The following is a 72089-nucleotide window of genomic DNA, read 5'->3' on the forward strand; positions in this document are numbered from 1 at the left end:
TTGCCAAATTGATCAGCCTGGAGATGCTGCCGTATAGGCTTGTGGAAACTGAGGCTTTCAAAAACATGATGGCAGCGGCGGTCCCACACTACTCGGTCCCCAGTCGTCACTATTTTTCCCGCTGTGCCATTCCAGCCCTACACCAGCACGTCTCCCGCAACATCAATCGTGCCCTCACCAACGTAGTTACAGGGAAGGTCCACTTAACCAATTACACGTGGACAAGTACTGGCGGGCAGGGCCACTATATCTCCCTGATGGCACATTGGGTGAATTTGGAGGAGGGGGAGGAGCCTTAGGAGGAGGAGGGGAAAGAGACAGCTGGGCCCACTGCAGAGGGTACCCATGCTGCTTGCCTCCCATCTGTTCAGCGTGTATGGCCTGTGGATGAGGAGGAGGAGGATCCTGAAAGGGATCTTTCTAGTGAGGACAGCCATGTCTTGCGTACTGGCACCCTGGCACACAAGGCTGACTTCATGTTAGGCTGCCTTTCTCGTGACCCTCGCGTTAGACGCATTCTGGCCACTACGGATTACTGGGTGTACACCCTTATGGACCCCCGGTATAAGGAGAACCTTTCCACTCTCATTCCCGAAGAGGAAAGTGGTTCGAGAGTGATGCAATACCACAGGGCCCTGGTGGACAAACTGATGGTAAACTTCCCATCTGACAGCGCCAGTGGCAGAAGGCGCAGTTCCGAGGGCCAAGTAGCAGGGGAGGCGTGGAGATCAGGCAGCATGTTTAGCGCAGGCAGGGGAACACTCTCCAAGGCCTTTGCCAGCTTTATGGCTCCCCAGCAAGACTGTGTCACCGCTCCCCAGTCAAGGCTGAGTCGGCGGGAGCACTGTAAAAGGATGGTGAGGGAGTACGTAGCCGATCGCACGACTGTCCTCCGTGACGCCTCTGCTCCCTACAACTACTGGGTGTAGAAGCTGGACACGTGGCCTGAACTCGCGCTGTATGCCCTATGTATTAAAAACCCCGGTCAGACTGGGGCATGCAGTGTGGGTCGAAGACCACCTGCATTTAATCGGACGTTACCTCAGCTGTGATGGGCAATACAATGGGATATTTTTATGTACCGCCGGTGGCTTCCTGGGTCCCACCCATGCTGTCGGTCCACACGGAGTTGTAACTCCATGTGTCCACTTCTAAAGAACCCCAGTCTGACTGGGGCATGCAGTGTGGGCCGAAGACCACCTGCATTAAACCTGGCGTTACCTCAGCTGTGCTGGGCACTGCAATGGGATACATTTATGTATAGCCGGTGGGTTCCAGGGAGCCACCCATGCTGTGGGTGCACACGGAATTCCCATTGCGGAGTTGTACCTGCCTGTGACTATTTATAAAAAAACCCGGTCTGACTGGGGCATGCAGACACCTTGACAGAATGCATAGTGTGTGGCACATGGGTTCCCCATTGCTATGCCCACGTTTGCAGCTCCTGATGGAGGTGGCACAGGATTGGATTTCTCATTGCTTCTGTACAGCATTATGAGCTATCGCCCCGCCCCTTTTAAAGAGGGTCACTGTCTGGCCGTGCCAACCCTCTGCAGTGTGTGCCTGCGGTTCCTCCTCATGGCAGACGCACTTATAAATAGACATGAGGGTGGTGTGGCTATGAGGCCAGCGTGTGGCATGAGGGCAGCTGAAGGCTGCGCAGGGACACTTTGGTGTGCACTGTGGACACTGGGTCGTGTGGGGGGGGTTGGGCAGCATGTAACCCAGGAGAAGTGGCAGCAGAGTATCATGCAGGCAGTGATTGTGCTTTGTTGGAGGTAGTGTGGTGCTTAGCTAAGGTATGCCTTGCTAATGAGGGTTTTTCAGAAGTAAAAATTGTTGGGAGGGGGGGCTTAATAGTGGGACCAGGGAACTTGAGATGCAGCCCAACATGTAGCCCCTCGCCTGCCCTATCCGTTGCTGTGTCGTTCCCATCACTTTCTTGAATTGCCCAGATTTTCACTAATGAAAACCTTAGCGAGCATCGGCGATATACGAAAATGCTCGGGTCGCCCATTGACTTCAATGGGGTTCATTACTCGAAACGAACCCTCGAGCATCGCGAAAATTTTGTCTCGAGTAACGAGCACCCGAGCATTTTGGTGCTCGCTCATCTCTAGTTATTATGTCATTTTTGTAGCAGTTTGTGTGCCGTAGAAATAAGACGCAGTGAAAAATGCTTGAATGTCATTTTTTTTTTTCATTTTACTCCACTTAGAATTTTTTAATGCAGCAACGTCGATGAATAACTAAAGGAGTTAGGATTCTCTAAAAGGGGGGAGGGGAAAAAAAGGTCAGTGTCATTAAGGGGTTAAACAATGTACTAACTTACTTCTCTGGGTCATTACGATGCAGAGATACCATGTTTTATTTTGTTTTTAATTTTTTTAAAAGCAAAGGGAGAAAGGTGCAATTTCGGCATTTTTATCTTTTTATAATTTTTTTACAATTTTTTTTTTTTTTTACTTTTTTACTTTTTAAAAATTATTGTACTGACAAACCAATGGTCTCCGTGGCAACCTGTAAACAAAGCAGTGCTGGAGTTTAAAAAAAAGAGGCGAGAAGTTGACAGCAGATCAGTTTTCATACAGTGCAGGCGTCAGCTGTTTATAACAGCTGACACCCACGGGCAATAGCAGCAATCGGCCGTTCGGCAGATCGTGGCTATTAACCATTTAAATGCCACTGTCAATTCTGACAGAGGCATTTAAATCCCCCGAACATCGCCCACAGCGGTGAGATCGGTGGAGCCGTGCAGGTGTCATGGCAGCCAGGGGTCTAATGAAAGGCCCCAGTGCAGCCTTACCAGACTGCCTATCAAGCCAACCCCGTGGGGTAGCTTGACAGACTGCCTGTTAAATGGCAGTATGACGTAATGCTATAGCATTATGTCATACTGCAGGAGCGATCAAAGCATCGCATGTTAAAGTCACCCAAGGGGACTTCAAAGTAAAGTAAAAAAAAATCAAAGTTTTTTTAATTCTAAGTTTAAATCACCCCCTTTTGCCATATCTATTATTAAAAAATCAAAATCATAAAATAAAAATATGTATTTGGTATCGCTGCGTCCGTAAAAGTCCAAACTATTAAAGTAGCACATTTTTTTCCCCGCATGGTGAACGTCGTCTGAAAAAAAAAATAAAGAACACCAGAAATGCACTTTTTTAGTTACCCTGTCTCCCAGAAAAAACGCAATAAAAAGGGATCAAAAAGTCATATGTATTTCTAATTGGAAATATCGGAAACTACAGGACATTCCGCAAAAAATGAGCCCTTGCTCAACTACGTTGACCGAAAAATAAACAAGTTATAGGGCGCACAAAATGACCGCAGAAAATAATTGAAAAAAATTAAGTGTCTTTGAAAAAAAAAAGAGTAGTATAGTAAGAAAAAACCTATATAAGATCGGTATCATAGTAATCGTATTGACCCATAGAATAAAGTTATCATGTCATTTTTGTTGTCGTTTGTGCGCCGTAGAAACAAGACACACTAAAAGATGGCAAAATGTCATTTTTTTTTTTCATTTTCCTCCACTTAGAATTTTTAAAAAGTTTTTTAGTACATTATATGGTACTTTAAATAGCACCATTGAAAAATACAACTTGTCCTGCAAAAAACAAGCCCTCATACAGTGACGTCTATGGATAAATAAAGGAGTTACAATTTTTTTGGAAGGGGGGAGGAAAAAACGAAAATGAAAAAAGAAAAAGGGGCCGCATCATTGAGGGGTTAAAGTCATGCACTGTTCTCTGTGGGACTGTGCAGGCAGAGCACACAGCCACAGCTTATAGCATTGTGCTCTGCCGGTCCCATAGTGAAACGTAGCCCAGAAATTTTCTGGGCTACATCACTTTTGGCAGTGGAGCTCGTTCCAGAAGATTTCCGGGTGTGCCACTCAAGGGGTTAATCAAGAAAGTTAGAGGAAAGACACATATTCCAAGAATAAATTATCCAAAGGGGAAAACATATACAGAGACACCAAAAATAGCTCAGATTTCCCATGATTTTTATTTAAAGCAGAAATGAGAAACTGGTTGACCTCACTGGAGCTTCCTTCCATGAGTAAGGCTGAAGCCAACACACTGACCTCTCCAATGTCTTTGGAAGAACTCACCTTTGTTCTTGAGTTTCCCACTACATAAAAGCCCAGGACCAGACGGTCTTCCCTTAATATACTATAAAAAAAATCTTGCCCTGTCCCTTAAAGCCTTACTGAAGGGGGCTCAATTACCAGACACAAGAAGCCTTTATTACCCTCATGCATAAAGAGGGGAAAGATCCCCTTCTTTGTGGTAACTACAGACCCATCTCTCTTTTAAATCTGAACTTAAAAATCTGGGCTAAGCTCCTCTCCAGACAAATCAATAAATGTATACCTAATCTAATTAATGAGGAACAATTGGGCTTTGTTACAGGTAGAGAAGGGAAAGACAATTCAACATGGCTTCTTCATGTATTAAGATAAGCCCAAAATAAAAAAATCCCATTAATATTTTTAGGTATCGACACTAAAAAGGTGTTCGATAGAGTAGATTGGAATCTTATGCAAGCATTCTTGGAGAAATTTACCCCCCCCCCCCCATGCTTGATTAAAGCGATTTTCACTTTGTACTCTAATCCCCATGTTAAGATCAAGATAAAAAACTCATTCTCTGCCCCATTCTCAATGGGTCTTTTCAAGGATTCCCATTATCACGAACTCTCTTTATTTTACTACACTAGAAGTTCTTCTCCAATTAGTGTGGCAAAGTAGACATATTGTGGGGATTAATATCAATCAGTGTTCTCTTAAATCGGTTGCTTTTGCAGATGATATTTTATTTATCTGGACTAACCCAGAACAAGGACTTCCAAAACTCAACAATATTCTAAGCAAGTATGGAAACTTCTCAAATTTTAAAGTAAATGTCTCAAAGTCAACTGTGCTAAATATAACCCTGACTCCGGACTTGGCAAAAGAACTACAAAAGTCTTCCGGATACGCTTGGTCAGCGCAATTATATGATAACAATTTTGTGTCTCTTCTCAAGGAAACATCATCGCTTTTGCAAACATATGATTTACCGATGCTCTCCTGGTTGGGCCATAAAAATCTACAAACATATATCGTCCCAAAAATATTAAATAAATTACAAATGCCCCCGATCCACCTTCCAGCCTCCTTTTTTAAACTAATTATGTCGAACGTCTCTAGATTCATCTGGAATCACAAAAGGCCTCGTATGGCCCATTGTCTTTTGATTTATACCCAGGACTACGACGGTAACAAGAGGGCATCCGCTACGTTTAGAGGAAAGCAGGTTTCATCACCAACATAGAAAAGGGTTGTTTACTGTAAGAGCAGTGAGACTGTGGAACTCTCTACCTGAGGGTGCGTTCACACGAACGTATATCAGCTCGGTTTTCACGCCGAGCCGATATACGTTGTCCTCATGTGCAGGGGGGGAGGCTGGAAGAGCCCAGGAGCAGGAACTGAGCTCCCGCCCCCTCTCTGCCTCCTCTCCGCCCCTCTGCACTATTTGCAATGAGAGGAGGTGGAACGGGGGTGGGGCTAAGTTGCAGGAATTAGCCCAGCCCCCGTTACGCCTCTCCCCATTGCAAATAGTGCAGAGGGGTGGAGAGGAGGCAGAGAGGGGGCGGGAGCTGAGTTTCTGCTCCTGGGCTCTTCCAGCCCCCCCCCCCCCTGCACATGAGGACAACGTATATCGGCTCGGCGTGAAAACCGAGCCGATATACGTTCGTGTGAACGCACCCTGAGGAAGTGATGATGGCAAAAATCAATAGAGGAGTTTAAAAGGGGACTTGATGTCTTTATGGAGGAAAGGAACTAGTACAGCTGGCTCACACACGGAGTGGCCAGCAGGGGGGCGGGGCAATGCAGGAGATTTCTTTCCTCTCGCTCCCCCGCCCCTCTCTATTCACATAACACAGGCGCCGTTCGCTATTGAATGACAGCAGTTTAAACTGCACGATGAGGGATAATCGTCATCGCTCATCTTTTAGCAGCCCAAAAGATGAGCAATAATGATCATAACTCATCGTGCAGGTTAAACAGCCACCGTTCAATAGCGAACGGCGCCTGCGTTATGGGAATGGAGAGGGGCGGGAGAACGAGAGGAGAGAAATCTCCTGCCCCGCGCGCCCTGCTGGCCGCTCCGTGTGCGAGCCAGCTGTGCTAGCTCCCGTGCAGGAGCATGGGAGCACGTGGTTACAGGGTTGAGTGTCGGGCATTGTTTGTCCGACACTCATCCAATATAAATGGGCCTTTAGTGATGAACCTATTTCTTGACTTGAAGCCTAAGTGATTTTGATCTTTGTATTGTAAGAGCCATAACATCATTGACATAGCTCATAGCTGTATAAGTGCTTTTTTTTAGGAGGGGGTTGGGGGAATGGGGTGTCCCAGTTGTGTTTTTTTTAAAGGCACAACAGTGGGGTATATGTGATGTGTTTTATAACTCACATAACATTTTTTTTTGAAGCAAAATATAAAGTCTCCGAGAAATTTCATGATTTTGAAAGGGTTTTGTTTGTAAGGCGTTCGCAATCCTGTAAAAATAACATAATAATTCTCTTAACTGGAACAACACAACTACTGCAATACCAAGTTTATAAAAAATTGTTTTACTTTTTTTAACTACTTTTGCCGAATAAAAAAAACTATTTTTAAAGAAAAACAATTAAATCTGCATTGCCACATTCCAAGACTGACAGCACTTTTATTTTTCTGGTAATGGAGCTTTGAGAGATCTTTTTTTTGTGGAAAAAGCTGTCGTTTTTATTGGTACCATTTTGAGGTACATGTGACTTTTGGATTGCTTTTTATTGCATTTTTTGGGAGGAGGACAAAAGAAAAATAGCAATTCCGGTGTTACTTTTTAAAATTATAAATAACATAATATTTTCATTGTCTGGGTCATTATTAATGTGGTGATATCAACTTTGTGATGCTTTTTTATTTTATTTTTTACTTTTATCCATTTAAAAAGTTTTTTTTGTGGAGGAAAATTCTTTTTTCTAAACAGGATTTTTCGCCTATAAAATACACTATTTAACTTTTTGAGATGCAATTTTGTAGTTTATCAAGGAGACTTAAAATTCAATTATTCAATAACTAGGATATACTGCATTACCTATACAGTGTATTCTACTATGCCTATGACATTAGCCTATTAGACTTTGCATGAGGCAGGGTCTCAGAGGCTGAGTTATATGCCAGACAAGGAGACCTTTTTCAGACCTCTGGCTGCCATAAAAACCCATTGGCATCTTGTAATTGCAATTTGGGGTGCCAATTGATGACAGAAGCTCCATTTCCGTCATCTGCTTACATGCAGCATTTGCTGTTCTATGTGGCATGTAAAGCGTTAAACTACCAGGATCTGAGGTTTTTCCACTACTAGCAGTTAGTGAAGTAGCCTGGCTTTCAATAGTTAGTGAAGCCACTACCCTTAACCCCTCAGTGACCACCCATATGTGTTTTCACATGCTTGGTGTCTGGACTTAAAACGACAGGGCCATAAAAGCATGCTGACCTTGTAGACTAAAGCCCTGGGGTCTGGAAGTGTGACTGCTGTGTGCGACCCGCAGTCATACAATCGCCATTATCAAAAGGATAATGGCAATCATATAAAAGGTAAAAAAAAAGTAAATTAAAGTTAAAGTTTAATTTCCCTCATGGATTGGATCCTTGAGGAGAGCTGGAACTACTCACCTCCGGCCTCTGCAATGTGCCGCAGTGATCTGGTCCTGCAAGGACCTGACAGTGCCTTCTGCACATGCACGCCACATGGCAAAATGTTGGTGCATGCTCAGAAGGCCAGAGGGTAGAGATGAGCGAGCACCAAAATGCTCGGGTGCTCCTTGCTGGAGTTGAACTTTTCGCAATGCTCGAGAGCTCGTTTCAGGTAACGAACCACATTGACGTCAATGGGCGACTTGAGCATTTTTGTATGGGACCAATGCTCCGCAGAGTTCATGACTTGTCAAACAACAGAAAACATCAGAAAGTCATGGATACTCCACAGAAACAGATAGGGAAGGGCAGGGGCAGCATGTATGGTTGCATCTGAGGCTCCCAGGTCCCACTATTAAGCAAAAATGGGGGCAAGAGTCTGGCGTCACCCCCCTAACAATTTACTTCAGACAAACCCTCCTTAGCAAGGCACACACGCTGGCACATCTTAGCTAAGCACCACACTACCTGCAACCAAGGGCATTCACTGTCTGCGGGTGACACTGCTGCCTCTTCTCCTGGGTTATATGCTGGCATTGCTGTCCAATCATCTGCATGAGCCAGCGTCCACAGCGTACTCAAATTTTTCCCTGCGCAGTGTTCAGCTGCCGTCATGCCACACGCTCACTTCATAGCCACACCACCCTCATGTCTATTTATTAGCGCGTACTGGATGAGGAGGTACCGAAGGCACATGCTGCAGAGGGTTGGCAGGGCCAGGCAGCAACCCTCTTTGAAAGTGTGGGCGATAGCCCACAATGCTGTTGAGAATTGATGATAAATTGACATCCGATCATCATTCCAATCCCGTGCCACCTCCATCACCTCCATCACAAAATTGTCAGGAGCCGCAAGTTTTTCCCACTCATGGCAGGGACCCGAGAACAGTTCCTGGGAGTCTGCCTGCTCATCAGAATATGTCATTGTCATGGAGTCAGGAGGCTGGAGGAAGGGGAAGCAGCAGCCAGAGGATTCAGAGTTGCAGTCCCTAGGCCGGGAGTAGTGGACTGCATATAAGACTGGTTGGTCGATACATTGCTGGATGCATTTTCTGCCATCCACGACAGGACCTGCTCGCACTGCTCTGTTTGTAATAAAGGTCTACCAAGCCGACCCATAAATTGTGATATGAAGCTGGGGAGCCCAGAAACTTGCCTCTCTCCTAATCCTGCAGCAGCCGGCTGTGATACACCATGACCAGGAACTCGGCCTGTGCCCACACCCTCACTTGGACGTCTGCGTCCACATCCACGTCCTCGACCCTTACCCCTACCCCTCATCATGGCGGATTAAGAATAGAACAGGGCCCAAATAAATTACCCCACTGTACAGCACTGACAACTGTGGCTTAATTCACCGCACACAGAGACTTGTAGATAGCGGAGGCTCTATGCTGTGACTTGAAAAAATTAACACGCTGTCTTGCGCTGATACCTAGGGGTAATTTACTGCTCGCAGAGACTTGTTGATAAGAGAGGCTATGTGATGTGGGAGAAGACTCTAATGCCACTCTAACGCCACCAAGGAAAGGGTATTGTGAGACGCTCTGCACAGTGGCAGAGCTGAAATACTTTGCCGTGGCCCCGGTAATATTACAGTACTGTCTAGCGGTGAGACCTCTATATAATGCACTGCAGACACAGAACATTATAAATGACGTCATTCGCAGTAGGCTAGGAAATATTTGAGTGCAGTTTCACGGTGAGAGCTGGTTGTACGGCACTGCAGCCTGAGAGCGCTATTACTAACAGGCTGGGAACAGGCATAGATGCGTAATACAAAAATGGATGCACTACAACTCCCAGCAAGCCACAAGTATAATGCACACAGTCAGATGTAGCTCTAAGAAGGAGCTTTGGGGTTTTTGCACGGAGGATCAGGAGGACTGTATAGTGTATATAACTTTCCCTATAGAAGTGGCTGTGCCCCAACACTCTGTGTTATGCACTGCAGACACAGAACGGTATAAATGAGGTAGTTCGCAGCGGGCTAGGAAATATTTGATTGCCCTTTCACGGTGAGAGACATATTGTACGGCACTGGTATGGAGGCGCAACACTCTAAGCTACTGGAAGATGTAGATCAAAGTCCAATGTGTGATGGTGAAAGCACTTCTTTTTTATTATTTTTTCAGAAATTAAAAACCAGCAATGGAATACGCGTTTCGGGGAAGAACCCCTTCGTCAGTTCGGCTGGATAGGACTGTGTGATAAGTACAAATAGATAATGGAGGAGTGATTAACAAAGAAAGGGGAGGAGAGGGGGAAAAAAAAAAAAGAACAAAATTCATATACATAATGAAGTCTCACAAATGTGTCAATAAGAACAATAAATATACGATGAAAACATCGATCTAAACAGTGATAAAATATATATGAGACAAAAAACATAAAAGAATATGAGCATCCGTACATGTAAATTAACATGAGATTTATACAAAACAAATATCTGTTAAAATAGGATGAAGACAATCCTGAGTAAAATACCAATCTTAAAAGTACCAATATGAGAGCGGATGGACTCAAAATCGTGTGGTTGCTTTCAGCTGAATGGGATGACTACAGAATTAAAATGCATGTACAGCCTATTGGGAAATATGAAATGATTGCTACACCCAAGGGGGTGCATAAATAAATGTGTATATGTATGTAAAAATGAGAAGAAAAAAAAAAAAAGAGAAGAAAAAAAAAAAAAAAAAAAAATCTATTGGAAAGCTACTTCAGAATGGTGTGCATTGACAGCATTGGGTTCATGGTGTGGGATAAAGTTAGGAAGAGAAAAAAAAAAAAAAAAAAAAAAGGGGGGGGGGGAGAAGGGACACCTTTATGTAACCAACAAAAATGAGAATAAAACTAATTAGAAATTGAGATAAGGGGCTCACCAACAGGATGCCTAGGGGTGACACGATTCCAAAGATGTAATTTCTAATTTCTAATTGGTGAGCCCCTTATCTCAATTTCTAATTAGTTTTATTCTCATTTAATAAGTAAGCCTGTCGGTGCTGCAAGTTGACAGGCAGGTACGCTTATCCTTGATAATCCCCCCAGCAGCCCTAAACACCGTTTCTGATAAAACACTAGCAGCAGGGCAGGCAAGCACCTCCAGGCCGTACAGCGCAAGTTCGTGCCACATGTCCCACCCAATAGTTGTATAGAGCTGAGGGATCACGGAGGACATTGGTACAGTCGGCTATGTACTCCCTCACCATCTTTTTACACTGTTCCCTCCTACTCAGCCTAGACTGGGGAGTGGTGACACAGTCTGGCTGGGGTGCCGTAAAACTGGCAAAGTTCTTGGAGAGTGCTCCCCTGTTTGTGCTGGACATGCTGCCTGTTCCCCTTATCTCTCCTGATAGATGGCCCACTGAACTACGTCCTCTACCATTGTCAGATGTGAAGTTTAGTATCAGCTTTTCCACCAGGGCCTTGTGGTATTGCATCACTCTCGTACTCCTTTCATCTTCATAAATGAGAGTGGAAAGGTTCTCCTTATACCGTGGGTCGAGAAGGGTGAACACCCAGTAATCCGTGTTGGCCAAAATGTGTCTAACGCAAGGGTCACGGGAAAGGCAGCTTAGCATGAAGTCAGCCATGTGTGGCAGAGTCCCAGTATGCAACACATCGCTGTCCTCACTAGGAGGATGACTTTCAGCCTCCTCCTCCTCTTCAGCCCATACACGCTGAACAGATATGAGGGAAGTAGCATGGGTACCCTCTGCAGTGTGGGCAGCAGTCTCTTCCGCCTCCTCCTCCTCCAATACGCGCTGAGAAACAGACGTGAGGGTGGTCTGGCTATCAAGTGATGTATTGTCATTCCCCATCTCATGTTCTATCCGCAAAGCATCAGCCTTAATGCTTAGCAGTGACCTTCTTAGCAGGGAAAGCAGTGGGATGGTTATGCTGATAATGGCAGCATTGCCGCTCACCATTTGTGTTGACTCCTCAAAGTTTTGCAACACCTGACAGATGTCAGACATCCATGCCCACTCCTTTGTGAAGAAGTATGGAGGCTGACTACCACTCCGACGGGCATGTTGCAGCTGTGAACTGGCAGCTGGAAGCACTGTTGCAGAGTCCTGAGGGTAGCAGCATCTGTGGTGGAGTTTCTGAAATGTGCGCACACACGACGCACCTTGCTGAGCAGCTCAGACAAATTGGGGTAGTTTTTAAGAAAGCGCTGAACCACCAGATTAAACACATGGGCCAGGCATGGCATGTGTGTTAGTCTGCCAAGCTGCAGAGCTGCCACCAGGTTACACCCATTGTCACACATGATCATGCCTGGTTGGAGGTTCAGCAGCGAAAGCAACAGATCTGTCTGCTCCGTCAAATCCTATAACAGCTCTTGGACGGTGTGCCTCTTGTCACCTAAGCTCAGGAGTTTCAGCACGGCCTATTGATGCATCCCCATGGTAGTGCTGCAGCACCTCAAGCTACCGACTAAAGGCGACATGCTCACTGATGGTAATTGAGAGGTGGATGAGGTGGAGGGGGTTGGAGCAGGTGGCATAATAAGCCGGAGAAACCATGACCAAGGTAGGACCCTCAATCCTTGCTGTGAGTAGCACATGAGTGGACCCAGGGTCTGACTCGGTCCCAGCCTCCACCAAATTCACCCAATGTGCCGACAGGGAGATGTGGTGTCCCTGCCCACCAGTTCTTGTCCACGTGTCCGTGGTTAAGTGGACCTTCCCAGTAGCCGCATTGGTGAGGGCACGGTTGATATTCTGTGACACATGCGGGTGTAAGGCCGGGACGGCACAGCTGGAAAAATAGCGAAATAGCGCGGGACGGCTGCCGCCATGAGGTTGCGGAAAGCCTCACTTTCTACCAGCCTATATGGCAGTATCTCCAGGCTCAGCAGTTTGGAGATATGTACATCTAGCTATTGTGCATGCGGGTGGGTGGCTGCATATTTATGCTTGCTCTCTAATGCTTCTGTTATGAACAGCTGAATGCTGCACTAGGACACATTGGTGGAGGCAGTGGAGGATTGTGCAGCCAAAGGGGTGGATGCAGGCCGGCAGACGCTTGTGCCTGCGTCCTGGAAGGGGGATTGCATCTCAGTGCCAGCATGTGACACAGGGGAAGAGGCAGTGGTGTGACCTGCAGGCGGTGAATGGCCTTCGTTCCACCTCGTCAGGTGTTTAGCTATCATATGCCTGTGCATGCTGGTGGTGCTCAGGCTGCTAGTGGTGGCTCCCCTGATGATCTTTGTACGGCACAGGTTGTACACCACTGTTCATCGGTCGTCCCTGCTCTCATTAAAAAACCTCCAGACCTTCGAACACCTAGCCCTCTGCGTACACTATAGTAAAAAAAAAGACAGTGAGAAATGCGTACAGTCTGCTTATATAGTGTCGATCAACTGGAGCCTTTTGCGTACACTATAGCAAAAAAAGACCAAAAGTGGAGACAAAAGTGGAGTTGTAGTCCTAAAACGGACTGTTGGGTTCCTTTAATATGGATCCCTGCCTAAACGCTCCTTCTAACCTACACTAACATTCTCCCTCATTCACAGCAGCTCTGTTCCTCAGCTAATCCAGCCTCCATGTGATGCGAGCATCAGGTGACCAGAGTTTTTATGATCCTAGATCACCTGATCCGACCAGCTATTCACTGCTATAGACGTGCACAGGGTTGGCACGTCACAGCAGGAGGTGCCAAAGGCTTCCCTACATGTTCATTGGCTTAAAAAAGCTGCTAAACATGTGGGGAGGAGAGGGTGAAATGTTACTCTCCCCTAAGCAGACAGGGGAATTACAAATCTGTTCTCTGTACACGTACATAAATTAGAGCTTTTCATTTAGTATTCCTAACCATACTTCAAATGGCTATAGATCTGGTTCTGTCAGTGCTACAGACACTCTTAGGCCTTAGTCACACGGGCGTTTTTTCCCGCGATTTGCGGATCGCATGACGGATGCGCATCCGCAAATCACGTGACCGGGGCCGAAAAATCGCCCGAAAAAACTGCTCCTAGCCGCGTTTCAATAGAAACGGGCCGGAGCAGTGCAGCGCTGTCCAGCTCATTGAATTCAATGGAGCCGGCAATACAGCCGGCTCCATTGAAAGCAATGGGCTGCGGGCGATCTCACGATGAATTTTCGGGAAGGGCTTAAATATATAAGCCCTTCCCTGCAATTCATCCAGAAATGTGTAAAAATAAAAAAATATATATACTCACCTGGTCCCGGCAGACGGAGTTCAGCCGTGGCCGCCGGCAGTTCTCCTGAACTGCTCTGAGTAGTATTCAGCAGCCGGGGATTTAAAATCCCTGCCTGCTGAATGAGCTGTCTCTGATTGGTCACAGCCTGACCAATCAGAGGCAGCTCTCACTCACACCCATTCATGAATTCATGAATGGGTGAGTGAGTGCTGCCTCTGATTGGCTCAGCGCAGGGACTAATCAGGGGCAACTCTCAGCTGTCATTCAGCTGAGAGCTGAGCCAATCAGAGGCAGCAATGTTTTTATAAAATCGCCGGACGCATGCACAAATCGCGCGAAAAAACGCCCGTCTGACTGAGCCCTTACAATGTATTTGAAAGCCTGGAATCTGTTTTTTTTTAAGTCAGAATCATGTCAGTAGCAATAATAAAAGCATATATCCAGCCATTTGAAGTTGAATTAACTCTGTTTGTTCAAAATGGTAATGTCCTTCCTGAAGAAGGAACATAACTTGTCCTAAACTGTAGGGAGTTAAACAAGTACTGGCCAATGCAATTTCCCCAGACCAAAACCACTTAGCTGATATAACAGGACCTCTGCCACATAGAAGCTCTGAAGAACATGCAAACTTCACTACTAGAGCTTAATGCAGCTGGCATTCCTAACGTGTTGAAAAACTTTATTAGTTTTATGCTTCATTACCATAGTGAACCCTTTATCAGTACAATTCCTATGTTATGGGAGGACTGCAGTTAAGGAAGCATTATCACCATTACAAACTATAGGGAATCTATGAGCAATACACCCCTGCATGCAGCTTCATGTACACCCTTATATAAAAAGAGGGAACATACAATTAAAAAATTTGTCCCTTAAAGTTTTTTGTGTGAACATGCAAGCAGGAAAATAAGCAGGTTGGTACAACAATTATTTAGTAGATAAAGATGTCAGAAGGCCGTTTGTTGTGATGGTATGCTTGTGTCCCAGAATTTTCATTATCAGTCCTGTAAAATAACCAAAACAAAGACAGACTGCCTTCTATGGTAGTACGTCTTGTTAAATGATACCCTAGGATGAACAATAAGGTGCTCACCTTGTGATGCTGTGCAAAGAGCAGTACCTCTATACATAGATTGAGCGTGTATTGCAGGGTATTCTGCACCAACTCGGAATTCCTGAGTAAATCTAGAACCATTGCATGGAAGCCAAAAATGACAAGAAGTCAGTGGTTGTGCTCCTCAATCTTTTGTATATCCATGGTGATACACTAGGTATCACCATCGATATGGTAAAAACAACAGATGTTTTTGTTGTCATTTTTGGCTTCTAGCCAAAAATTCCTATATGTCCTCCATGGTAATACATTCAGCGTGGGCAGATTTACTATTGATAGTTTGCTTGTTTTCTGATCATGGGCAAATACATTCAGTCTTCAATCATTGGGTAAGAATCAATGCAGACTTTGATAGTGCACAAGTTGCATACAAGCTTAAGATAGTGCTCTATTCTTAGCATAATCATGAAAAGCCTTCTTAATATTGTCATTCTTTAAACTGTATATAATGGGGTTGATTAGAGGGGTAAATACAGTATATAGCAGTGATAGGACTTTACTGATGGTCGATGATTGTCCTTTTGTTGGCAAAACATAAACACTGAACATGGTCCAGTAATATATGGAGACCACAATGAGGTGGGAGCTACAGGTGGAGAAGGCTTTCTGTCTACCAGTACTGGATGGGATCCTTAAGGTGGTGACAATAATTTTGGCATATGAAAATATAATTATTATTGTGGGTATTAAAAGTAATGGACTACTAAGGAAATAAACTTCAAACTGAAGATTGGAGGTATCAGAGCAAGAAAGTTCTAATAGAGGAAGAAGATCACAGAAGAAATGGTCAATGATATTCGATCCACAAAAGCTTAGCTGTGATGTAGTGATGATAATAATCATCATAATGCAAAATCCAAGCAACCAAGAGATGACGGCCAATTTCACACAATGTACACTTGTCATTATAGCCGTATAACGGAGGGGGTTACAGATGGCCACATATCTGTCATAGGACATCACTGTGAGAATGAGACATTCGGATGCTTCTGAGGCACCAAAAAAGTAAAGCTGAGTTATACAATCAATAAAGGAAATGGTCTCCCCATTATTAAGCAGGATGTGCAGAGTGTTGGGGGCAATATCCGTGGTCAATAGAATGTCACTAATAAACAGCTGTGAGAGGAAGAAGTACATTGGGGTGTGGAGGTTCTTTCCGGTGGACACCAGGGTGATGATCAGGAGGTTCATAGAAATTGTAAATGAGTAAACCACCAGGAGAAGACAGAACAAGAAAATCCTTATATCATGACTGGCTTGAAATCCCAATAGGGTGAATTCTGTGACAGCTGTGATATTGTTCTTCATAAAGACAAAAAAATAATAATAAGATACACAAAAATAATGATGAACTCAAAATCACATTTCATGGTATTAACAATTGTGTGTGTGTTGTGTGTAGTATACATACACTTCAAAAGGGTAAATGAACCTTTTGGAATCCCATGGATTTCTGCATGATTACCAATAAAATGTGTTCTGATTGTTACCAAAGTCACAACTAGAGATGAGCGAACCTGCTCGGCCACGCCCCTTTTTCGCCCGAGCACCGCGATTTTCGATTACTTCCGTACTCGGGTGAAAAGATTCGGGGGCGCCGTGGGTGAGTGGGGGGTTGCAGCGGGGAGTGGGGGGGAGAGAGGGCTCCCCCCTGTTGTCCGCTGCTACCCCCCGCGCCGCCACGCCTCCCCCCGCCCCCCGCGCCCCCCCAAATCTTTTCACCTGAGTACGGAAGTACTCGAAAATCGCGGTGCTCGATCGGGTAATTACTCGAAATGAGTACATTCGCTCATCTCTAGTCACAACTATAGGCAAATACCGTTTAACTAGTAACATCTAAATAGTTTTACCATCCATGCATTTTATTAAACTCACATCCACACTGCAAGAAAAAATAAGTGAACCCTTGAATTTAATAAACTGTAGATCCCTTTAGCATCAATCACCTCTGCCAAATGTTTCCAGTAGCTGCAATAAAAGATACGTACAATATTGATGAAAATTTAAAAGCCATTCCTCTCTACAATTATATATCAGTCTGAGAAAACAGGGGACCGGAGACCAGGGGGGTGGGGGCGGCAAGAGTCTTATGATGAAGAATCTAACTTTAGAAGGCAGAGCTGGGACCATTTAATTTCTGGCCTCGGAGCTGCTGAGACAGTGTCGGCCTCTCAGGGAGCTGTGTAGCAATTGTAGCTTGTAAATTCTCCCATAGCCTCTGCACTAACTTCAAGCATCCCTAAGCTCCCCAGATCTAACTGATACCAGAATACCAAGCGCACTATCTAGAGTCTAATATATGCTCAAGAGGAGTCTAGAATACTGGTTGTCAAAAATAATAAAGTGCTGCAATAAGACCTGCGGCCATTAAGGTATTACAGCTGGCAGCACCTTCTGGTATGCTGTAACAGTGATCTTGCTACCTGAGCTGGCTTTACCTGTATGTTACGTCTGTTTGCCCAGGTACCCACACCCACACTGTTGAACTACTAAGAATGAACTCTTTCTGGGGGGTCCGTGCAAACTGTTTGTCTTTTGCTGTGTTTATGTCAGACCTAAACTTATTATTTTTAATTATCAATAAAGATTCTATATTCTAATTTTTGTAGTCTATACTGTGAAGGGCTTCAGATTTTGTTCATAGACTTTGACTCTGCCTCAGTGAAAATAATGTACCTATAGACTATCAATAACCAGATGTTTGCCAAGAGATTTTTTTGATCTATGTTACACCAATTAGAGAATTGTTTACATGTTGTTATGACACTTAGTTGACTACAACTTTCAATATCAATGAATGAAAAAAACTTACATAGGAATCTGCGTCCGATATCTGATACTAATTCTTATGCCTATACTATTTTTTGGATCTTTGAGAGTTATCATCATAATTAATCATTAATCAACATTATACAATATACTGTACAACAAATCCAACATATTGCAATGAAGACAGTCAGAGGTTTCTCACAGGTGCATTTAATCTTCCTGAAAAAAACCACCTACCTGATGGCTCATGTTTACCAGGAGAATAGGCTTCAAGTGTTAGACTTTAGATGGAAGAATCTAGGTGGTATCAGATACATGAACATACCCTGCACTGTAACAGGGAACCATGTGTGCCTATATTTATATACAAAAGCTGATGAGGTTCATCTTAATCAACTCTATGGAGTATTCTGTCTCCTTCCCTCCTGTGGAAATTGCAAACCTACAGAGAAATATAGATCAAAACTGTCCACAAACTATCTTTGAAGTACAAAATCCTACCCATTAAAAGTGACTGTAGACATAACAATTTGTTTAACGATAAGAACATTAATGGCAATCACTTAGGATTTGTTTTTTGTAAACAATTTATTTTTATTACAGTTAGTTGCAAACAAACAAATCTGCAATGTGCAATGAATATCTATGCAGATGAGTCAAGCGTGGAACAAAAATGATGAAACGTGATTGAGACACGCAGGTCTCGTATAGGAAGCAATCTATTACAATTCACAACCCAATTAGCACTTGTCAAATTTGACTCTGATTAAAGTCTACTTTGCAACTATTGCAAGGGTTAATGATCTTAAACGTAACTATAAACAATAATCCATAAACCAAGAAAGAGGGTGGAGGGGAGGGGAAGGAGTTCATCATCTAGGCTGGTTTTGAAGAGTTTCTAGTCTGGGACTTTATTATTAGTAATGGGTGTGTTTCTAAAGACCGTTTGAGAGGCCTGAAGTATCTTGGGGGACTATGTTATAGGGTGAGGGAGAATGGGTGGTTCTGATGTTGTGTGGCCATCTGATCATTTCTTAAATGCAATCCATGGTGACCATGTGTTCAAGAATTTATCTCTGGCACCGTTTTCCCAACCCATGAGCTCCTCAAAGCAGAAAATTTGCTGTATTTTGTTTTCCCATTGAGTTAGAGAAGGGGGATCCTTGCCACATTAAGGGGATGAGTAATTTGGCTACAGTTAGTAATATTGTTGGCAAATTTTCTTTATTTGGGGTAAAATGTTTGGATGGGAGCCACAAAAATACTTCTGGCGCCAAATTAAGTGAGGTTAAACAAATGTTATTGATTTGGGAGATTATTTGCTTCCAATAAGGAGCAATTCCTGGGCAATTCCACCAAATGCGTGAGATGATGCCACCCTGTAGATCGCATCTCCAACAGCAGTTAGTTGAAGCTAAGTTTAATTTAAATAGTTAATGGGGTGTTTTATCCCATGTTGTTAGAAGCCTGAATGAGTTTTTTTGAATCCGTACAAGAAGCCGTGGGAGTTGCTCAAGATTTTGTCTATGTCATCTTTGGACAGGGTAATATTTAATTCATTTTCCCATTCTCTCAAGAACCACGGTTTGTGTGGAGCTGAATCTAATAGCACTCCCTTGTGAAGTTTAGAAATTAATTCTTTTTCAGGGATTCGGGAGTGATAGATAATAATAATAATAAACTTTATTCGTATAGCGCCAACATATCCCGCAGCGCTTACATAGACAGGGGATACAGAAAGACAAAAGTACAAACATTACAGAACCGCGGTTACATAGTAATCAGTTGATGGAAACAATAGGGGTGAGGGTCCTGCTCCAACGAGCTTACATACTACAAGTAATGGGGTGATACAGAAGGTAAAATGGCTGGAGATGTGCCCGGTATGGCGAGGTGGAGAATGAGGGATGCTATATACAGACAACAGTCAGACATTTAGCTATGCGACGGCAGGATCAGTATGACTACAGGAGCAGTTTATGACGGCTAGCAGGGATTGCAGTCAGTAGGTCAGGGAGCATGTTATCAGTCAGCGTATAGAGGAGTTTGTTTAGAGAATGCGGTATGCCTCCCTGAAGAGGTGCGTTTTTAGAGCAAGTTTTTCGAGTCCTGGATTGCCCAGGTATCCTTTGGTAGTGCGTTCCAGAGGACTGGTGCTGCTTTGGAGAAGTCTTGGAGGCGGGAGTGAGAAGTTCGAATTAGAGGGGTGTGCAGTCTAGTTTCGTTTGTCGAGTGGAGAGCCCAAGCTGGGTGATGGATTGAGATGAGGGAGGCAATATAGGGGGGTGCTGCGCTGTGGAGGGCTTTGTGCATTAAGGTAGTAAGTTTAAATTGAATTCTGTATTTAACAGGCAGCCAGTGCAGTGACCGGCACAGGGCAGAGGCGTCCGAGTAATGGCTGGACAGGAATATGATAGGATTCAAACCATAATGGGTCCCTTAATTTTTAATGGTATAGACACTGGAATCTTGTGAGTGATTTATATAGATTCAAGGCTTCCAGGAAGTTGGGTTTATAGCAAGGGATAAGGGGTTCGATTTGTTCTAGTTTGGTGATTTGGGGGTCTTTTAGGATGTCGTGAATGTCATAGATATTTTAGTCCAGATGTGGGATGCTGGTGAAGATTTATTCTCCATAATAAAGGATATTAGGGAAGCTGGAGTGAAGGGGGAAATTTTATCAGACCCTGTTCCAGTTTGACATAATACTCGTATTACTTTGATCATTGCATAAGTGGCTGAGCTTATTAACTTGTTATGCATTTGTATTTTTGTGCTAGACCAGAGGAGGTAGTAGTTCTCTGTGTTCAAGAGATCTCTTTCTATGCGGAACAGTTGAAGGCTTTTGTTTGGGTCTACCCAGGAGATCCAGATTAGAGATGAGTGAGCACACTCGTCTGAGCTTGATGTTTAATCGAGTATTAGGCTACTCGAGATGCTCGGTACTTGAGTCGAGCATCACTTTCATTTCCCCTACCCGCATGTTTAGTGCCATTTTTTTGGCCACTAAACATGCAGGGAAGGCATTACCATTTTCTGCTGAGATGTGTTAGCCGTGTGCACGTCTACAGCAGTGAGTGGCTGGCGGAATCTGGTGACCGCCGAGTACTTAAACTGGGGCCGCCTGCGGCTCGCCACAGATGCATGCTGGCAGAGGTTAGGGAAAGAGCTGCTGCTGAGATAGGGAAAGCGTTAGAGTAGGGATCCTCTCTTCAAGAACCCAATAGTCCTTCTTAGGGCTACTCCTCATTGTGTGCATTACTTTTTCGGCTGGCTGGGAGCAGTAGTGCACCAATTTTTATTTTTTTCAAGCATCTAGGCCTGTGCAGAGTATTTCACATCTCCCAATCTCTGTGTGCGGTGAAGTAGCCGTAATTCTCATCCCTAAACAGTGGGCTAATTTTTCCTGGCACAGTGCAGAGCATTTCACATCTCCCAATCGCTGTGTGCGGTGAAGTAGCCATAATTCTCATCACTAAACAGTAGACTAAGTTTTTCTGGGGCTGTGCAGAGTATTTCATATCTCCCAATCGCTGTGTGCTGTGAAGTAGCTGGAGTTCTCATCGCTAAACAGTCCGTTATTTTTTTCTGGGGCAGTGCAGAGCATCTCACATCTCCCAATCGCTGTGTGCGGTGAAGTAGCGGTAATTTTCATCGCTAAACAGTGGGCTAATTTTTCTGGGGCAGTGCAGAGCATCTCACATCTCCCATTTGCTGTGTGCAGTGAATTGGCTGGATTTCTCATTGCTAAACAGTCTGTACATTTTTTTCTGGGGCAGTGCAGAGTATCTCACATCTCCCAATCGCTGTGTGCGGTGAAGTAGCCATAATTCTCATTGCTAAACAGTGGGCTAATTTTTTCTAGGCCTGTGCAGAGTATCTCACATATCCCATTTGCTGTCTGTGGTGAATTAGCCAGAGTTCTCATCGCTAAACAGTCCGCTATTTTTTTCTTGGGCAGTAAAGAGTATCTGACATTTACCATTCACTGTGTTGGGTGAAGTAGCCGCAGTTATCATCACTATCCACTAGGTTAATTGTTATCTGCCCCTGTGCAGAGCATCTCACAATTCCCTTTCCTTGTGTGCTGTCAAGTAGCCACAGTTATCAGCACTATCCACTGGGTTAATATTTTTCTGCCCCTGTGCAGAGCATCTCACAATACCCTTTTCTTGTGTGCGGTGAAATAGCCGCAGTTATCAGCACTATCCACTGGGTTAATAGTTTTCTGCTCCTGTGCAGAGCAACTCACAATACCTTTTTTCTTGTGTGGGGGGAAGTAGCCGCAGTTGTCAACACTATCCAGCGGGTTAATAGTTTTCTGCCCCTGTGCAGAGTATTTCACAATACCCTTTCCTTGTGTGCGGTGAAATAGCTGCAGTTATCAGCACAATGCACTGGGTTAATAGTTTTCTGCCCCTATGCAGAGCATCTCAAAATACCCTCTCCTTGTGTGCGGTGAAGTAGCTGCAGTTATCATCACTATCCACTGGTTAATAATTTTCTGCCCCTGTGCAGAGCATCTCACAATTCCCTTTCCTTGTGTGCGGTCAAGTAGCCGTAGTTATCAGCACTATCCACTGGGTTAATAGTATCCTGCCCCTGTGCAGAGCATCTCACAATACCCTTTTCTTGTGTGGAATGAAATAGCTGCAGTTATGAGCACTATCCACTGGGTTAATAGTTTTCTCCTCCTGTGCAGAGCATCTCACAATACCTTTTCCTTGTGTGCGGTGAAGTAGCCGCAGTTATCATCACTATCCACTAGGTTACTTGTTATCTGCCCCTGTGCAGAGCATCTCACAATTCCCTTTCCTTGTGTGCTGTCAAGTAGCCACAGTTATCAGCACTAACCACTGGGTTAATATTTTTCTGCCCCTGTGCAGAGCATCTCACAATACCCTTTTCTTGTGTGCGGTTAAATAGCCGCAGTTATCAGCACTATCCACTGGGTTAATAGTTTTCTGCTCCTGTGCAGAGCATCTCACAATACCCTTTTCTTGTGTGGAATGAAATAGCTGCAGTTATGAGCACTATCCACTGGGTTAATAGTTTTCTCCTCCTGTGCAGAGCATCTCACAATACCTTTTCCTTGTGTGCGGTGAAGTAGCCGCAGTTATCATCACTATCCACTAGGTTAATTGTTATCTGCCCCTGTGCAGAGCATCTCACAATTCCCTTTCTTTGTGTGCGTGAAGAAGCTGCAGTTATCAGCACAATGCACTGAGTTATTAGTTTTCTTCCTCTGTGCAGGGCATCTCACAATACTCTTTTCTTGTGTGCGGTGAAGTAGCCACAATTACCAGCACTATCCACTGGGTTACTTTTTTCTGCCTCTTCATACAGCCTCTCTTATATGCAAGTCTCTGCGAGCAGTAAATTACCCCAAGATATCAGCGCAGGACAGCGGTTTAATTTTTTCTGTCACAACATAGAGCCTCTGGCATCTACAAGTCTCTGTGTGTGGTGAATTAGCCCCAGTTCTCAGCGCTATACAGTGGGTTAATTTATTTTGGCCCTGCTCTATCCTTTATCCGACATGATGAGGAGTAGGGGTAACGGTCGAGGACATGGACGTCGACGCGTACGCGGGCGTTCAAGTGAGCGTGTGGGCACAGGTCGAGGTCCTGGGTGGGGTGAATCACAGCTGGCTGCTGAGGGATTAGGAGAGCACCGCGTCTCTTCGCTCACCAGCTTTATCTCACATTTTTCGGGTCCCCGTAGTAGGCCTTTATTACAAGCAGAGCAGTGCGATCAGGTCCTGTTGTGGATCGCGGATAGCGTGTCTAGCAATGTATTGAACACCCAGTAATCAACGCAGTACACTCCTACCGGGCTAGGGACTGCACCTCTGAATCCTCTGCTGCTTCTTCTTCCCCCCATCCTCGTGACTCCAGGAAAAGGAGAGATTCTGAGCAGGCAGACTCCCAGGAACTGTTCTCGGGTCCCTGCTCTGAGTCTGAAAAAACGTTTCCTCACCCAACTGAGGAGTTTGTCGCGACCAATGCCCAACATTTGGAAAGTTTTCCAGAGTCCGGGTGATGAGGCTGGGGACTTCTGGCAACTGTCTCAAGAGCTTTTTGTGGATGAGGAGGATGATGAGACACAGTTGTCTATCAGTGTGGTTGTTGTAAGAGCAGTAAGTTTGAGGGAAGAGCGGAAAGAGGATTCAGAGGAAGAACTGCTGGATGATGAGATGACTGACCCCACCTGGCTTGCTAAGCCTACTGAAGACAGGGCTTCAGAGGGGGAGGCAAGTGCAGCGGCAGGACAGGTTGGAAGAAGCAGTTGGGTGGCCAGGGGGAGAGGCAAGGTCGGAGCAAATAATCCCCCAACTGTTCCCCACAGCACCCCCTCGCGGCAAGCCTCTGTGCAGAGGGCTAGGTATTCAAAGGTGTGAATGATTTTTAGCAAGAGCACAGACGACCGACAAACAGTGGTGTGCACCACCAGCATGCGCAGGCATATGATGGCCAAGCACCCCACAAGGTGGGACAAAGGCTATTCACCACCTCCGGGCCACACCACTGCCTCTTCCCCTGTGCCACAAACTGGCACATAGATCCAATCCCCCTCCCAGGACGCAGGCACAAGCTTCTCCCAGCCTGCATCCACACCCTCACCTCTATGGTCCTCCAAGGCCTCTAGCAATGTCTCCCAGCGCAGCGTTCAGCTGTCGCTAACAAAAGCGTTGGAGCGAAAGCGGAAATACGTTGCCACCCACCCGCATGCACAAGCTTTAAATGTTCACATTGCCAAATTAATCAGCCTGGAGATGCTGCCATACAGGCTTGTGATAACATAGGCTTTCCGCAGCATTATGGCGGCTGCGGTCCCTCGATACTCGGTCCCCATTCGCCACTTTTTTCCACGGTGCGCCGTCCCCGCACTATCCAGCACGTCTCCAGCAACATGAACTGTGCCCTCACCAACGCGGTTACTGGGAAGGTCCACTTAACGACGGACACGTGGACAAAGACTGGCGGGCAGGGACACTATATCACCCTGACGGCACATTGGGTGAACTTGGTGGAGGCAAGGACCGAGTCAGAGCCTGGGACCGCTCACGTGCTACCCACACCAAGGATAGCGGGTCCCACCTCGGTGATTGTTTCTGCGGCGTATTATGCCACCTCCTCCAAACCCCCCCAACTCCTCCTCCCCCACCTCCACCTCTCAATTAAGAAGTGCAAGCGCATTGCCAGCAGTCGATAGCGTGCGGCACGGCAGCACAGCGGTGGGGAAGCGTCAGCAAGCCGTGCTGAAACTAATCAGCTTAGGTGACAAGAGGCACATGGCCCCCGAGCTGTTACAGGGTCTGACAGAGCAGACTGATCTTTGGCAGCCTCACACACACGTCATGCCTGGCCCACGTCTTCAATCTGGTGGTTCAGTGGTTTCTGAAAAACTACCCCCACATGTCTTACCTGCTCAGCAAGATGTGCTGCGCGTGCGCACATTACCACAAGTCCACCACGGATGCTGCCACCCTCAGGACACTGCGACATCACTTCCAGCTGCCAGAGCACCGACTGCTGTGCGACGTGCCCACGCGCTGGAATTCTTTGCTGCACATGTTGGCCAGGCTTTACGAGCAGCATAGAGCAATTGTAGAATACCAGCTGCAACATGGCCAGGGGAGTGGTAGTCAGCCACCGCAGTTCTTCACAGAGGAGTGGGCATGGATGGCAGACATCTGTCAGGTTCTCGGAAACTTTGAGGAGTCTACCCAAATGGTGAGCGGCGATGCGGCTGTTTGGACAATTTAATTTCTTCATGTTTACTACTGTCCTTGGGTTTCATGGGCTCGCCTATGCTGAGGGTGCACAAAGGTTTCCCAGCGTGGTGTCCAGCTGTCTGGCACAAATACACTGAATGACATGGGTAGGGTGCAGACATCTTTTTCCATTGCGGTGTCGAACTGTCTGGAAAAAGTACACTAAATGACTTGGGCAGAAGTGTGGGCTGAGGCCGAGGTCCTGGGCGGGGTGAAACTCTGCCATGTTTGGGCACTCTCATTTCTTCATGTTTATTACTGTCCTTGGGTTTTATGGGCTTGCCTATGCTGTGGGTGCACAAAGGTTTCCCAGCGCGGTGACCAGCTGTCTGGCACAAATTCACTGAATGACTTGGGTAGGGTGCAGAAGGCTTTCCGATTGCGGTGTTCAGCTATCTGACGCATACACAGAATGAATTGCGTGGGTATACATGGGTTTCCCATAGCTATGTAACTCATGGCACATTGGGTCACACAAAATGAAGGCTGGGACCAAGCCTGACCCTGGGCCCGCTCACATACTTTCCACACAGAGGATTGCGGGCCCTACCTCGATCACAGTTTCTTGGGCTTATTATGCCACCTCCCCCTCCAGCTTGGGGTATGGGGATCAGCGCTAGTCGCCATGTATTTGCTCTCGTGTTACCACAGTTATCTGAGACACTGGTTTGGGCCAATCAAAAGAAGCGTAATTGATTTAATAAGACGTTCACAGCAGTACTAGCATCTGAGTCCGCTTTATGCCCATGTTTGTTGTGCCTAGTAGTGCGCATTAGGCTTTCACAAGCAGCCCGGCTGTATAACAGGTCAGCTCATTGTACACTGCTTGTTTTTGGGTGTCCGCTGAGTGGTAAACAGCCGGATTGGTTTAGGTGTGATAAACACATGCGTCCCTGGGGGTCAGCAATTGTCGGCATGTATTATTTCTCGTGTTTCGTGTTACCACCATTATCCAAGATACTGGATTTGAGAGTTCAAAGAGAGTGTAACTGATTTAATGAGAGTTTCACAGGGTCACTGTATACCTGTGGTTGCTACTTTTGCGTCACCTCCTCCTTCAAACCAATCTTTGTGTTAGTATGCGCTGCTGCATTGTGGAGATGTGTAGAAGTTCTGGCATCTGAGTCCCCTTTATGCCCACATTTGCAGCTCCTGACAATTTTGTGATGGAGGTGGCACAGGATTGGAATTCTGATCGTGTAGGTTAATTTATCAGCAATTCTCTGTAAATGCATTCGATGACGATGGTTTCTGCCCTCGCGTCCCCCCGCAGGGATTGGAAAATTTGAAGCGCTGCTGCATGAAGCGCCTCGTTCACCACAGTTTCTGGGAGGCCAAAAAACATGATGTTTTTCTGTCGGCTACTGTTCTCCTGGTCCTTCAACATAAGCATGTCATGGTACAGATGCTCTAGCTGAGCAATTAGATTCGCTTGTGTGGCACTGCTGTGCTTGAGCAGAGTGTGTTGTGTATTTTCCAGCATTTCTACTCTGTGGCCTATTTGCCTCACATCAGATTTTATGTCCGCCAGTTGTTTTATTCTGGAGAAAGCGACTGTGCAAGGACCTGTTTTATGAAGGAGCATGAAATTGGATTGCGGTCTTAATCTTTGGCCTGTTCTGAGCTAGCTGATGCACACTCCATATCAGAGTCCTCTAAATCCTGCTCCTGCTGGTTGTTGTGTGAAGCTTTAATCTTTTGCGCAGTGGGTGAGGCGTTTTTTTCCTTTAGGTATTTGTCTAGGTCTGCTTGGCTCTTGGAGTATTTTGGCGTATCAAGAAGGTCCTTGCTTCTTTATCTTGTGATCTTCACCACTTTGGGATGTTCTGTATCTTTATGCGGTTCCCGTAGTGATGTGAGAAGTTTTAGTTGTGCATTATATGCATCTCGTTCCCTGTGACATCTGTACAATGGATGCTAAGATGAAGAAGGCGAAAAAAGGTTGTAAGGAGTGTCTTTATGCGAGAGAGGGTGAGGTTCTGCTGCTTCACTGGGCTGCACTTACCCAGACCCAGGCAGGGAGAGAGGTGATCCATTTCTCCCCAGCAGGCAGCTTGGCATTTGTCAACTGAGTGGAATTCCAGGATCTATCCAGGCCTCTGGTGGCGATGTGTTTTCAAGCCTCTGGCCTGCTTTCTCTTGTGCCTTATGGGGCAAATAGGAGGAGGGCTCCCCCGTGGTGAGCCCCTCTGCTGTGATCCCTGGAGGGGCTTTTATCAGGGCTTCTCACTCCCAGACTACCTCCCAGGCAGCTCTAAGCCCCTAGTATTGGGGCTTGGGACCATTTCTGAGGGGGGCGCACCTTCTTTCCTGCTCCCATGGACTCTGCAGCGCCTTTGTGAGGTGTCTCCGGTTGCTAGGAGGCCCTCTGCAGTGCCGCGATCCAGCCGTACAGCTGTAAGCCGTGTACCAGGGTGGGCCCCCCAGGATCCAGCAAAGTCTTGAACAAAAGAGGCGACTCCAACCCACATATATATTTTTTTAATTCTTTATTTATAAGTTTTCCATATAAAACTGCAATTCAACATTTACCAAATACAAAAACAAAATATATGTGAACATACATCTTTAAGATTCCAAAATATCAGTCACAATACCAACCCACATAATTTAAATAAGAGTGCGTTTAGTAAAACCCTTTACCAAAAGAACCCCCCCACCCCCCCAGATATTTACATACACTCAGCTGGGAAGCCAGGACCCTTATGCCATGCAGCGCGGTGCTTTATAATGTGTGCTTCCACAATACTCCAAGCATTTGCCTATCTGCAGACTGTCTCTAACCAGCCGCTATTACCTTCTATCAGGGGCGTAACTAAAGGCTCAGGGGCCCTGATGCAAAATGTGAGCTGGGTCCCCCCTCTATCTGTATCTGTACCCGTACCCATACCTAAACCATGCTGCACAGAGGCATAACTTGAAGCTTCTGGGCCTGAATGCAAAACCTGTAACAGGGCCCCCAACTATAATACTTTATTCATAGTACTGGGCTCCCTATATGGAGAAGAGAAGCCTTATGGGCCCCCTAAGGCTTCTGGCCCCGGGTGCAACGACATCCCCCGCACTCTCTATAGTTGCGCCCCTGCCTTCTATCACCCTAGAAACAGGAACAATAAGTGAGGATGCTAGGGAAGCCCCGGCGGCACAACACAAGAGCGTACAATCTTAGCAACATACCTCTATCCTCCCCAACCCCATACTACCAAACAGATATCACAGTATATAGCTCACAAGCCAAGGAAATGTAAAGATACATAACATGCGGCTTTCAGACCTTTTTAGAAAGCTCTCTCTCACTCTGGGAATTATAGCTCCATAGAGTTCTCTGTGTTTGCGGGTTATCAAATAGATAGATCAGTCACCAGTAGTGTGGCCTGTGCCAGACAGTATGCCTAATTAAACTAACTAACTAGCTACAGGCCTTGTTATCAGCCTCAAACATTTTGGCACCAAACATACAATGCGGTGTGTGCACGGTTACACCAGAGGCCATAGTTCTCTGGCTGACCCGGGTCTGTTGGGTACCTCTATCCTTTGTCTGGAACTGCAGGAATAGGAGTTCATCCAGGAGCCATGTGAACTCACTGACGCTGCAACTTCTGAGCCCGGTCCTTAATGGCAAACTTCTCTGTTAGGATGGGGGTCTGACAAACTCTGGAACAGTCTCTAATTCAGCTCCCCTTCACTGTAACTCCACACGACAAGTTTACTCACCTGATGGCAAATAGAGTCAAACAAAGGAGATCTAAAGCAAGGATTCCTTTTGTGATTGATTCAAGTCCCGACACAGAATCAGATTGCCCTGCTAGACCTTCTTTATTTCTCTCATGACTCTATCCGTGAACCTAAGTTGCCTTTAATTAGGAGCATACATATTGGCTAGGGTCATGAGGAAGCCTTCAACTCTGCAAATCAGAATTAAAAAATTGCCCTCATTGTCTGCTGCCTCCTCCACAAGCTGAAAATTCACCGAATCTCTTATAATAATCGATACTTCTGCTTTTTTCGTGATGGCATTGGCTAAGAAAATCGTGGGGAACATGGGGTGGGAAAAAACAGAAACTCTGTCCTGAGCAAAATGAGTCTCTCGAACACATAGAATGTCCGCTTTGGAGGATAGAGCTTCCTTCCACAGTGACGCTCTTTTGAAGGGGGAATTAAGTCCCCTTACATTCGAGGACAACATTCTTAAATCCATTTGGGATCTAGAGAGAGGGAGCTTGAAGGAACAACAGAATATCCTTGGGTGTATCTCTTGTATGAAATAGGTTACTTTGTTAAGATGACATGTTGTAAGTGAAGATTCTTAGAGAAATGATCCTATTTCTGGGTAAAAAGGTAAAATGGAAATACTTCCAGGAAAGTGAAATTGATGGTTTTCACTTTTTGAGGAACAAACTTGGGTAAACATTAAGCAAATAGACCTTTTCTGATATTGGGACCAACAAGAGAATCCCAGATAAGAGTTTCCGGTGTAACAGTAAGAAGATGCTTTTCCGCTTGCTTTAGGAGCCTGTTTTCAGGACCAGACTCTGGTTATTTGGGGAGGAGCTACCTGTTTAGGTAAAGTATGGCTCCACGTTTCCTGCAATGCAATGCCTTCGTCAAACAAATAAATGACATCACCCTCTTTGTTGACAAAAAGCTTAGTTGGGAAACCCCTCCTGTATAGGATTTTGTTCTCTCTCTGGATTGCTCATGACAATATCAAAAATCACTGTATACTACAGTTCAAGTTTCCTGTGGGGACTAAATAAAAATGTAAAAAAAGAAGTTAACATTGTTTTTTTTACAGTTATTTAAAAAGTTTAATTTAAAGTGAAAAAAAAAAACTTTCACATTTTTTCTATAAAAAATGTAAGTAAAAAAATTCACATATATTTGGTATTGCCATGTACATAAAGGTCCAAACCATTAAAATTTCACAATATGTATCAGGAACGTTGAGGGCCTTTAAAAAAAAAAGTATAAAATGCCAAAATTGCAATTATTGTTCTCGTTATCCTTGCTTCCAAAGATTTGGAAAGGAAGTAAATAAAACAATGTTTGCTTTCTAAAATTTCAATAATTAATGCTAAAGCTTGCTCTACAAAAAGTGATCCCTCACACAATCGACAAAAAGATATAAAAGTTATTTCTCAGAATATAGAAGAACATTAAAAAACTCACAAAACTGTATCACAATAATTGGACTGACCTATAGTAATAACTTGATTAGTCATTTTTACTACACTGTGGATGCTGCAAGAACTAAACGTCTCAAAAATGGCACAAGTTCATTTTATTTCTTATTTCTCCCCAATTTAAATGTATTAAAAAATTTTTTTAGATGTTATATGGTACATTAAATGGTGCAAAAAAGCCCTCATATGCCTATGTCACTGGAAAAAAATTAAATGTTATGGCGCTAGCAAGGTTAGGGTAAAAAGCTAAATTTAAAAAATGATGAATTTTGCAATCTAAAGTCATTAAATCTGATGTAAAGGTGAGCAGTGTAGTTAAGGTTTAATAATGACATGGCAATGGTTATATTATGCTTCAGAACTCCTAATATGTGGACCGATCAATAAGCTTTTGGTGGAGGGATGTTGTATTGAGTTGTTTAAAAATTTTTGTGGTGGTGTCCAAAAAGTTAATTTCTGTATACGAGTAGCTTAATGTCAGGTTTATGGTGGGGTGTTCACAGTTGGTCCAGATTATTATGATGTCATCAACATAGCAGAAGTAGGCCAATGGTTTGATGGAGCAAGAGATCAAGAAGTCACTCTCCAGTTTTACCATGAAAAGGTTGGCATATTGCCATTCCATTTCACTGTCCATAGCGATTCTTGTGAGTTGCAGGTATATCTCTTTGCCAAAGGATAAAAAGTTAATAAATCCTCAACACATAACAGGACTATAAGATCCCTGGGACATTCATATGTTCCACGTCCAATGTTGTGTACCGGATCCTGTGCAGTAAATGTCTTGTTGGGGGTCTTTATTTTGGAGAATCAGGACCAAAATTAAAAGTGAGGATGAGGTCTTACCGCCACAGTTAAAGAAAGAAAGACCGAATTACCTGTGACTGAGCACTTTTCTAGTCACGGACACAACATAGATCTTATGAAAGTTACTGTATTTAAATGCAACTTAAAATCTTAATGTCATAGAAAACTTAGGAGAACAAGTTTATAACCATCTTTGACACTCTCAAGACGGGAATCCACATCGCAAGTGGCTTCATGCATCACTGAAGAATATGAGAAATCTATAGCAGAGATTACACACAGGCCTGGTGACCACTAACACCAATTTAGAAACCATAGAACTTCCTGGTATTTTTAAGGTAGAAATAAATCACAACATGCCTTTGCCTTTTTATGTGTGTGTGTGTATATATGTATGCTTCATTGGATTTATTCCATTAAGCCTGAGGAAGAACCCTAAGTAGGTTCAAAAGGTTGCTATAACATCATGCATTTTTTGTTAGCAGTTAACAGTTATCATATTTACAATATTGCTTGGTTTCTCATACTGAGAGGAATCACATTTTGCTCCACTGGCTAACACGGTACCAAACATTTTTGTTCATATAGAATCAAACACAGTTACAAAGCACAAATATTTGATTGAATTAAGGAACTAATATAGTCCAAAATCACATTTATTTTAATAGTTGTATGGAAATTACAGTATGAAAACACAGGTCAGAAGTGTACTGTGAACTTCGTGGAGTTTTCTCTTGTAATGGTGTGTAGAGTATAATTAATATGTGCTGATCAAAGAAAATGTCCAGAGAAAGGTAACAAGTCATCAATGAAAGGGGTGAGAGGAGGATGTCAGTGGAGGAGGATATCAGGAATTATTCTGACCAACAGTCTCTCCACAGTCAGGAGCAGTCAAATACAATGCTGGTGCTCCAACTAATGTATGTTAAAGTGCTACTTACCATTCCTTACAAGGGCTATAACGGGGGATTCTTCGCTCTGGCCCTGCCTCTCCCCCTGGCCACTCTACTGCCTCTTCCAACCTGTCATGCTGCTGCACTTGCCTCCCCCTCTGAAGCCCTGTCCTCAGTAGGCTTAGCAAACCAGGTGGGGTCAGTCACCTCATCGTCCAGCTGCTCTTCCTCCGAATCCTCTGTGCGCTCCTCCCTCGGACTTACTGCCCTTACTACTACCTCACAGACAGACAACTGTGTCTCATCCTCATCCTCATCCTCACCCACAAAAAGCTCTTGAGACAGTTGCTGGAAGTCCCCAGCCTGATTACCCGGACTTCGGGAACTTTCCAAAGGTTGGGCATCGGGCACGACAAACTCCTCAGGTGAGAGAGGAACCAGTTTTTCCCCCTCATGGCAGGGACCCGAGAACAGTTCCTGGGAGTCTGCCTGCTCATCAGAATACGTCATTTTCATGGAGTGAGGAGGCTGGGAGGAAGGAGGAGCAGCCAGAGGATTCAGAGTTGCAGTCCCTAAGCCGGGAGTAGTGGACTGCGTAGAAGACTGGGTGGTCAATACATTTCTGGATGCGTTTTCTGCCATTCATGACAGGACCTGCTCACATTGCTCTATTTGTAATAAAGGTCTTCCACGCAGACTCAAATTGTGATATGAAGCTTGGGACCCCAGAAACTTGCCTCTCTCCTAATTCCGCAGCAGCCGGCTGTGATTCACCTGGACCAGGAACTCGGCCTGTGCCCACACCCTCACTTGGATGTCCACGTCCTCGACCCCTACTCCTCATCATGGCGGATTAAGAATAGAGCAGGGGCCAAATAAATTACCCCACTGTACAGCACTGACAACTGTGGCTTAATTCACCGCACACATACAGTAGACTTGTAGATAGTGGAGGCTCTATGCTGTGACTTAAAAAAAGTAACCCGCTGTCTTGCGCTGATACCTAGTGGTAATCTACCGCTCGCAGAGACTTGTAGATAACAGAGGCTGTGTGGAGTGGGAGAAGACTCTAAAGCCAGTGGATAGTGCTGGTAACTGCGGCTATCTCAACCCCACCAACGGAAATGGTATTGTGAGACGCTCTGCACAGCGGCAGAGCTGAAATACTTTGCAGTGGCCCAGGAAATATTACAGTCCTGTTTAGCGGTGAGACCTCTGTATAATGCACTGCAAACACAGAACGGTATACAGGAAGTGGTTTGCAACAGGCTAGGAATTATTTGAGTGCAGTTTCACGGTGAAAGCTGGTTGTACGGCACTACAGGCTGAGAAAACTATTACTGAAAGTCTGGGAACAGGCCTAGATGCGTAATACAAAACTGGATGCACTACAACTCCCAGCAGACCCCAAGTAAATTGCACACGGTCAGATGTAGCCCAACAAAGGAGCTTTGGGGTTTTTGCACGGAGGCTACGGACTGTATAGTGTATATAACTTTCCCTATAGAAGTGGCTGTGCCCCAACACTGTGTCTAATGCACTGCAGATACAGAACGGTATAACTGAAGTTGTTCGTAGCAGGCTAGGGAATATTTGAGTGCAGTTTCACGGTGAGACCTGGTTCTACAGCACTGCAGGCTGAGAACGCTATTACTGAAAGGCTGGGAACAGGCCTAGATGCATAATACAAAAATGGATGCACCACAACTCCCAGCCAGCCACAACAGTAATGCACATGGTCAGATGTAGCCCTAAGAAGGAGCGTTGGGGTGCTTGAAGACGGAATCCTACTCTAACACTTTCCCTATATCGGCAGCTGTTCTTTCCCTAAACTCTGTATAATACACTGCAGATTTAGAACGCTATAGCTGTAATGGCCTGCACAGCCCGAGATGAAAAAAAAAATGGTGCACTACTGCTCCCAGCCAGCCACAACAGTAATGCACACGGTCAGATGTAGCCCTAAGAAGGACCGTTGGGGTTCTTGAAGACAGGACCTACGCTAACACTATCCCTGAATGAGCAACAGCACTTTCCTTAACCACTGCCAGCATGTGTCTGAGGCGAGCCGCAGGTGGGACCACTTTAAGTACTTGGCAGTAACCTGATCTCGCCAGCCACTCACTGCTGGGGGTGGGATAGGGCTGGCACGTCACAGCAGGAAGTGGTAATGCCTTCCCCGCATGTCTATTGGCTAGAAAATGGTGCTAAACATGCGGGGAAGGAAATGCAATTGACTTGAGTACCGCGTGGTGTTCGACTCGAGTAACAAGCATCTCGTGTACCCTAATGCTCGAACGAGTATCAAGCTCGGATGAGTGTGCTCACTTATCTCCAGCAGGGAAGCTATTGACAGCGTAGGAGTTTGCATTAACTGCTGCGCCTATAGCAGTCAATGGAAACTCTGGCAAAATGTGCAACTAAAATGCCGCCGTCCTATCTTTTTTAGTCGTGCGCTGTTTTGCGCTTGAAATTCTGCGCATGCGAATGCTTCTATAGGAACCCATTGGTACTTTTAGAAGTGTGCATTATGCGCGGGCAAAGCACACTCTCATGTGAACGAGGCCTAAATGATTTAAGGCTGCTTTTGGGGGGAAGGGGGGGGGGGGGGGTGAGAGCCAAGTGGAAATCGTGAATCAGAACCCGATAGATGAACAAAGGGAGAGAAGTTCAAGAAGGCCAAGACATGTATTTGAGAGTTCTTTTGTTTGAGGCCTGCTGGCTTGTGGATCAGTGTTATATGGACATGGAGTAGAAAGTAACACATACTCTGCACAAAGAAGTCTGATCCCACTTGTTCCCTTCTGCCATGTCTGGTTAGCACCAGCGCCTCGTAAATTGACCGTAACATAGCCCAGTACCTGGGAGAAAGAGACTTTGTGGCTGATATCACCAGTTAACAGGACATGAGATTATATACACGCTGTAAATAGGATTCGAGACTGAGATAAGTTTTTTGCCCAGTAACAAGTAAAAGAAAGACTTAATTCTCAGCCTGATAATAGAATATCCCCCTATTGCTGTTACAAGCTTTGCCTGGTGCAATAACGTTCTTCAAGATCATGGTGGCAGATGATTATCAGTATTTTCCCCATCTACTTCATGAGACTACTTTCAAATTTGGCTGTCATGGTGTGCTTTTCGGACCTGTAGTTCTATGGGTTTCCAGGAACACACTTCCACAGGTGTTGGATGATTGATCTGGCTGGGTGTGGAGTTCTCCAGTCAGCCAATCACCACTGGTCTGCTGCAAATAAATATCAGCTTCTCTTTATAGAGAGCGCTGGTCATTTATTTCTTTTGCTATTTACCTCATTCCCTCTCAGAACCCTGGTGTTTAGAGTAATGCATGTTCTGCTCTTGTGTTGCTTTCTTGCATGAGGTTCTGGGTGGGATTCCCTGTTTGTGGTTGTAAACAGTGCCGTATTCAGTGTCTGCATAGGTAACCAGACACTTGACTTGCTGTTATCAGCTCCCTATTCAGGGTGTATGTTATCTGATTACATGTGTGAACTGTGTCCTATGCAGCGTATATGTTGTATGCCGATTAGAGCGAGACAGACCCCTAGGTTCCAGCGTGGGGCCATCCCTATTGGAATGATCTCCCTGCTTTTAGGCAGGACTTCAGGGGTTAAGTTATCTTGTTAGAGTAGATTAAGTGTCTGGGCCAATATACAAACCAATGCTTTGTACCTGACAAGTCATCACCGGAAGAAATTGTTAGGGCAGTCTGGGCTGGACAAAAAAGATGGGAAAAGTGAATAATTCCAGAGAGGACATTGTTTGTGAGTAACTAAATAAAACTACAAGGTAATCACTTTATATGGTCTGTAGAGCACCTATGTAGATCTGCTATCAAATATTGGTCTCTGTATAACCACTCTGATTAGGATGGGCCTCTATGATGCTTTGAGTTCAGATCAACAGACCTGCAGTCAAGCTAGGGCACAAAACTGCACCATTAGTATGTTTGTCTGAAACTGGCCATATAGCCATTTGACTTTTTAATGTTCAGTAGAGATGAGCGAACGTACTCGGATAAGCACTACTCGTCCGAGTAATGTGCTTTATCCAAGTATCTCGCCGCTCGTCCTGAAAGATTCGGGACGCGCTGCGGAGCGGGGAGCTGCAGGGGAGAGCGGGGAGGAATGGAGGGGAGATCTTTCTCTCCTTCTCTCCCGCCCGCTCTGCCCCGCTCCCCGCTGCGACTCACCTGTCAGCAGCGGAGCGCCCCGAATCTTTCAGCACGAGTACAGCGGTACTCGGATAAGGCACATTACTCGGACGAGTAGTGCTTATCCGAGTACGTTCGCTCATCTCTAATGTTCAGTTTTCCAAAAAAAGTTGCTATAAACTGATTAGTAAATGTGAACCACAGTGTTATGTCCACTATGATGACAAAAGTGTTGGGACCCCCACCAACCCTATGCCGTCAAATGAGAAAGATATGCAAATTGGATATGTGAGCATTAGGTATAAAGCAGGGTATCACATAGACATATCTCACTACAGAAACCATCAGGATGCTACCAAATGTAGAGCTCTCAGACTTCCAATGGGGTATGGTGTTGGAATGTCACCAACAAATCAGTATTCCACCCTTAACACCACTGGCTATAGAGATATTCAAGACAATGTGGCATTGTTTACTCTGTAGCAATACTTGGGTACAGCTCTGTGTCTCTAACAACATGACTAAGCACCAAGTCATTCAGCATGCAGTGTTGAGGCTTGTTTTGAGGAGCAGAACATCTGCAGAATTCATTGGCCAGTCCAAAGTTCAGAACTCAATCTTATTGATCACCTTTGGGATGAAATAGAATGTCATATTCATGCACCTCCCAACACGCCCATTATCTGCCTAATCCCTATCAGAAGCTCTATTTAAGAAATAGAGGCAACTCCCTCTGAAAAGGTACACGTACATAATAAATAAAGAATCTGTCTCAAAATGGCCACTAGATACAAAATGGCGGCTAGATACAAAATGGAGTATTATAAGATGTAAATAAGTTCGTGTGTAATAAAACAGCATGGCAAAGCAGAAATAAGTTTAGAGCATACAGTGTCTAATGATTTGTTTCTATTCTTCCGAGAACCAAGCCTGGTACAATCGTTATCAGAAGAAACTCCCCCACGCCATGAGGTTTGAAAAAAGAACGAATCGTACTAATAGGACGCTGCGACCATCCAAACTCACAAGGGAGGACTAGATAACGTCGGGAGAAACAAACATTTGATATATATATTTCATATATATTCTCACGCTATGCTGCTGCTGAACAATGCATGACTCATAATTTTTGTCTAACCCAATGAGATTACCGCTGTGACTAATAACCCATTCCTTTCCTGTATAAGAACTATACCAGGTCAATAAACACTCAGTACGCCCGCCTTATGCAGAGTGAGCTGTATACTTGCCATGGCTCCACTCTACGTATCTGAGGAGAACTGAAAACTGACTCTTTGTGTCTAGTTCTTGGCCTCCCTGGTGCACCCAGATACAATCTAATTTGGACCTCAAGACCTGAAAGGTTATGTGACCGTGCAGCAGTCCTTAACACCTCCACACATCTATGGGAATTTGGTTGAAAGCATGCCTAGTAGGGTTACTGCAGTCAATGAAGCCAAAGGGGGCCAAACACTGTATTTAAAAATGTGACTAAAAGCAGCTGTCATCACCTTCTATGTGTTTCCCAATACTTTTGTCAACATATTGTATGTAGGATGTATTATTAATCCAATACAGGTTATCTCTTTTAGAGATTCAACTTTATTTTAATGTTTTCCAATAATTCTTGTTTAATTAAGATATTGGATATATTTTTTGTTTAATTACCCAAGAGATCCTCCTTAGACTCAGCAGTAGGTGCTTTCCTCCAGGGCTTAATTTCCCAGCTCATAAAAGGCAGAAGATCGCCAGTGTACATCGCCATCTATGAGATGTTACTGTTTTTGAAGATAATACTTATTATTGGTTTCCTCCCATTTTCTTTCCTTCCCTTCTCAGCTCAGAGATAAGATCTTAGAAGTTGATCGGATTGTATAAGATGAAAACCCTTTGTCACTACAAGATGAGAAAAGTGTTGTAGTATTGCTGTAAATATAATGTTATCTCATCTTCACCAATCTTCACCTTTTATGATTTCTTGGGTTTTGGTTGCTTGAAAGGCCTAGCAGTATCTATGGTTAATTTACTATCTTACATGTGGTATGAAAGGCTGCTAGTTGCTGGATATTACACCTCTTGTACCTTTTAATATCAAATAGTGTGAGATCTGCCTGAAAAAGGTTGGTGTATTTAGGACAGCGCACGCTATAGAGAATGGCCAGGGGTTTGGGAAGAGTTGAAATCTCAATATACACTTCATTAACATTTTGTTTTTTGATATTTACAATATTCACACATTATGAATGTGAAGAAGAAATGTATTCGTTTTGGAGCCATGAGACTTGATACAGTTAAGCAATTTAATAAAGGGAATTACATTTAAGATTTATAGGAAATGATTCCTGAGATAAAAATATAAATGCTAAAGCTACAAAAGCAAATAGGAGCAGAATTAAGCAAGATAATGTATAATAGGTGTATGAGCTTACTTAATTCTTTATCTTTATCAAAGGTATGTTAGGTAATTAAAGTTTCACAATTTATGATATGGTACTGGTTGTATTATACTCCAGAAATCATCTCAAGACAGTTTATAGAGGCCCATCTTTATGCTTGAGGATTGGAAGAAGGGAGCCAATCTGAAACATCATCTTTGGTGATGCCTCTAATTAAAATTAAATTGACATAGCCATAGAGGGTAGATATAGGGTGCAACATGCTAAGAGAGCTGAATAATGATTGACATACTGCTACCAACAGGACTGGGACAAGGGGTAAGTGCGTGTAGGAGACTGCCTAGCCACATGGGGGGGGGGGGGGGGGGGCATAATGTTATTGCCATTTTCTTTCAAAAAATGATGAAAGCACTCATTGTTACGGGAGTTCCTAAGAGCACTGATAATCTTTTGCTTTGCTCATCACTACTTACTCTTAGCTGGTCTTCCTCTGGTTCAGGTGCAATGCTGGCACCTGAACCAGAGGAAGATAGTCTGCCTTGATGCCAGAACGTGGCATAGTACCCACATCCAGAGGAGTAGAGCCGTGTCAGCATTAATGGCTTCAGCAGCACCCAAAGTTAAAACCAATGACAATGGCACCTGGGCAGAAGGACTGAAGAGAGGTATATTTTTAATGGTCTGGTCTGTGGTCAGAATTTAGGGGGCTGGGATTGCATTCATTATGGTGTCTAATCTGGTGTGTTTTAATGATAGGATCTGGTCCTAAAATGTACCTTATTCTTTAATGAAAGAGATTTTAACACATTTTAAATTAAAAAGATACAGCCAGAATAAATATTCAATTTGATGACTCACTTTTCTTTTCCTTATTTGGCTCAGATCATCCTGCCGAATTCTCTCGAAATCAGCAGTTTGCTGGGTGCCACAAAAGAAAACACCAGCATTGTACGGAGGTGGACAAAAATATGGAAACACTGTACAAAATGCATGGAATTTTATTTATTAGCAAAGAGCTGACCTTTTGACCCCTAATTAGTTGGGAGCGTTCCTGCCAAATTTGTGCTTATTTTACCTCTTGCCCTGCTTTGGGTGGTTTTGGAAGCCAGCTGGTAACAGCAGTTTAGTGTCTCAATCACCTTATACCTCTCCTTTTCTTCCTCTCTCCATTCTCTCTCTTCTTTTTTCTCACTTTTTCTCTCTTTCGCAGATGTTCTCTCTCTCCTCCCTCTATATGCTTCCCGTGCACCCTTTGGAGCTTCTCATGACCCACTAACGTGCCACAGCACTTTGGGTGGAAACAGCTCTTTCTCAACATTTGTCAGCTTGTGGCTCACTTTGTCAATTTTTTTTAATTTCACAGCACCCATTCAAAATGAAAAGAATATATACATTATGTTGTTAGCCGTTTTGTCATTCACGACCCATGGCGACCCTAAAGGCTTCCTTTCATGTTTTTTGATTTTGTACTACTTCTTTTAGCTGTGTGATATCCATGCCAGTATCAGCTTTGACAGTATCGGCCATCATGTTCTTTGGCGGCCAGGTCTTCTTTTGCTGCTGATCTGTCCAAGCATTATAGATTTTTCTAGCGACTCTGCTTGAATTACATGGCCAAAATACGTGAGTCTGATCATTTTGTCCAGTGATATATCAGCTCTTATACGATTCAGGACTCCTCAGTTTGTTACTCTTGCTCTCAATGATATACGCAGCAGCCTTCACCAGCAGCACAGCTCAAACGCATCAAATATATATATATATATATATATATATATATATATATATATATATACTTCTCTCTTGTTTGCAAGTACAGACATAGCAAGAGCTACACAAGTGTTTGTTAGGCCATAAACAATCGTTTGGCATAGGGTCAGTTTGAGCAATGTGAGTACTACAATACAAACTGAATGGGCGGCTGCACTAAACAAATAACATTAAGTGCAATCCAAACATTTGCTAGTGCCCCATGAACATATGTATGGGGTTTGCTATATCTGCAGGCTACTGTATATTTGTAATTTTAAACCACATTTGCTTATCAGAATCTTTCTTCTATAGGACATGGAGACAAATAATGTTACTACAATCCTGCTCCTTGGATTTCCAGGCCTTCATGGGTTCAAAATAGTTTTTTTTTTCTTTTTCCTCATGGTTTATTTCACAACAATCTGTGGGAATCTCTTGGTCATAACTCTGGTGTCCTACAGCAAGAACCTTCACCGCCCCATGTACTTCTTCCTGACACAGCTCACCACATTGGACATCATCCTGACATCAGATATTACACCGAACATGCTTCATGTGGTTCTCAATAATGGCTCCTATATGTCTCTTTTTGGATGTCTCACACAATTTTTTTTCTTTGGTTCTTCCGAGTCTATAGAATGTCTTCTTTTGTCAGTGATGTCTTATGATAGGTATCTGGCCATATGTCACCCTCTTCATTATCTTTTAATAATGAGTCCAATGCGTTGCCTAATATTAACTCTTCTCGTGTGGCTCTTTGGTTTGGTAACAATGGCAATTCAAACAATTAATATCTCTCAGCTCCAATTCCCGAGGTCAAATATCATTGATCACTTCTTTTGTGAATTTGATCCTATACTACAATTATCTACTTCAAGCACTTTAATAATTGAGACCCTAAAAATCTATCTTTGTGTTCCTGTAATTCTGTGTCCATTTTTTATGATTGTGGTCTCTTATGGTTTCATTGCCAATGCAATTTTCAGGATGAAGTCCGTTATAAGACAAAAAGCCTTCGCTACCTGCAGCTCCCATTTGACTATAGTGTTTTTATATTTTGGAACTTTGAACTGTACTTATTTGGTTCCAACAAACGAGAAGTTTAACACTGTACGCAAACTGTTTTCTTTATCTTACACTGTAATAACTCCTTTTATTAACCCCGTTATATATTGTCTCAGAAATAATGACATTAAGAAAGCATTTATGACTTCCAGCACCAGTGCTAGCATGTGAGGCTGTGTGAAGATAGACTTTAAATTGTTTGTGAATAGCAGTTTGTGGGGGCACCAAAGAACACAACAGTCCTCACCACTGCCCTACCATACCCTGAGAAGGCTAATAGAGAAAAAAAAATTCAGAGCAGACTCCTGCGGTGCAGCCTACATAGCCTGTCACCGTCTGCACACCTGGAGCTCACACAGAGCCTGGAATATCCTTTGGTATTACCAGTATCAACCAAAGATGGCTCTAGATAGACAACAGGACACATTGAGATGTGCTGTCATTCTTTCTTGACCACAACTGGGCACTAGGAGGTCACGGTGCAAGCCATAGTACTGTATGATGTGGTACCCAATGCAGAATGCTAAAGGGTACCATGTGAAGTCCCGACGACTCTAAAATTATTTGCTGGTGCCATAGATAATTTCCACTGGTGAATCTGTGTCAGGCTGTGGCTTTTACAAAGATTAACTCCTCCAAAACTAGAAATAAACTCGGAGATGTGCAAGTGACAACAAAAATAGAGTAATAGAAGAAAAGCTGGCATTGATAAATCCAAAGGACTTCTGGAAGTAAATCAGTCTAGCATATGGAGTTATGGGGATATTCTATCTCCTCAGAAGTGGCCATAAGTACTCCATTAAAAGCCATGCTAATATACTACTACTAATAGGTGATAACTGGTGAAAAACTGATGATTTTTTTCAACATTTTTTCAATTTTGGCATTTTTAATAGGTGTACACAAATTCTATCAGTCTATTTTACCACGTCAATGAAGTACAATATGTGGTAAAAAAACAATGTCAGAATTACTTGGATATGCAAAACCTTTACTGTGTTATTATTAGAGATGAGCGAACACCAAAATGTTCGGGTGTTCGTTATTCGTAACGAACTTCCCGTGATGCTCGAGGGTTCGTTTCGAACAACGAACCCCATTGAAGTCAATGGGCGACCGGAACATTTTTGTATTTCGCCGATGCTCGCTAAGGTTTTCATGTGTGAAAATCTGGGCAATTCAGGAAAGTGATGGGAATGACACAGTGACGGATAGGGCAGGCGAGGAGCTACATGGTGGGCTGCATCTCAAGTTCACAGGTCCCACTATTAAGCCACAATAGCGGCAAGAGTGCCCCCCCCCCCCACTGTCAGCATAAAGATCGTCCTCCTCTGGCACAGCTGTAACAGCTGTAGCAGAGAAGAACGATGTTTGCCCATTGAATTCAATGGAACCGGCAATACAGCCGACTCCACTGAATGCAATGGGCTGCCGGCGATCGCAGGATGAATGGTCGGAAAGGGGTTAAATATATAACCCCTTTCCTGCAATTCATCCAGAAATGTGTTACACTAAAAATATATACCGGCGTATAAGGCGACGGGGCGTATAAGACGACCCCCCAACTGTCACCTTATACGCCGGTAATACAGTGGAGCAAAGAATAAAAAGCATTACTTACGTTTTTAGATGATCTGCGGCGCTCCTGCAGGCTGTCACTCCCTCCTGGTCCACGGCAGACAAGCTTTCTTCACGAAAGACTTTAAATCCCTGCCTCCAGAAGCACATGTGCCTTCAGCCAATCACAGCCAATGACAATGATGTCATTGAATGGCTGTGATTGGCTGTGTTTCTGGAGGCGGGGATTTCAAGCCTTGAAATCCCCGCCTCCAGAAACACAGCCAATCACAGCCATTCAATGACATCATTGTCATTGGCTGTGATTGGCTGAAGGCACATGTGCTTCTGGAGGCAGGGATTTAAAGTCTTTCGTGGAGAAAGCTTGTCTGCCGTGGACCAGGAGGGAGTGACAGCCTGCAGGAGCGCCGCAGATCATCTAAAAACGTAAGTAATGCTTTTTATTCTTTGCTCCACTGTATTACCGGCGTATAAGGTGACAGTTGGGGGGTCGTCTTATACGCCCCGTCGCCTTATACGCCGGTATATATTTTTAGTGTAACACATTTCTGGATGAATTGCAGGAAAGGGGTTATATATTTAACCCCTTTCCGACCATTCATCCTGCGATCGCCGGCAGCCCATTGCATTCAGTGGAGTCGGCTGTATTGCCGGTTCCATTGAATTCAATGGGCAAACATCGTTCTTCTCTGCTACAGCTGTTACAGCTGTGCCAGAGAAGAAGGATTTGTCTTCTATATGTTCTCAATGGGGTCAGCGCTGCTGCCGCTGGCCCCATTGAGCGCATATAGAATGCATCCATAGCGAGCAGCGGGAGGGGCAGATTTCAATACTCGGGTGACACCTTATCTCCCCAGCCACTCACTGCAGGGGGGTGGTATAGGGCTTAAACGTTGCAGGGGGAAGTTGTAATGCCTTCCCTGTCTTTATATTGGCCAAAAAAAAGCGCTAACGTCTCAGGGAAGAAAGTTTAATTTACCAGAACACCGCATGGTGTTCGTTACGAATAACGAACATCCCGAACACCCTAATATTCGCACGAATAGCAAGCTCGGACGAACGCGTTCGCTCATCTCTAGTTATTATATGTTAAAGTGACACGTGCCAGATTTCCAAAATTTTGCCCCATTATGAAGGTGCAAACAGGCTTGATCACTAAGGGGTTAAATATATTTCTTTAAATTTTGGGAGATAAGAAGGGGTAACCCAGTTAGATGAAATATCAGAAGTAACCAACATAATACCCTTTAATACTATTAAAGAAAAGTTCAACTTACCAGAGGGCAAAAGGCTATGATATTTCCAGGTCCTTTTTGCATTCCACTGATCTACAGAAAATTGAAATACCTAAAATAGAGTAATCTATGATTGACTGACTGGCAATTATGAAATGAGCAAAAAGATTCATATGTTAAACTGAGAAAAAGATTTTTGAAGACAATATTTGATAATGAAACCTGGGAAACTGTATTTAAACTTGCGCCAAGAGCAAGTAGGGTTTCAGGGATACTTGAGGTATATATATAAAATTGTTACACGCGGGGGCGGAGCCTGGACGGTGAGCGGGATGAACGCTTGTGTGAAGCGCTCCATCAAAGTGGCACCTTCTGGGACCCTTCTCAGCAGTGAATCTCAGCGAATATGGGGAAGATCGGCAAGGACAGAGGCACAGAACTCCAGGGAACTCCACGACCAGAAAAAGGTCAGTCGGACATGCAGTGCTTCTTCAGGGAACAGAGTGCTCGGTCCCCGCGGCCACCTTCCATGATGGCCCGGCACAGGAGCCCATCCCTGCACACAGTAAGGGGGAAGAAGAGGAGGCATCCTCAGATGGGGAGGACTGTGAGAATATATCTAAGGGCTTTATGAGGGACCTGATCTCTCAAGCCCTGCACCCTATTAGCTCAGATCTGGCAGAGATCAAGGATGAAATCAGGCAGATGGGCCACAGAGTAGAGGAGTTGGAGGCCTAATCTGCTTCTATCACCACTCATTTGTTGTAAGTAGAACAAGCTTTGAAAGAGCAACACTCCTACTTAAATGCAGGAGGACCTCAAGAACAGAAACAGGCGCAGCAATGTGCGCATTAAGGGTCAGCCCAAGACTTACTCTGGGAAATGTCTGCCGAAGATTGCTAAAGAAATCTTTGAATCCCTCTTAGGGGTTGACAGGGTGGCTGCCATTACAATTGAGCAAGAACCCTCAGGCCCTTGCCTGGAGTGACGGAGCCACCTAGAGACATAAATTGTAAATTACTTGCCTTTCCTGACGCAGCCGCTTTATTAAGAGCTGCAAGAAACTGCAGGGACCTGAGTTACGCTGATGCTCCATTGCAGATGTTCCAGGACCTTGCCCCTTCTACATTGGCAAAGCGTTGCCTACTTTGCCCACTCCTGGACGTCCTAATGGCTAAGGACATAAAGTTCGCCTGGCTTTTCCCTTTTGGCCTGGGCGTCTCTCACAAGGTTAAAAAATTCAACACCTGCATTTCGGAAGACCTACAAAAATTATGGCAGTTCCTCAACATTGAACCTATTGATCTTCCATGTTGGCAGCCGCTTCCCAATCCACTGGAATTCCAATGACTGGAGACCCCTGAGAGATGGCATCTAGCAGACAACTTTAAGTCCCCCAAGGGCAAAAAGAAAAAATCAAGAGACGAGTTGACGTGACTTCATCCCTTTTATCTGTGCCCTCTCGTACAGATCTGACTTGACTGCATCCAGACCATCAGCTGGACCATATACCATCTGTGACTCCTGGTCTGGGGCATGGATGGTGTTGACCCGCGTCTCAGGCCCTCTGTCCTGTCACCTCTGAATTGGAGGAGACGGATACTTTGGTGGCCGGATTAACGTCGGAGTTCTCCGAGTTCTCCCCCTCTCTACTTCTCACTTTTTTGGTCTCTCTGTTCGTATTCTTTCCGAACTTTTCTATTGTCCAAGTTGCTGTTAGATAAAAGCTGCTTTAATAGCAAATGTAATATGCTTATTTCCCCCCCTGTTGCAGGGGTTCCAGAGGGTGCCCGTCAGGCCAGGCTGTGTTAAACTTCTATATCTCGTCAGAGTCAAGTGACTCTACGAATATTCTCTGGCTCGCCCACACTCTTGGGCGGAAGTTGAAGGGACATTGCAGCTCCCTCCTTCTGCTAAAATACTATCTCGCCAGCGTATTTACTCTGTAGACTAGTCTCTATAGTGTTTGTTGCTGGTTTATTTTTCCTTGTTCCCGACCCCTTCTTCCCCACCCCCTCTTTCCTTCCTTTTCTCCCTTACCTCCTCCCACTCCTGAAACCAACTAAGGGGACTCACAGTAAAATCTTTGAGTTTGCATAAGCAGGAGCACCGTTCTCTCACATCATACTAATTTACTTTGCTCTCGTCTAGGTGTGTCGTCATGGGGGACGTGCCTCTCACGTCCTTCAATATCAGAGGACTCAGCTCACCATTCAAGAGACATAATATTGCTCTCCTCCTCAAATGGTATGACACCAAAATTCTCTGTCTCCAGGAAACACACTTTAAGGCGGATAAATGCTTTCTGTTGCTGGAGAGACACTTTCCCCAAGCTTCCACAGCGCTCATCCCACGTCCGCTTCCAAGGGGGTGTCAATCCTCTTCCATAGAGCTGTTAACTTTGTGGAGGAGGCCCAATACAAGGACGGTGAGGGTTGAGTCCTTTTTTTAAGAGGTTCTTTAAATAATGCTAAAATTACCTTTGCAAATATTTATGCTCCTAATGTAGACCAAATCCCTTGGTTATTAAAACAATTAGAGATTCTAAAACACTTTGCGGTTGGACAGTTGGTGATTGCAGGAGATTTCAATGTCGCTCTCAAATCTCTCCTGTATTCCTCATCAGGCCGCTCGCAGATCTCTCAAATTAGGTTGAAGAAACTCAACAGACATCTGCAAGAACTGGGAGTGGTTGATGCCTGGCGCTACTTGCACCCTTCAACAAAGGACTATTCTTATTTTCCCTGATCCCTTCCTCTTTTCAGAGACTCGACTACTTTTTTGTCCCCTCTGACCTTCTCACATCGCTAGTCAGGGCCGGTATAGACACAATGACAGTCTCAGACCACGCACCTGTGCACATCGTCCTTCGCTCGCCTCGACCGTCCTCGCGGGAGTGGAGATGGAGACTTAACACTTATTATGTTATCTCTATTAGACTCAAGAAAGGAGAGAGAACAATTATCTAAGTCTATGGAAGAATATTTTCAGCTCAATGCCACCAGGGACATGGAGACCCCGATATTCTGGGAGGCTCACAAGGCCTTTGTGCGTGGCCTGCTGATAGCCTTGGGCGCCCGCACAAAAAAATGCCTCCAAAAAGAAATTGATGAGAAATTGTCATTGATAGCAAAACTAGACCAAAACGAAGCTCTCACAAACAAAACAGAACTTAGAGAACCTGACAGCTTTGAGAAATGACTTAAGACATTGCTTAGATTCTATATTTAATAAAAAACAACTCCATCTAAAACATATGATCTACGCCCAGGGCAATAGAGGGAGTAAGTTTATGTCCTCTCTAATCAAAAAGGCTCGGGGAAAAAATTTAATTAATTCAATAAAGACTCCCGTAGGTAAATTGTTGACTTCTTCCACCGACATAGCTAAAGAATTCTGGAATTACTACTCTAATCTTTATGATCTTAAAGGCAGTTTTCTATTCAGCAAGAATGGAAACACTACCTCTCGGATAGATTCCTTCCTACAGCAGGTAAATATCCACAAATTGAGCCCTATTAAGGCATCCTCCTTAATTTCTCCGGTTACCCAATTGGAGTTTGAAAAACTAATAGCTTCCTGCCCACCGAATAAAAGTCCAGACCCAGATGGTTTAACCATACATTATTACAAAACTTTTCAATCCATCTTAGAGCCTAGACTAACTGATCTCTTCAATGATCTTCTGAAGGGGGCATCCCTGCCGAAACAGTCTCAGGAGGCCCACATTACCCTGATCCACAAAGACAACAAAGACCCTGAAATGTGCGGAAGCTACCATCCGATTTCCCTAATTAATTTAGATATAAAACTTTGGGCTAAACTCCTGGCAAAAAGATTGAAAGCCTTCATGCCATTCTTGATTAATGGTGAACAGGCTAGCTTTGTTGGAGGGAGGGAGGGAAGAGATAACTGTCTCAGATTACTACATGCAGCCCGCTATGCTCAGTTTCATAACATACCCTTAGCCATAGTAGGCACTGATGCTGAAAAGGCATTCTATAGGGTCGATTGGAGTTATATGGAAAGAGTCTTATATCGCTTCAATTTTCCAGTAGAATTTGTTTCGGCTGTCTTCTCCCTTTATACCTGTCCATATACGAGACTCAAAATTAACGACATCCTTTCACCTCCCTTCGATATAAGAAATGGCACACTTCAGGGGTGCCCCCTCTCACCTTCTCTCTTCATACTAGCATTAGAGCCTCTACTGTTGAAGGTTAGACAGGATCCGGATATTCAGGGATTGCATTTCGGAGAACATTCCCTTTCTACAGCGGCGTTCACTGATGATATCATATTTCTGTTAACTGACCCTGAAAAGAGCCTTCCTAGACTTGATTGATCAGCTTAAGGAGTTTGGATCTTTATCCAACTTTAAGATTAATTTTTTAAAATCTACGGTGTTGAACATCTCCATACACGCGACTTGCTGTGAAGCCTTAAGAGCGAACTCCCCCTTAACATGGTCGGGATCCTCATTGGACTACTTAGGTGTAAAACTAACCAAAAAGGCAGAGAACTTATATAGTGCCCATTTTATACCACTGTTTGGACATGTCAGGAGCCTGTTGAGATCCTATGACGTCCCTTTTATCTCCTGGTTTGGCAGAAAGAATATCATTAAATCATACATTCTACCTATTATTCTATACAAGATTAGGATGCTCCCCATCCATCTTCCAGTAAGCTTTTTCAAGACACTCCGCTCTGCCTTCTCTGGCTTTGTTTGGAGACAAAGGAGACCCAGATTGGCCTACAGTTTGATGATCAGGAGAGGATCGGAGGGCGGTATCTATTTACCCAACTTGTATGATTTTTATCATGCTTCCAAACTGCGCTACTGGATGGACTTAGTCCATCCGTCTAAAGACAAACTACTCCTAGCCCTTATCGAGGGTTATGGCAGACATACTCTGGTTGAGGACCTCTGGTTACCATCAAGGAGTCTTTACAGAGCTAGGAACTTCAATCCTTTACTTAGAGGCCCGTGTGGAGTTTGGGACGAGCTTAGGCTGGACTTGGCGCCTGGTCCTTCTCCTATCCTTCCATTGCGTTCCATCTATAAAGTGCTCAACCATCCCCCTGACCCGGGTACTATATCGGTGTGGAGGAAGTTTGAATCGCTTACATTAGCCAATTTGCAAACCCTGGCCCACCTTCCTCCCGCCACAATTTTACAAACCCTATTACCAGCAGAGAACCTTTCCTTTTTACACCGAGCTCAAGTAGTCGGAATTTTTAGGGAGTTTCTTAGATCATACAAATCTACAAGTCCCCGTACACCTTTTGAGGGGGGCACTGAATGAGAATAAACCTAACTTTAGGAAAATCTCTTATTTGCGCAAAAACTTAATTATGCCACCTCTGTTATACAAACCAGCATTTCTCACTTCGTGGGAAAAGGAATTGGGAATTTTGCTTTCGACGAGCGAGATTAGTTTAATTCTAAGTACGTCTTTTGGTCTATCCCTGTGTATTCTCGCCCAAGAATCGCATTATAAACTTTTGGTCTGATGGTATAAAACACCACAATGACTATTTGATCATAAACTCGCCCCTCATGGGAATTGCTGGAGATGCAAAAATGATGTAGGCTCTTATTTGCATATATGGTGGACGTGTCCGGTATTGACACCCTTTTGGAGGGGGATAGAGAGAGTCTTACAGAGGATCTCCCCGAACTTTTCCATCTCACCTGAGGTGGTTCTTCTGTGGACACCTTCTAGCTCCTTTCACCCATTGAGGAATAAACTGATCGCTTTCCTCTTAGACGCTGCAAAAGCTTTAATTCCGCGACTCTGGCAATAAGGCCTACTGCCAACACTAGGCCAATAGAAAGAGAGAGACGATTTACTCTATAACTTGAAGGAATTGCATAGTTGCTCTAGGAATACACAAGATCATTTCATTCAGATTTGTAGCCCTTGGCGAAGTGTGAGACTCTTGGCGGATCAGGATAAGAGAGACGTGGTCCACCACCTGATAGTTCCCTTTCCCTTCCCTGTCCCCCCCCCCCCCATCTTTCCCTTCCCTCTGTCCCTCTCCTCATACCCCGGTCTTTTCTTTATTTTTCTATCTTTCTGTTTATAGTACATTTCTAAGCGGGTTTCATTTCTTCTTCTCGGAAATCCCTACATCATTTTGCCATTTATTTGGTTATGCTATTTGTTCTTCAATATCTGGGAGCGTACTTTAGAAACAATGCCTTTCTTATGTTTATCATATGATCTATCTCGGATGTTGGAGATGCTTGTATTTATTCTGCACTAAAAATATTTTTCAATAAAAACTTGACTTGTTACACGCTAGTACTTGACTCCAGTGGCTCTTAAAAACCAGGGTTTGAGTGAAAGCGACTATTACTGAAGGGAATGTGGCCATAAAGGCTCACTTCACATATTTTGGGAATGTCAATGTCTGGCTGCCTACTGGAAGGAAATATTTCTCATGATCTGAAATATTTCAAATTCCAATATCACTAAATGGCCTGAAAGCGCTCTTCTACTCCTGAAGATGGAAAGTATCACGGGGTGTCTTAGAAAAAATAATGGACCATATCTGGATGTTTGCATCATACCTGATAGCCAAACAATGGAAAAATGTAATTAGGCATAACTCAACAACAGTAGTTGCAGCCTCCGATAAATGAACTTTGTATAACATACTGATCTTCAGGCTTATACCGAGGCTGGGGGGACCAAGCAGAGAAACCTAGGGGACGGAGTTCATACATGGATATCAGAATGAATGAGGTACCCTAAATTATGCTCTGGCTCTGTCCTGGGCCTTTAGAGGGTCACTCATCACATAATGCTATAATGAGCCCCTGGAGAAGCATGTTTTAGCAATGACCAGAAAAGGGGGTAAGCAGAGTAGACTGTCATAGGCTGGTCCGCAGAGTACTCTACAAGATTTCTTTGCAGAACCTCAGAGCGACAACCACAGTCAGATGGCTCCATCTCTCAACAGTACTAGTATCAAAAAGGTAAGTGAATCTGCCACAGACTAGCAGCTGAGCGAAAATGCCCCTCCATTGCCCTTGGTCACACCGTCCTCATCGAACAATGTGCTATTCATCCATATACAAAAAATGTTCAGAGAAGAACTCCAAACAGCTTTGCGTGATATCTTAAAGCAATTAGGTGATCTGGGCCAACATGTTAATGATTTGGAGCTGAAAACAGATGAAATCATTGTTGCTCCGGACCAGGAAAGAAAAAATAAATGGGAAGACTAATCAGCTAGGCTTGAAACTCTCAAATTAAATTACAAAGATCTAGAAAACAGGAGCAGGATAGCCAATATCCACATCAGAGGATTTACTGAGAATATCAGCAACCTGAAAAAAACAGCTGCTAACCTGTTCACCATTCTGCTGCCCCAGGTCACCCAAGAATTGTTACATATGGACAGGATCCATCAAGCCCCCTCTAAGCCTTCCAATCCGGAACAACCACATGATGTCATCCTCAAACTACATTATTCGGATATGAGAGATCAGATCATTGTAGCTGCACGAGATTTGAATGCTCTCCAGGGGGTTCCTTCGTCGATACAGATTTTTGCAGATATTGCACCATTGACACTTGCCAAGAGAAGAGATCTACATCCAATCACGAGTGCCCTTTAGCAGGCTGGCATCAGGTGCCAATGAAACTTTCTATTTGCACTCTCGGTCCATCTTAACTAGAGGTCATTCCTGATTCAGTCACTGCAGGAGGGTCAACATTTCTTAATATTAGAGATGAGCTAGCACCAAAATGCTCGGGTGCTCATTGCTCGAGTCGAACTTTCCGCGATGCTCGAGAGCTCGTTTCGAGTAACGAACCCCATTGAAGTTAATGGGCGACTTGAGCATTTTTGTATATGACCGATGCTCTGCATAGGTCTTCACTTGTGAAGCTCTGGAAAACATCCGAAAGTCATGGAAACACCACAGAAACGGATAAGAAAGGGCAGGGGCAGCATGCATGGCTGCATCTCAGGCTCCCACTATTAGACCACAATGGGGGCAAGAGTCTGCCCCCCCCCCCCTCACAATTTTTACTTTGGACAAACCCTCATTAGCAAGGCACACCTTAGCTAAGCACCACACTACCTGTAACCAAGGACAATCACTGCGTGCAGGTGAAACCGCTGCCTCTTCTCCTGGGTTACATGTTGCCCAACCCCCCCGCACGACCCTGCGTCCACAGCGCATATAAAAGTTTCCCTGCGCAGCCTTCAGCTGCCCTCATGCCACATGCTCGCTTCATAGCTACACCACCCTCATGTCTATTTAAAAGTGTGTCTGCCATGAGGAGGAACCGGAGGCACACACTGCAGAAGGTTGGCAGGGCCTGGCAGCGACCCTCTTTGAAAGGGGGGTAATAGCCCACAATGCTGTTGAGAATTGATGATAAATTGAAATACGATCATCATTCCAATCACGTGCCACTTCCGTCGCAAAATTGTCACGAGCCGCAAACGTGGGCATAAAGACGACTCGGGTGCCAGCCCAGCACTTCTACACATCTCCACAATGCAGCAATACTCTGTGTGGGAAGTATGTGAGCGGGCCCTGGGTCAGGCTCGGTCCCAGCAAACACCTTGTGTGGCCCAACGTGCCGTGAGTGACATAGCAATGGGGAATCCACGTGTCCACACACTACTCCTTCTGTTTGGGTGCTGGATACCTCATTGACAACGCAAGGGGAAAGCCTTTACAGGCTTTGCTTGTAATTCCCGGTTATTGTAACAAGGCTTGTATAAAAAAGGCTGACTTTGACTTGAAGGAATGCTGCCTTTCAATAGGTGGCACTGTGGAGGATTTATTCCATCTCCCTTATTTAGACAGACCCTAGTAACAATTCTGTAGCAGAAGCATAGGCAGACCCCAGTAACAATTCTATAGCAGAAGTATAGGCAGACCCCTGTAACATTTATGTAGCAGAAGTATAGGCAGACCCCAGTAACATTTCTGTAACAAGAGTTAAGGCGAACCACTGAAACGTTGGAGTAACATTAGTGTAGGCGAAGTCCTTCAAAATTAGTTAGATAAGAGTATAGGCGAGCGCCAGAAAAATTAGTGTACCAAGAGTACAAGTGTACCCCTGAAAAATCTCTCAACCGAGAGGGCAGGTGAAACCCAGAAATATTTTTTAAAGATACAGCTGACTGTTGCTTAATTTGCAACAGGGCCTGGAGGCAGCGCTGTGAAAAAAAATGGTTTCTGGTAACATATCAATACTTTTGAAACTTTTTAAAAATTGTAAAAAAAATTGTAACATTTCTGTAGTAACAGTATAGACAGACCTCAGTAACATTTCTGTCGTAGAAGTATAGGCAGACCCCTGTAACATTTCTGTAGCACAAGTATAGGCAGACCCCTGTAACATTTCTGTAGTAACAGTATAGACAGACCTCAGTAACATTTCTGTCGTAGAAGTATAGGCAGACCCCTGTAACATTTCTGTAGCACAAGTATAGGCAGACCCCTGTAACATTTCTGTAGTAACAGTATAGACAGACCCCTGTAACATTTCTGTAGTAACAGTATAGACAGACCCCAGTAACATTTATGTAGTAACAGTATAGACAGACCCCAGTAACATTTCTGTAGTAGGAGTATAGGCAGACCCCTGTAACATTTCTGTAGCAGAAGTATAGGCAGACCGCAGTAACATTTCTGTTGTAAAAGTATAGGCTGACCCCTGTAACATTTCTGTAGCAGAAGTATAGGCAGATACCTGTAACACTTCTGTAGTAACAGTACAGACAGACTCCAGTAACATTTCTGTAGTAACAGTAAAGGCAACCCCAGTAACATTTCTGTAGTAACAGTATAGACAGACCTCAGTAACATTTCTGTTGTAGAAGTATAGGCAGACCCCAGTAACATTTCTGTAGTAGAAGTATAGGCAGACCCCAGTAACATTTCTGTTGTAAAAGTATAGGCAGACCCCTGTAACATTTCTGTAGCAGAAGTATAGGCAGACCCCTGTAACATTTCTGTAGTAACAGTACAGACAGACCCCAGTAACATTTCTAAAGTAACAGTATAGACGGACCCCAGTAACATTTCTGCAGTAGAAGTAAAGGCAGACCCCAGTAACATTTCTGTTGTAGAAGTATAGGCAGACCCCAGTAACATTTCTGTAGTAGAAGTATAGGCAGACCCCAGTAACATTTCTGTAGCAGAAGTATAGGCAGACCCCAGTAACATTTCTGTAGCAAGAGTATAGGCGAACCCCTGAAACATTGGTGTACCATTAATGCAGGCGAAATCCTGAAAAATTAGTTAGATAACCGTATAGGCGAGGGCCATAAAAATTAGTGTACCAAGAGTACAACTGTACCCGTGAAAAATTGCTCAACCGAGAGGGCAGATGAAACCCAGAAATATTTTTTAAAGATACAGCTCGCTGTTGCTTAATTTGCAACATAGCCTGGAGTCAGCCCTGTAAAAAAATTGGTTTCTGGTAAAGTATCAATACTTCTGAAACTTTGAAAAATTGTAAAACTAAAATTGTAAGCAGAGCCTTTTGGGCCGCAGAAAAATTGGCAGTTCAGCGTGATGACATGATGTTTCAGGAGGAGGAGTAGGACTAATATCTGAGAGTGATTGGCAAAGCTAATTTCCCCTTTTTTCTGGCGATAGAGAATGCTTATTTATCCGGTTGCAGCGAAAATAATCTTTAGGTACCACTGCTTTCCGCCGGTGGAGAAGAGAAGTCTGGGGAAATCCAGGCTTTGTTCATCTTTATGAGTGTCAGCATGTTGGCACTGGCAGTTGACAGGCGGGTATGCTTATCCGTGATGATTCCCCCAGCTGCACTAAACAACCCTCTCTGACAAGACGCTAGTGTCAGGGCAAGCCAGCCCCTCCAGGGCATACAGCGCAAGTTTCTGCCACGTGTCCAGCTTTGACACCCTATAGTTGTATGGAGCAGAGGCATCATGGAGGACGGTGATACGATTGGCTACGTACTCCATCTTTTTACAGTGCTCCCTCCAGCTCAGCCTTGACTGGGGAGTGGTGACACAGTCTTGCTGGGCAGCTATAAAGCTGGCAAAGGCCTTGGAGAGTGTTCCCCTGAGTGCGCTAGACATGCTGCCTGATCTCCGCACCTCCCCTGCTACTTGGCCCTTGGAACTGCGCCTTCTGCCACTAGCGCTGTCAGATGGGAAGTTTAGCATCACTTTTTCCACCAGGGCCCTGTGGTATTATATCACTCTCGTACCCCTTTCCTCTTCGGGAATGAGAGTGGAAAGGTTCTACTTATACCGTGGGTCGAGCAGTGTGTACACCCAGTAATCCGTGTTGGTCAAATGCGTCTAACGCGAGGGTCACGAGAAAGGCAGACAAACATGAAGCCAGCCATGTGTGCCAGGGTACCAGTATGCAAGACATGGCTGTCCTCACTAGGAAGATAACTTCCATGATCCTCCTCCTCCAGAGCCCATACACGCTGAACAGATGAGAGGCAAGCAGCATGGTTATCATCTGCAGTGTGCCCAGCTGTCTCTTCCTCCTCCTCCTTCTGCTTCTCCCCCCCCTCCTCCTCCTCCAAAATGCGCTGAAATATAGACATGAGAGTGGTCTGACTATCAAGTGACATTCTCTCATCCCCCGTCTCCTGTTCCAACTGCAAAGTGTCGGCTTTTATGCTTTGCAGCGAAATTCTCAGCAGGCATAGCAGCGGGATGGTAACGCTAATGATTGCAGCATCGCTGCTCACCATTTGGGTAGACTCCTCAAAGTTTCCGAGGACCTTTCAGATGTCTGCCATCCAGGCCCACTCCTCGGTAAAGAATTGGGGAGGCTGACTACCACTACACCGCCCATGTTGGAGTTGGTATTCCACTCTTGCTCTACGCTGCTCATAGAGGCTGGCCAACATGTGCAGCGTAGAATTCCACCGTGCACGGTCCCAGGCTCTGACTCGGTCCAGCCTCCACCAAATTCACCCAATTTGCCATCAGGGAGATATAGTGGCCCTGCCCACCAGTACTTGTCCACGTTTATTGTGGGTACCTGGACCTTTCCAGTAACCGCATTGGTGAGGGCACGATTTATTTTGCGGGAGACATGTTGATGTAAGGCTGGGACGGCACACCGTGAAAAATAGTGGCGACTGGAGACCGAGTAGCGCGGGACCGCCGCCGCCATCATGTTTTTGAAAGCCTCCGTTTCCACAAGCCTGTATGGCAGCCTCTCCAGGCTGATTAATTTGGCAATGTGCACGTTTAAAGCTTGTGCGTGCGGGAGCGTGACGGCATATTTGCGCTTTCGCTCCAACGCCTGTGCTAACGACAGCTGAACGCTACGCTGAGAGACATTGCTGGATAGGGTGGAGGTGAGGCTGTGGGTACAGGCCGGGAGGCACTCGTGCCTGTGTCCTGAGAGGGGGATTGGATCTGAGTCGCAGGTTGGGGCACAGGGGAAGAGGCAGTGATGTGACCCAGAGGCGGTGAACGGCCTTCGTCCCACCTTGTGGGGTGCTTGGCCATCATATGCCTGCGCATGCTGGTAGTGGTGAGGCTGGTAGTGGTGGCTCACCGGCTGACCTTCGGGCGACGCAGATTGCACACCACTGTTCGTCGGTCGTCCGCACTCTCCATTCACACCTCTGAAGACCTAGCCCTCTACACGGAGGCTTGGCGCGAGGGGGTGCTTTGGGAAACAGTTGGAGGATTCTTCGCTCTGGCCCTGCCTCTTCCCCTGGCCACTCCACTGCCTCTTCCAACCTGTCCTGCTGCTGCACTTGCCTCCCCCTCTGAAGCCCTGTCTTCAGTAGGCTTAGCAAACCAGGTGGGGTCAGTCACCTCATCGTCCAGCGGCTCTTCCTCCGAATCCTCTGTGCGCTCCTCCTTCGGACTTACTGCCCTTTCTACTGCCTCACTGATAGACAACTGTGTCTCATCATCATCATCCTCCTCACCACCTGAAAGCTCTTGAGACAGTTGCCGGAAGTTCCCAGCCTCATCACCCGGATCCCAGGAACTTTCCAAAAGTTGGGCAATGGTCACGACAAACTCCTCAGGTGAGAGAGGAACCAGTTTTTCCCACTCATGGCAGGGACCCGAGAACAGTTCCTGGGAGTCTGCCTGCTCATCAGAATATGTCATTTTCATGGAGGGTAGGAGGCTGAGAGGAAGGAGGAGCAGCAGTCAGAGGATTCAGAGTTGCAGTCCCTAAGCCGGGAGTAGTGGACTGCGTAGATGACTGGGTGGTCGATACATTGCTGGATGCATTTTCTGTCATCCATGACAGGACCTGCTCACATTTCTCTGTTTGTAATAAAGATCTATCACGTGGACCCATAAATTGTGATATGAAGCTTGGGACCCCAGAAACTTGCCTCTCTCCTAATCCCACAGCAGCCGGCTGTGATTCACCTGGACCAGAAATTCGGCCTGTGCCCACACCCACACTTGGACGTCCGCGTCCACGTCCTCGACCCTTACCCCTACTCCTCATCATGGCGGATTACGAATAGAGCAGGGGCCAAATAAATTACCCCACTGTACAGCACTGACAACTGGGCCTTAATTCACCGCACACAGAGACTTGTAGATAACGGAGGTACTATGCTGTGACTAGAAAAATAGTAACCCGCTGTCTTGTGCTGATACCTAGGGGTAATTTACTGCTCGCAGAGACTTGTAGATAATAGAGGCTGTATGGAGGGGGAGAAGACTCTAAAGCCAGTGGATAGTGCTGGTAACTGCGGCGATCTCAACCCCTACCAGCGGAAATGGTATTGTGAGACGCTCTGCACAGCGGCTGAGTTGAAATACTTTACAGTGGCCCCGGTAATATTACAGTACTGTTTTGAGGTGAGACCGCTGTCTAATTCACTGCAGACACAGAACAGTATAAATAAGTTTTTTCGCAGCTGCAGGCTAGGAATTATGTGCGTGCACTTTCACGGTGAGAACGGTATGTTACTGCATACTCCAGCCAGAAAAAAATATGACGAAAGGCTGCAAACAAGCCTAGCTGCGTAATACAAAAATGATAGCACTACAACTCCCAGAAGCCACTAAGTAAAATGCACACAGTGAGATGTAGCCCTAAGAAGGAGGTTTTGGTTTTTTGCACAGATGATACAGGCTGTATAGTGTATATAACAGCTTTGCCTCTAGAAATGCCTGTGGCCCAACGCTCTGCGTCTAATTCACTGCAGACCCAGAACGGTATAAATAAGTTTCTTGGCAGTTGCAGGCTAGGATTTATGTGCGTGCACTTTCACAGTGAGAGTGGTATTTTACTGCACACTCCAGCCAGAAAAAAAAATATGACGGAAGGCTGCAAACAGGCCTAGCTGTGTTATACAAAAATGGTAGCACTACAAATCCCAGCAGCCACCAAGAAAAATGCACATGGTCAGATGTAGCCCTAAGAAGGAGATTTTGTTTTTTTTGCACAGACGATACAGGCTGTATAGTGAATATATCAGCTTTGCCTCTAGAAATGCCAGTGGCCCAACGCTCTGCGTCTAATTCTCTGCAGACCCAGAACAATATAAATACGTTTGTTGGTAGCTGCAGGCTAGGAATTATTTGTGTGCACTTTCACAGTGAGAGTGGTATGTTACTGCACACTCCAGCCAGAAAAAAAATATGAGGAAAGGCTGCAAACAGGCCTAGCTGCGTTATACAAAAATGGTAGCACTACAACTCCCAGGAGCCACCAAGTAAAATGCACACGTTCAGATGTAGCCCTCAGAAGAACCGTTGGGGTTCTTGAAGACAGGATCCTACACTAACACTATCCCTATCTCAGCAGCAACACTTTCCCTATACTCTGTATAATAGACTGCAGACTGAGACCGCTATAGCTGTAATGGCCTGCACAGGACGAGATGAAAAAAAAATTGTGCAAAACTGCTCCCAGACAGCCACAACAGTAATGCACACGGTCAGATGTAGCTCTAAGAAGGACCGTTGGGGTTCTTGAAGACAGGATCCTACACTAACAGTTTCCCTATAGCAGCAGCAGCACTTTCCCTAATCTCTCCCAGTGTGTGTCTGAGGCGAGCCGCGGGCGGGACCGCTTAAAGTACTCCATGAGGTCAAGTACAAGTCACTTGATCTCACCAGCCACACACTGCAGGGGGTGGGACAGGGCTGGCACGTCACAGGAGAAAGTGGTAATGCCTTCCCTGCATGTCTATTGGCCGTGTGGTGCTCATCTCGAATAACGAGCATCTCGAGAACCCTAATACTCGAACGAGCATCAAGCTCGGATGAGTGTGCTCGCTCATCTCTACTTAATATCAATACTTTTTATTGAAATGACAGGTTAAACATCACAATGATAAATGCTGAAGTCTACATTGAGGTGGGAAACCTGTGCACATTTCTTTTTCTTGTACATTTATAACATGAACATGGGAGATGAAAGGCTTGGGAAAAGTGTGGGGGGGGGGGCAATGAAGAATACATTTCCAGGATTAATACATTTTATAAATTCTTACTAGAGATGAGCGAGCGTACTCGTCCGAGCTTGATACTCGTTCGAGTATTAGGGTGTTCGAGATGCTCATTACTCGAGACGAGCACCACGCGATGTTCTAGTCACTTTCATTTCCTTCCCTGAGAAATGTGCGCGCTTTTCTGGCCAATAGAAAGACAGGGAAGGCATTACAACTTCCTCCTGTGACATTCCAGCCCTATACCACCCCCCTGCAGTGAGTGGCTGGGGAGATCAGGTGACACCCGAGTATTAAAATCTGCCCTGCCCGTGGCTCGCCTCAGATGCATGCTGAGAGACATTAGGGAAAGTGCTGTCTTGCTGTAGCTGCTATAGGGAGAGTGTTAGGTGTTATATTCATCTTCAAGAACCCCAACGGTCCTTCTTAGGCCACATCTGACCGTGTGCAGTACTGTTGAGGCTGCTTTTAGCAGTGTTACACAATTTGTTTTTGTTTTTTTATATCGGGCGTGCAGACCATAGTGTCCTCAGTCTGCAGTCATTTTACAGAGTATAGGGGCAGTACTGCTGAGGCAGGGACAGTGGTACAGGGAAAGAGATATACTCGCTATATAGTCAGTTGGCTTTTTCACAAAAATTGGTAAAAAAATACTATATTTGGGCTGCCTGTAACTGTCTTCAGTTTACTAAGTGTCTGCTGGGGGTATTAGTCGCTACTCGCTAACTATTACCCAGCAAGGTGTTACTGCAGCCTTGCGCATAATTTTTTCTGGCTGCACTGTGCTTTAAATAACCACAGTCATCCTCCAACAGGGAAATCCTTATACAGGCTATATCACAGGCAGTGTGCTTTTTCACAAAAATTGGTAAATAAATACTATATTTCGGCTGCCTGTGACCGTCTTCAGTTTACTAAGTGTCTGCTGGGGGTACTAGTCGCTACTCGCTAACTATTACCCAGCTAGGTGTTACTGCAGCCTTGCGCATAATTTTTTCGGGCTGCACTGTGCTTTAAATAACCACAGTCATCCTCCAACAGGGAAATCCTTATACAGGCTATATCACAGGCAGTGTGCTTTTTCACAAAAATTGGTAAAAAAATGCTATATTTGGGCTGCCTGTGACCGTCTTCAGTTTACTAAGCGTCTGCAGGGGGTAGTAGTCGCTCATTATTACCCAGCTAAGCGTTACAGTAGGCTTGCGCATAATTGTTTCCTGGCTCTGCTGTGCGTTCCGTAAGCGAAGTCAGCCTCCAACCACAGGCCAATAAGCGGCACATTTAATTACAGCGTTCTGTTTCTGCTCTACTCATAATACACCATGCTGAGGAGTAGGGGTAGGCCTAGAGGACGTAGACGCGGGCGAGGACGCGGAGGCCCAAGTCTGGGTGTGGGCACAGGCCGAGCTCCTGTTTCTGGTATCCCCAGATTCATCTCACAATTAATGGGTCCACGCGGTAGACCTTTATTAGAAACTGAGCAGTGTGAGCAGGTCCTGTCGTGGATGGCAGAAAGTGCATCCAGCAATCTATCGAACACCCAGTCTTCTACGCCGTCCCCTGCTGCAACTCTGAATCCTCTGACTGCTGCTCCTCCTTCCTTCCAGCCTCCTCACTCCATTAAAATGACACATTCTGAGGAGCAGGCAGACTCCCAGGAACTGTTCTCGGGCCCCTGCCCAGAATGGGCAGCAATGGTTCCTCTCCCACCGGAGGAGTTTGTCGTGACCAATGCCCAACCTTTGGAAAGTTCCCGGGGTCTGGGGGATGAGGCTGGGGACTTCCGGCAACTGTCCCAAGAGCTTTCAGTGGGTGAGGAGGACGATGACGATGAGAGACAGTTGTCTATCAGTCAGGTAATAGTAATTTCAGTAAGTCCGAGGGAGGAGTGCACAGAGGATTCGAAGGAAGAGCAGCTGGACGATGAGGTGACTGACCCCACCTGGTTTGCTAAGCCTACTGAGGACAGGTCTTCAGAGGGGGAGGCAAGTTCAGCAGCAGGGCAGGTTGGAAGAGGCAGTGCGGTGGCCAGGGGTAGAGGCAGGGCCAGACTGAATAATCCACCAACTGTTTCCCAAAGCGCACCCTTGCGCCATGCCACCCTGCAGAGGCAGAGGTGCTCAAAGGTGTGGCAGTTTTTCACTGAGAGTGCAGATGACCGACGTACTGTGGTGTGCAAGGTTTGTCGCGCCAAGATCAGCCGGGGAGCCACCACCACCAGCATACGCATGCATATGATGGCCAAGCACTCCACAAGGTGGGACGAAGGCCGTTCACCGCCTCCGGTTTGCACCACTGCCTCTCCCCCTGTGCCCCAACCTGCCACTGAGATCCAACCCCCCTCTCAGGACACAGGCACGACCGTCTCCCGGCCTGCACCCACACGCTCACCTCCGCTGTCCTCGGCCCCATCCAGCAATGTCTCTCAGCGCAGCGTCCAGCCATCGCTAGCGCAACTGTTTAAGCACAATCGCAAGTACGCCGCCACGCACCCACACGCTCAAGCGTTAAACGTGCACATAGCCAAATTGATCAGCCTGGAGATGCTACTGTATAGGCTTGTGGAAACGGAAGCTTTCAAAAACATGATGGTGGCGACGGCTCCGCGCTACTCAGTTCCCAGTCGCCACTACTTTTCCCGATGTGCCGTCCCAGCCCTGCACGACCACGTCTCCCGCAACATTGTACGCGCCCTCAACAACGCGGTTACTGCCAAGGTCCACTTAACAACGGACACGTGGACAAGCACAGGCGGGCAGGGCCACTATATCTCCCTGACGGCACATTGGGTGAATTTAGTGGAGGCTGGGACCGAGTCAGAGCCTGGGACCGCTCACGTCCTACCCACCCCCAGAATTGCGGGTCCCAGCTCGGTGCTGGTATCTGCGACGGTGTATGCTTCCTCCACTAAACCACCCTCCTCCTCCTTTTCCTCCTACACAACCTCTGTCTCGCAATTAAGATGTGTCAGCAGCAGCACGTCGCCAGCAGTCGGTGTCGCGCGGCGTGGCAGCACAGCGGTGGGCAAGCGTCAGCAGGCCGTGCTGAAACTACTCAGCTTAGGAGAGAAGAGGCACACGGCCCACGAACTGCTGCAGGGTCTGACAGAGCAAACCGACCGCTGGCTTTCGCCGCTGAGCCTCCAACCGGGCATGGTCGTGTGTGACAACAGCCGTAACCTGGTGGCGGCTCTGCAGCTCGGCAGCCTCTCGCACGTGCCATGCCTGGCCCACATCTTTAATTTGGTGGTTCAGCAGTTTCTGAAAAGCTACCCATGCTTGTCAGACCTGCTAGGAAAGGTGCGCCGGGTCAGCGCACATTTCCGCAAGTCCAACACGGACGCTGCCAACCTGCGGACCCTGCAACATCGGTTTAATCAGCCAGTGCACCGACTGCTGTGCGACGTGCCAACACGGTGGAACTCTACACTCCACATGTTGGCCAGGCTCTATGAGCAGCGTAGAGCTATAGTGGAATACCAACTCCAACATGGGCGGCGTAGTGTGAGTCAGCCTCCTCAATTATTTACAGAAGAGTGGGCCTGGTTGGCAGACATCTGCCAGGTCCTTGGACACTTTGAGGAGTCTACACAGATGGTGAGCGGGGATGCTGCAATCATTAGCGTCACCATTCCTCTGCTATGCCTCTTGAGAAGTTCCCTGCAAAGCATAAAGGCAGATGCTTTGCGCTCGGAAACGGAGGCGGGGGAAGACAGTATGTCGCTGGATAGTCAGAGCACCCTCATGTCTATATCTCAGCGCGTTGAGGAGGAGGAGGAGGAGGGGGAGGAGCATGATGAGGAGAGGGAAGAGACAGCTTGGCCCGCTGCTGAGGGTACCCATGCTGCTTGCCTGTCAGCCTTTCAGCGTGTATGGCCTGAGGAGGAGGAGGATCCTGAAAGTGATCTTCCTAGTGAGGACAGCCATGTGTTGCGTACAGGTACCCTGGCACACATGGCTGACTTCATGTTAGGATGCCTTTCTCGTGACCCTCGCGTTACACGCATTCTGGCCACTATGGATTACTGGGTGTACACACTGCTCGACCCACGGTATAAGGAGAACCTTTCCACTCTCATACCCGAAGAGGAAAGGGGTTCGATAGTGATGCTATACCACAGGACCCTGGCGGACAAACTGATGGTAAAATTCCCATCCGACAGCGCTAGTGGCAGAAGGCGCAGTTCCGAGGGCCAGGTAGCAGGGGAGGCGCGGAGATCAGGCAGCATGTACAGCACAGGCAGGGGAACACTCTCCAAGGCCTTTGCCAGCTTTCTGGCTCCCCAGCAAGACTGTGTCACCGCTCCCCAGTCAAGGCTGAGTCGGCGGGAGCACTGTAAAAGGATGGTGAGGTAGTACGTAGCCGATCGCACGACCGTCCTCCGTGATGCCTCTGCTCCCTACAACTACTGGGTGTCGAAGCTGGACACGTGGCCTGAACTCGCGCTGTATGCCCTGGAGGTGCTTGCTTGTCCTGCGGCTAGCGTCTTGTCAGAGAGGGTGTTTAGTGCGGCTGGGGGAATCATCACGGATAAGCGTACCCGCCTCTCAACTGACAGTGCCGACAGGCTTACACTCATCAAGATGAACAAAGCCTGGATTTCCCCAGACTTCTCTTCTCCACCAGCGGACAGCAGCGGTACCTAAACAATACGTAGGCTGCACCCGCGGATGGAAGCATCGTTCTCTATCACCATAAAAAACAGGGACCTTTTAGCTTCATCAATCTGTGGGCATTCATCATTACGTGATAAGCTATCCTGGATTGAGAGGCGCCTTGGCCATAGGCGCCTCCACTAAGTAAGTTCCACAATTTCTTCATATATCCATCTTTTGAACATAGTATGATGTGAGCGCTGAGGATTTTTTCCTTTTTCCTTGCATCTGTACTGCAGCTTCGGAATTGTTACTGGGGCCTGTCTTGACTGCTACCATTACTGAAATGGAACTAATACTGTGCTCCCCCTATACTGCTGCTAGTGATATGTTACTGGGGCCTGTCTTGACTGCTACTACTACTGAAATGGAACTAATACTGTGCTCCCCCTATACTGCTGCTTCGGAATTGTTACTGGGGCCTGTCCAGACTGCTACTGCTACTGAAATGGAACTAATACTGTGCTCCCCCTATACTGTTGCTTCGGAATTGTTACTGGGGCCTGTCTTGACTGCTACTACTACTGAAATGGAACTAATACTGTGCTGCCCCTATACTGCTGCTAGTGATATGTTACTGGGGCCTGTCCAGACTGATACTACTACTGAAATGGAACTAATACTGTGCTCCTATATACTGCTGCTAGTGATATGTTACTGGGGCCTGTCCCTAATGCTACCGCTGAAATGTTACTAATTCTGGGCTCTGCCTATACTGCTGCTAATGGTATGTCACTGGGGTGTGGAAACGGAGGCTTCCCAAAGACATGATGGCAGCAAGGCCATTTCCCACCAACGCGGTTACTGTTAAGGTGCATATAACCACGGATACGTGGAGAGGACACATAGTGCCTCAAAAACATCCCCCTCCTCCTCCAACAATGAAAACATTCTTGGCAAATACCTTTGCATTGGTCCGTCTGGTGGCAGTCCAAGAATTTCACCTTTAACTACACAACAAGAGAGCCCCCCCACCATCCCCCCGCCACGGCCCACTTAATCATGGCCACATTCCGAAAACCAACTAAATAAAACCGAGCTACTAGGTCCGCAGTCGGAACCACATTCCCACCAACACGGTTACTGATAAGGTACATATTACCAGTCTGACTGGGGCATGCACTGTGGGCCGAAGTCCACCTGTATTGTATCTGATGTTAGCTCTGCTGAGCACGGCACTGCAATGTGATACATTTATGTACCGCCGATGGGTTCCAGGGAGCCACCCATGATGTGGGTCCACAGGGACTTCACATTACGGATTTGTACCTGCCAGTGTCTATGTATTAAAAACCCCGGTCAGACTGGGGCATGCATTTAATCTGACGTTACCTCAGCTGTGCTGGGCACTGCAATGGGATTTGTTTATGTCCCGCCGGTGGGTTCCAGGGAGCCACCCATGCTTTCGGTCCACACAGACTTCACATTAGGGAGTTGTACCTGCCTGTGTCTACTTATAAAAAAAAAAACCCCGTCTGACTGGGGCATGCAGTGTGGGCCGAAGCCCACCTGCGTTTAATCTGACGTTACCTCAGCCGTGCTGGGCAATGCAATGGGATTTATTTATGTAACGCCGGTGGCTTCCTGGCACCCACCCATGCTGTCGGTCCACACGGAGTTGTACCTGCCTGTGTCTACTTATAAAGAACCCCAGTCTGACTGGGGCATGCAGTGTGGGCCGAAGCCCACCTGTATTTAATCTGAAGTTAGCTCTACTATCCGGGGCACTGCATCGGGACAAACTACAGGAGCAATACAGCCCTAATGAGACGTGCACAGCTACGCTAGCATTGAAGTCCGCTGTAGGCACGCGATTGCTGAGGGTTTGTGCAGAGGCCTATGTCCTGGGTGCAGTGAAAGTCCGCTTCCAGCCTAGGATTGCTGAATCTGTGGGCCGAGGCCTATGCCGTGGGTGCGGTGCAAGTCTGCCATGTTTGGCCGCTCAGATCAATTTTTTGTTCATGTCTTGGGTTTCCTAGGACCCACCTATGCTGTTGGTGCAAACTTAATTCCCATTGTGGTGTTTGACCTGTCTCGCACAAAGGCACTGACTGACTTGGGTAGGGGGCAGAGTGCTGATGGCTTTCCCCTTGCAGTGTGGATTGAGCTATGCGACACCTTGACAGAATGAATACTGTGTGGCACATGGATTCCCCATTGCTATGCCCATGTTTGCAGCTCCTGACGGAGGTGGCACATGATTGGAGTTCTCATTGCTTCTGTACAGCATTGTGGGCTATCGCCCCGCCACTTTTAAAGAGGGTCGCTGCCTGGCCCTGCCAACCCTCTGCAGTGTGTGCCTCCGGTTCCTCCTCATGGCAGACGCACTTATAAATAGACATGAGGGTGGTGTGGCTATGAGGCCAGCATGTGGCATGAGGGCAGCTGAAGGCTGCGCAGGGACACTTTGGTGTGCGCTGTGGACACTGGGTCGGGCGGGGGTGTTGGGCAGCATGTAACCCAGGAGAAGTGGCAGCGGAGTGTCATGCAGGCAGTGATTGTGCTTTGTTGGAGGTAGTGTGGTGCTTAGCTAAGGTATGCCTTGCTAATGAGGGTTTTTCAGAAGTAAATATTGTTGGGGGGGGCACTCTTGCCGCTATTGTGGCTTAATAGTGGGACCTGGGAACTTGAGATGCAGCCCAACATGTAGCTCCTCGCCTGCCCTATCCGTTTCTGTGTCGTTCCCATCACTTTCTTGAATTTCCCAGATTTTCACAAATGAAAACCTTAGCGAGCATCGGCGATATACAAAAATGCTCGAGTCGCCCATTGACTTCAATGGGGTTCGTTACTCGAAACGAACCCTCGAGCATCGCGGGAGGTTCGACTCGAGTAACGAGCACCCGCGCATTTTGGTGCTCGCTCATCTCTAGTTCTGATGTTGATTTTAAGAGCCTATACATCAGAAAACCTCCATGAATTGTCCCTTTTTAAAAACTACACCCTTCAAAGTATTTAAAATGGCATTAAGCAAGTTTATTTCTAGAGATGAGCGAGCACCAAAATGCTCGGGTGCTCGTTGCTCGAGTCCAACTTTTCGTAATGCTCGAGAGCTCTTTTCGAGTAGCGAACCACATTGAAGTCAATGGGCGACTCGAGCATTTTTATATGGGGCCGATGCTCCGCATAGCTGATGACGTGTCAAACACCAGAAAATATCAATAAGTCATGGAAACACCACAGAAACGGATAGGGAAGGACAGGGGCAGCATGTATGGCTGCATATGAGGCTCCCAGGTCCCACTATTAAGCCAAAATGGGGGCAAGAGTCTGGCGTCACCCCCATAACAATTTACATGGGACAGACCCTCATTAGCAAGGCAAACGCGCTGGAACACCTTAGCTAAGCACCACACTACCTGCAACCAAGGACAATCACTGCCTACGGGTGACACCGCTGCTTCTTTTCCGGGGTTACATGCTGGCATTACTGCCCCAATCCCGTGCCACCTCCGTCACAAAATTGTCAGGAGCCGCAAACGTGGGCATAAAGGGAACTCAGGCGCCAGCACTTCTACACATCTCCACAATGCAGCAATAGTTTGTGTGGGAAGCACGTAAGCGGGCCCAGGGTCAGGCTCGGTCCCAGCCTCCACCTTGTGTGACCCAAGGTGCCGCGAGTTACATAGCAATGGGAAATTCATGTGTCCCCACACAATTCATTCTGTGTAGGTGTCAGATAGCTCAACATCGCAATGGGAAGTATTTGAGTTCCTTGGGCTTGGTATTACACAGGAAGAAATCAGAGTGTCCAAACGTGGCAGAGTTTCACCCCGCCAAGGACCTCGGCCCACATTTCTACCCTAGTCAGTCAGTGTATTTGTGCCAGACAGGTAAAATACCGCAATGGGAAGTGTTTGTGCACCCACAGCACAGGCGAGCCCCTGGAACCCAAGGCAAGTATTACACATAAAAAAATCAGAGCGCCCAAACATGGCAGAGTTTCACCCTTGTAAAGGGTCTGGGCCTCGGCCCACATTTCTGCCCTAGTCAGTCAGTGTATTTGTGCCAGACAGGTAAAACACCTCAATGGGAAGTCTTTGTGCACCCACAGCATAGGCGAGCTCAAGGAACTTAAAGATGGTATAACACATGAGGAAAACAGTGCCCAAACATGGCAGAGTTTCACCTCGCCAAGGACCTCGGTCCACATTTCTACCCTAGTCAGTCAGTGTATTCGTGCCAGGCAAGTAAAACATCGCAATGGGAAGTATTTGTGCACCCACAGCATAAGTGAGCCCAAGGAACTTAAGGATGGTATAACACATGAGGAAAACAGAGTGCCCAAACATGGCAGAGTATTACCCCGCCAAGGACCTCGGCCCACATTTCTACCATAGTCAATCAGTGTATTTGTGTCACACAGGTAAAACACTGCAATGGGAAGTCTTTGTGCACCCACAGCATAGGCGACCTCAAGGAACTTAAAGATGGTATTACACATGAGAAAAACAGAGGGCCCAAACATGGCAGAGTTTCTCCCCGCCAAGGACCTCGGCCCACATTTCTACCCTAGTCAGTCAGTGTATTTGTGCCAGACAGGTAAAACACTGCAATGGGGAAGTCATTGTGCACCCACAGCAGAGGCGAGCCCCTGGAACCCATGGAAAGTAATACACATAAAGAAATCAGAGCGCCCACACACGGAAGTTTCACTCTGCCAAGGACCTTGGCCCCGGATCACACCCTCATTAATCGTGGGCATAAAGCAGACTCGGATGCAAGTGCAGCTGTGAACGACTCATTAATGCAGTAACACTCCTTTTGTTTGGCCCAAACCACTGTTTCAAATAACTGTGGTAACACGAGAGAAAATAAATGTTGCTCAGCGCTGATCCTCAGACCCTAAGCAGGAGGAGGAGGTGGCATAATAAGGCTGAAAAACCATGACCGAGGTAGGACCCGCAATACTCTGTGTGGGAAGTACGTGAGCGCGCCTTGGGTAAGGCTCAGTTCCAGCCTCCACCTTGTGTGACCCAAGGTGCCGTGAGTTAAATAGCTATGGGAAATCCATGGGTCCCCACACACTTCCTTCTGTGTAGGTGTCAGATAGCTCAACACCACAATGGGAAGTCTTTGAGTTCTTCGGGCTCGCCTATGCCGTGAGTGCACAAAGATGGTACTACAGAGGAAGAAATCAGAGTGCCCAAACATGGGAGAGTTTCACCCCGCAAAGGAACTCAGCCTTGGCCCACATTTCTGCCCTAGTCAGTCAGTGTATTTGTGCCAGATAGGTAAAACACTGCGATGGGATGTCTTTGTGCACCCATAGCATACGCAGACCCCATTAACATTTCTGTAGCAAGAGTATAGGAGGAAACCAGTAACATTTTTTATAGCAAGAGTATAGGCGAAGCCCAGTAACATTTCTGTAGCAAAAGCATAGGCTGACCGCTGTAACATTTCTGTAGCAAAAGGATAGGGAGACTGCAGTAACATTTCTATAGCAAGAGTATAGGCAGACCCCAGTAACATTTGTGTAGCAAAAGTATAGGGAGACCCCAGTAACATTTCTGTAGCAAAAGTATAGGCAGACCCCTGTAACATTTCTGCAGCAAAAGTATAGGCGAACCTGTCAGAACCATTCAGTAGAAACTGCATAGGTGGACGCCAGTAACATTTCTATAGCAAGAGTATAGGCGGACCCCAGTAACATTTCTATAGCAAGAGTATATGCAGACCCCAGTAACATTTCTGTAGCAAAAGTATAGGCAGACCCCTGTAACATTCCGGAGCAAGAGTATATGCGGACCCCTGTAACATTTCTGTAGCAAAAGTATAGGCAGACCCCTATAACATTTATGTAGCAAGAGTGTAGGCGAACCCCTGAAACATTGGTGTACCAAGAGAATAGGCGAACACCTGAAAAAATGTGGTTACCAAGAGTGTAGGCGAAGTCCGGAAAAAATTGTTAGATAACATTATAGGCGAGGGACAGAAAAATTGGTGTAGCAAGAGTAAAAGTGTACCCCTGAAAAATTGCTCAACTGGGAGAGCAGGTGAAACCCATAAACATTTTTTAAAGATACAGCTCGCTGTTGCTTAATTTGTAACAGAGCCTGGAGGCAGCACTGTGAAAAAAATTGCTTTCTGTTAAAGTATCAATACTTTTGAAATGGGCAGTTCAGTGTGATGACATGCTGTTTTAGGAGGAGGAGTAGGAGGAGGAGTAATAATATCCGAGAGTGATTGACAAAGCTAATTCCCCTTTTTGTGTGGTGATAGAGGATGCATTTTTCTCCTGTTGCAGCGAAAAGAATCATTAGGTTCCGCTTCTTTCCGCCGGTGGAGAAGAGCAGTCTGGGGAAATCCAGCCTTTTTTCATCTCTATGAGTCTAAGCATGTCGGCACTGGCAGTTGACAGGCGGGTACGCTTATCCCTGAGGATTCCCCCAGCTGCACTAAAAACCCTCTCTGACAAGACGCTAGCGGCAGGGCAGGCCAGCACCTCCAGGGTGTACAGCGCAAGTTTGTGCTACGTGTCCAGCTTTGACACCCAATATTTGTATGGAGCAGAGGCGTCACGGAGGGTGGTGGTACGATCGGCTACGTACTCCCTCACCATATTTTTACAGTGCTCCCTCTGACTCAGCCTTGACTGGGGAGTTGTGAGACAGTCTTGCTGGGGAGCCATAAAGCTGGCAAAGGCCTTGGAGAGTGTTCCTCTGCCTGCGCTGGACATGCTGCCTGATCCCGCTCCTTCCCTGCTACTTGGCCCTCGGAACTGCACCTTCTGCCACTAGCGCTGTCAGATGGGAAGTTTAGCATCACTTTTTCCACCAGAGCTCTGTGGTATTGTATCACTCTTGTACCCCTTTCCTCTTCGGGAATGAGAGTGGAAAGGTTCTCCTTATACTGTGGGTCGAGCAGTGTGTACACCAGTAATCTGTGTTGGCCAGAATGCGTCTAACGTGAGGGTCAGTGGAAAGGCAGCCTAATATGAAGTCAGCCATGTGTGCCAGGGTCCCTGTACACAGCACATCGCTGTCCTCACTAGGAAATTGACTTTCAGGATCCTCCTCCTCCTCGTCCTCTTCAGCCCACACATGCTGAACAGATGAGAGGCAAGCAGCATGGATACCCTCTGCAGTGGGCTCAGCTGTCTCTTTCCCCTCCTCCTCCTCTTCCTGCTCCTCCCCCTCCTCCTCCTCCAAAATGCGCTGAGATATAGACATGAGGGTGGTCTGGCTATCAAGCGACATACTGTCATCCCCCATTTCCTGTTCCAACCACACAGCGTCTGCCTTTATGCTAAGCAGCGAACTTCTCAGCAGGCAAAGCATGATTGCCGCATCACCGCTCACCATCTGGGTAGACTTCTCAAAGTTTCTGAGGACCTGACAGATATCTGCCATCTATGCCC

The 72089-nt window shown here is 45.9% G+C and overlaps 1 protein-coding gene across 1 annotated transcript; it reads right to left on the reverse strand.

Annotated features, from left to right (window-relative positions):
• Positions 1-15395: 15395 nt before the first annotated feature.
• Positions 15396-16328, reverse strand: LOC136610424 (olfactory receptor 6J1-like). The gene has a single exon (XM_066589654.1). It carries the CDS (start codon positions 16326-16328, stop codon positions 15396-15398), a length of 933 nt encoding a protein of 310 aa, XP_066445751.1.
• Between the last annotated feature and the right edge of the window lie 55761 nt (positions 16329-72089).

This window comes from Eleutherodactylus coqui, chromosome 2 (genome assembly GCF_035609145.1).
Source record: "Eleutherodactylus coqui strain aEleCoq1 chromosome 2, aEleCoq1.hap1, whole genome shotgun sequence".
NCBI lineage: Eukaryota > Metazoa > Chordata > Amphibia > Anura > Eleutherodactylidae > Eleutherodactylus > Eleutherodactylus coqui.

Excerpts from the sequence above, each read along its gene's own strand:
- LOC136610424 (XM_066589654.1), bottom strand. The coding sequence starts at position 16,328 with ATGAAGAACAATATCACAGCTGTCACAGAATTCACCCTATTGGGATTT.